At 38.4% G+C, this 72089-nt stretch overlaps 1 protein-coding gene and 1 pseudogene across 1 annotated transcript; one reads left to right on the forward strand and one right to left on the reverse strand.

The window, feature by feature from the left end:
- The first annotated feature begins 9046 nt into the window (after positions 1–9046).
- On the forward strand, positions 9047–9530 carry LOC145060497 (uncharacterized; annotated as a pseudogene).
- A 3258-nt stretch (positions 9531–12788) lies between these two features.
- LOC145057595 (putative pectinesterase/pectinesterase inhibitor 24) lies at positions 12789–14754 on the reverse strand. Its single transcript, XM_079005463.1, has 2 exons — positions 13725–14754; positions 12789–13631 (listed from the first exon to the last, which is right to left on the reverse strand). Exons 1-2 carry the CDS (start codon positions 14710–14712, stop codon positions 12955–12957), a joined length of 1665 nt encoding a protein of 554 aa, XP_078861589.1. The 5' UTR covers positions 14713–14754; the 3' UTR covers positions 12789–12954.
- Between the last annotated feature and the right edge of the window lie 57335 nt (positions 14755–72089).

A 72089-nucleotide genomic window follows, 5' to 3' on the forward strand; every position in this document is an offset into this window, starting at 1 on the left:
AAACCTTGGATCTATGTTTTCTCTGTTATATATGCAAATATTCAATATTCCAAGGTTTCATCTTAACTAGCATAATATGAAGTATATACAATACACGAATCTAGTAGAATGACATACTTTTTGATGGAGCTTGAAGTCTTGAACCTTTAAGAGCTTAGTGCCCCAAGTGTTGCAACTCAAATGGTTCACAGAACACCAAAAACCCTTGGAATAACTTGAGAAGAAGGTTACTTAGGTTCACTCTTATGAAATCGGCCTTTCCCTCTCTTTGTTTATGCACTTGTGCCATTTCATGAACCATATACCTCTTTATATAGTGTGGAGGATTAGGGTAACATTCATGTAAACCCTAATACCCATGACCTTTCATTTTCATAGGATCCATGGGTTAAAAACTCCATGGACTATCCATGAAAGCTTAGCCCAACCTAAATGAACTTGGCCCATCCTATATTTATAAGAGTCCATATTTAATTAGTTCATTTTGATCACTAAATTAATTCTAAATTAATTCTTGATCAATACTAATTAAATAATATGATTTCATATTAATATATTAGAACTTATAATATATTAATATAAATGAGAAGTATCCTTTTTCTCATTTTGTCTATCCAGTTGTTCCGATGCCATGCAACCCAAATGGACCATGCTACTCTCGGGTCCAGTAGATACCAATAATAGTAACAGGCTTAGACATCTAATCCAACATATTCAACACGGGTGTGCAGGTTATTTTGGCTTATGTGGTGGATATGCGTGTTGGGAATCAGGTTTCAGTTTTAGAGGTCCTAGTTGTCAAGTAGTCTGCCGATGTATTTTCGGAGGAGTTACCCAGTATGCCTCCTGAGAGGCAGGTCGAGTTCAGGATTGACCTCATGCCAGGTGCGGCCTCGATTGCCAAGGAAACGTACCGCTTGGCACCGCCTGAGATGCAGGAGTTGTGATCTCAGTTGCAGGAGCTGCTTGGCAAGTAGTTCATCAGACCGAGTAGTTCTTCATGGGGAGCGCCTATTTTATTCGTCAAGAAGAAGGATGGTTCACACCAGATGTGTATTGATTACCGGGAGTTGAACAAACTAATGGTGAACAACCGTTATCACCTTTCGCGGATTCATGATCTCTTTGATCAGTTTCAAGGTGGATCTTGGTTCTCCAAGATAGATCTGAGGTCCAGGTACCATCAAGTCAGAGTGAGAGAGGAGGACGTGGAGAAGTCCGCGTTCCGGACTCGTTATGGGCATTACGAGTTTGTGGTGATGCCATTTGGGATCACCAATATGCCTGCGGTATTTATGGATTTGATGAATCGAGTATGCAGGCCGATGCTCGATCATTCAATTATTGTATTTATTGATGATATCTTGGTATATTCCAAGACCAGAGAGCAGCATGAGGAGCATCTTCTAGAGCTCTTAGGGTTTTGAGGTGAGAACAACTTTATGCTAAGTTCTTGAAGTGAGAGTTTTGGTTACAAGAGGTTTAGTTCCTTGGACACCGTGTTAACCAGGATGGGATATTGGTCGATCCGGCCAAGATCGAGGCTGTGATGCAGTGGGAGGTTCTGAAATCTCCCTCAGATATCAGGAGTTTCTTGGGATTGGCAGGGTACTATCAGAGATTTATTTAGGATTTCTCCAAGATTGCATTACCCCTCAGTCATCTGACGAGGAAGGAGTTGGATTTACGATGGGGCTCTGAGCAGTAGTTAGGATTTGATAGCCTTCAACAGATATTATGTGAGGCCCCGATTTTGACCCTCCCAGAGGGAATTGAGGATTTCATGCTATTTTGTGATGCTTCCATCAATAGTTTGGGGTGGTCCTCATGCAGAGAGAACATGTGATAACATATGCTTCACGACAACTGAAGCCGTATGAGACGAGGTATCCCACGCATGATCTGGAGTAGGGGGCAGTGGTTTTTCCCTCAAGATTTGGAGGCTTTGTCTTTATGGGGTCCTCTGTACTATCTACACGGATCACTAGAGTTTGAGGTATATTATGGATCGGTCGAACTTGAACATGAGGCAGCACAGGTGGCTGGACAAAGTCTAGGATTATGACTGCGAGATCCTTTACCATCCGGGTAAAGTGAATGTGGTGGCAGATGCGTTGAGGCACAAATCGACTAGGTCTTCATATGGGATATCGTGTATGATGATTTCAGTGGATTCTCCGCTTTTGGGATTGATTGGGGAGGCTCGGGCCGAGGGTGTTCTGGAAGAGAATTGGAAGATAGGTCAAGGGTGAAATCGAACAATTTGTTCCAGATAGTCGTGGATTGTTGACCTGTTGTGGTCGGGTATGGGTTCCTATGTCTTGTGGGGTCAGACAAATTGTGTTGGAGGAGGCTCATTAGTCTCGTTTTTCTATCCATCTGGGGGCCACCAAGATGTATCAGGATCTAAGATTGAGTTATTGGTGGTCATGCATGAAGAGATAGATGGCTTGGTACGTGGAGAGGTGCTTGACCTCCATGATAGTCAAGGTCAAGCATCAGAGGTCGCATGGCAAGCTGCAACCTCTGGAGGTTCCCATGTCGAAATGAGAGAAAATTTTGATGGACTTCATCACCAAGTTGTTGAAGACGACAAAGGGTTTTGATGCTATTTGGGTCATTATGGATCGATTGACCAAGAGTGCCCACTTTCTGGCAACTCGGGAGAGTTCTTCGGCCGAGAAGTTGGCCGATGTGTATATTCACAAGATCGTTGCTCACCATGGGTTCCGGTCTCTATTGTTTTAGACAGTGACGTTCGGTTCACCACCCGTTTTTGGCAGAAGATTCATGAGGAACTGGGCATGAGGTTGCACTTCGGCACAGGTTATCATCCGCAGATTGATGGCCAATGTGAGCGGATGATACAAACCCTTGAGGATATGTTGCGGGCCAGTGGCATTGATTTTGGTGGGAGCTGGTACTACACATACCTCTTGCGGAGTTCTCCTACAACAATATTTTTCATTCCAGCCATGGTGATCCGCCTTTTGAGCTCTTGTATGGACGGAGATGTCGTACCCCAGTTTGCTGAGGTGAGGTTTGTTACAGGGTTATGGGGTGAACCGAGTGGTCCTTCAGACTACGAATAGGATTTAACAGATTAAGTAGCGGTTGGAGACTGTTTAGAGTCGAAAAAAGAGTTATGCCGACTGGCGCCGATCCGAGTTGGAATTTTAGGTCGGCGGCATGGTGCTACTGAAAGTCTTACCTTGGAAATGTGTGATTCACCTCAAGTAGAGGTGGAAACTGGGTCCCCGATATATTAGGCCATTTCAGGTTATTGCTAGGGTTGGCAAGGTCGCTTATAGATTGGATGTTCCTAAGGAGCTCAATCAGATTCACAACACTTTCCATGTTTCGTAGCTACAAAAGTGCCTGAATTATGTTGAGAGGCCGGTAGCTATTATGGAAAGGAAGGTAAAGGTTTTGCATAGCAAGGAAGTACCTTTGGTAAAGGTACGATGGTAGCACCAGAGGGGCTCTAAATGGACCTAGGAGTTGGTGGCTATGATGCGGGAGCATTACCCGGATTTGTTCACTGTAGCATACTTTGAGGACAAAGTATAGTTCAAGTGGGGGAGATTTGTAACACTCCGATTTCTAGGTATGAGATTTATTTCTTTTATGCATGATTTTCCTATGAAACACGGCGTGTTGAGGAACTTCTGGGCAGCGTGTTTTTTGGACCAACACCGTATGTTGGTGGGCAAACACGACATGTTGGCGGTTGGTTGAGAAAACCCTAATTTTCAAGATTTATATTGAGATATGTTTTTGGATACTCTGATTTTTATGACTATGTTTAGAGATATGATTTGTATGACTTGTGGTTTAGAAAAATGGTCTTTGAAAAATAAAAAAAATTACTTTGATATTTTGGATGTTACACTTGACTAATTCCCAATGAGCTTTCCCCCGATTGCTTCGAACCACCAAAGAAGTAGCAATACGTTTGGACTGATCACGATAGAACGCATACAAGAATTTCTCAATGTAGTGAGACATGCATAACCATCTTGCTATTTTATCCCTCTGGACCTCCGTCCTTGTTAACTTCTTTTCAACTCCTAAATCGTTCATCAGAAACTCATTCTCCGTAAGCTTCTTCAAGTTGTCTGTCTTGGCATCAACATTACCAGACATTTCTTCCCTTGGTTGTTCAAGGGATTCCTCACGTCTATGTTTTTCCATGCTACCCTGTTGTTTCTCATTTATCACAAAACTATATGGGACTTCTGTTTCAAAAGCCACCTTCTGGCTAGCACCCTGATTATTCCCCAAAGCTCTTGTACCACCTCCTGTTTGGTTACACATAGCAGATTTAAAGGTCACATGTCCCTTAACAAAAAATTTTGGGGTCTTTCCTTCTTCTGTACACCATATATGATGATCTTTCCCTCCATATACATATCCCGGAAATATGCACTTCATCGCCCTCAGCTCTAGTTTACCATCATTCACACGAGCATAAGAAGGGCATCCAAATATTCGTAAACTATAATTATCACAGGGTTTCCCATACGAAACACCTTGAGGAGTCTTACAATTAGTTATAGTTGATGGAGATCAATTCGCCAGATAGCAAGCAGTGTTGACTGTTCCCCCCCCCCCCCCTAGAATAGCTCGATAAATCACCAGATTATCGCATGCATTGAGCATGCTCCATGAATGTTTGGTTCATCTGTTCTGTTACTCCAACCCATTTTCTGTTCTGAGTGACTTGACTTGGTTCCTGGTATGTTTTTCAGCCATAGTCTTCTATTCCTTGAACCGCACAAACACTTCATCTTCTTCCTTTATCTTCAAAAAGTACACCCATGTATTCCTTGAGTAATTGTCGATAAAAGTCACAAAGTAATGACATCCACCATAATACTTCACAGGAAAGGGCCCCATAGATCTGAGTGAACACACTCTAGGATCTCCTTGCTTAAGTGTTGAACCAAGCTGAACTTCACCCTACGTTTTATCTTTTGAACACAAGCTTCACCATGTTTAGCATTTCCAATTGCATCTCCACCAAAATTTTAATTCTAAGACAAAACTGCAAAATTGGTCCCTATGGTCTTCAAAAAACTTTGGATGGGGTTCAAAATCTTTCCCACTTACATAGAAGGTCCAAAATAAAGGTTTTTCCATATTTTGGGTCCATGGTAAACTTGAAATGACATTTTTGCCCTTTCAATTTCTTTTCTGCTTTTTATTTTTATTTTAATACATTGTTAATTTAAAAATAAAAGAAGAATAAAAAACAATAAAAGGCCCACCCACCTCAATATTACCCTCTCAACCCCGCCCCCCCTTCCCCTTCACCCGTCAGTCAAACAAGCACTTCACATATACATACACATGCCTCAACTAAAACACATACACACACACACAGACACCTGCAACTCAAAAAAAAACACCCCTGTAACTCTCTTGTTTCCACCACTAATCCCTTGTTGAACCACCTCCACCTCCATCACTCTTCTTTCTCCCAAACCCAACCCCATAGGCGGTGATTCAGTGATTATTGTTCACAATTGGTATTCCATATTCCATATTTCCTCTTGCAATCGATTGTATGTGGTGAAGTTTTATGTGATATGGCAGCATGCAGACGAATAATATATGGTATAACTCACATCTACAATTATCATCTGATTCTAAATCGGTATTACCTCTTCCCTCTTTCCTTTAGTAATTGATTGCAGGTGGTGTTGGCTGTGATCTGGTGGTCATATTTCTCTCAACATGATCAATAGGATCAAGACCCAGTTCATCTCATCCATCTGAATTGAATCATCAAGGAAACAATTTTGATCAACATTCACTCTTCGGTTAAGACATCCAATTCAACAAAATCAAAATCTCATTCAAGCAAATTTCAAGCTCGTCAAATCGAATCGGTTACCATTGAAAACATTACTAACTCGATTTGCAAATCCATTACGATATTTCAAAGCATCACCAAATTGACATGGTGATATTTATTCCAACAACATGTCCACTTCGATTCAACCCAATAAACACAAACTAGAACTTCAGATCAAATATAGGGTATCAAAATTGTGGGTTTTTTCAAATGTAGTGAAAAGGTTGAGGGTTTTTTTGAAAAAAAAGAGTGAATTTTTCGGTGAAAAAATACAAGATTTATAAATAATAATAATTTTAAAAACCATAAAATATAAACTATTTTATGAGATTAATCCATACTGTAAATTTAAAACCTATAGATTTAGATGGGGTCATGCAGTCAACATCCCTATATATATATATATATATATATATATATATATATATATATATATATCTACCTTTCTTAATAAATGAAACATAAACATGCCACATGACGTTTTTCTACTACTCTAACATGCCACGTGGCATGTCCTGGTAGATCTTTCCCTCTAATTCCCTTCTCTATCCTCAGTTCATCATTAATCAATAAATTAATTCTCATTGTAACAACATCATATATTATCCCTTTGATTGAGGAAATGGGTTACACATTCAATTTTATATCCTTAATCTTTCGCTACTTTCCTTATCATATTTAATTTTGAATCCTGATTTTCTCCGTTTGCGCACCTATCACTCAAAATTTCCTCCTTTTCGGCTTCGCCTATATCTAGTGTCTTCTGAATTTTTCTACTTCTCTGCTTCATCTTTTACTGCTATTTCTAAACGCAGTGTTGCAACCTCCATCTACAAATCGCAGCTTCCATCCATGCTTCTCATTTCCGATTCTGAACAACTTCAAGAAATATTGTATTTTATGATTTTCATAGTGTCAATGTTTTTTATTCTACTTAATTTGATTATGTTAAGGTAATTTTTGTTCACTTTTAGGATTAGCTATTTTATATTAGGTTCAATGATAATTTTTTGGGGTTTATTTGTTATTTTTGTGATTTATGTCTTTGCTTATTAAATATATGTTAGCATAAAAATGTTAGATGCCATCATTTTATTTTGAATATTATTTTTATTGGGTTCCTGTTTCATTTAGTCTTGATTTATTCTTTTTCACTTTTAAATGACAATTTGCCTAACTGGTTGAATATTGTGTTTCTACGGCTAATGTTTCATTTACTCTATATTTTCTTTATGATATTAATGTTGTTTGTTTTATCTAGGATTTTACTTTACTATATTAGACCTTATCAGATATGAAGATGAATGGTATGTGTTCATCTGTATGACCTCCAAATGTTCGATGAATTGTATGGAAAATCAGTTCTATCTCAGGCTTCAAAATTGAATGAGAAGGAAACTTTAACTACAGAATTCTAAAGAATTGGATTAAACTGAAGATGTTGTAGTTGGACCTGCTAAAACTATAAGGACTTTCATTGAGGTAGTTCTAGCATGATTTTGTTAATATTTCAAAAACAACTTAAAATGGAAGCAATCAGCCTTCCTCATAGGTAGATATTTATTGGAAAAAGTTAAATGTTATGATCTGAAGCTTTTAAACAAAATCATAAAGAGTGATTACTTTGCCATCTACAAATCCAAAGTTAACTTTGATGTTTGTACTAAACTGTTATAACCCATTTTGCTCCCTTCTGAATCTCTTTGAATCAATCTACTTTGGGAAATACTAAATTCGAGTATTAGGGTTTGTATCTTCTCTGCATTAAGTCCTATACCGATAATGAGTAAAGTGTTGTTTATATAAAGATGACCACCTGACGTATAGACTGAAGAAGGTGATATACTAACATATAATTTCTTATCTAGGTCTCCAAGATTCAATGGCGCAATGTTTCAAGATCATATTAGAAGTGCTTAGTTACAAGTTGATAATAAGAAAGGCCTCTAAGATGCAATACTAGTTGAGATTGAAACCAAAAGGGTGAGAAAAGAGAATTTTTGAAACATTTGTTATCATTTACTTTAATAAAATTAGAAGTTTTATTCATCGATTTATTTTATTGATGCTTTTTATAATTGGAAAAACTGAAAGGCGATAACCAGTCATTAAATGTAGCCAATTTGGAAGAGATGGTTACCCGGTGGTTAGTTAATGGTTATAGTTTCATAGACTATTAGGTAATGACCTGATTTTTTTTGTGTTTTTTCATGTATGATTATTTTGTTTGAGGTATGTTGAAGAGTGAAAAAGAAACTGGAGGAGAATGTCAGTTGGTTCTGACAAAAAGAGTTCGGTTAAACCTCAAACGTATGAAATCAAAATGTACTTTCATTAATTATTATGAGTGGATCGTGATGATCCGAATAAAGTATTTATACATCTCACACTTGAATTTTTCTCTAAACAGATAGCCTAATTGCAGCTTAAAATTTTATACACAATATCTCTCTATATGTTTTCAGATATATAGTTATTTTTGTTCACATATGTTTAAAATTATTTATTATTTTGTTTCATTTGAAATTTGAGGCATGTGATTCTAAAAGAAATGTTGTTGTTGGAAATATAGATAAGGAGGTAATAATATATATTATAATTAGTTATTAATAGTTATGCGTTGATAAAATGTGAATTACATATGCCATATATGATGTTGTCATCGGTTTTACGGGTTTACTCAGTCAAATTGGTTAAAATGGCGTTCTCTTTTCCCTTTGGTTATATGCACATTTGGTATAATTTTGTTTGTTACAACATTTTACTTTGGTTTGAGTTGTAATGTATGTATCAAACTATGTTTTTAACAATATACACTAATATGTTCTTTTTCAAATATTGTTTCGAATATATGTTGTTGAAAATATTAATTGGAATATACTTTATAGAATATCAATTGGAATACCATTTGCTTTTTAGATGTTTGCCAATGTAGTTTTCTTTATTTGTTAATGATTGTTGCCTGCAAACCTGTAATCAATATTACATTTTTTAAATTTTCAATGTTATTTTACTTTGTCAATCGTGTTGTACACAGGTTATAACCTAGTATACAAGATCCGCCTTCTTGTTGATTTCTTCGTGACTAAGCATTGAGAATAGTCTATTAAAGACCGGCTTTCTTATCAATGAGTTGACCAACGAACTCCATATCCTCAGTCCTGAAACCAGCTAACCTCGGTACTCATGGATGTCATGAACCCGTTTCCAACTAATCAGTGGATACAAGAGTATCCCACCACAGGGATCACTCAATCCGGTGGTGAACCCTCTGATGATACAAGCATAGCAGTCCATAGAGATTCGAGCCAAGGAACCATTGGCCAGACTGGTCCAAAGCTAATACGTAAGAAGTCAAGAGCTTCCCGGAGAGCACCAAGCATTATCCTGAATGCTAGCCTGACTGACTTCAGGGCCTTGGTTCAACAGATGCGATAGTGGAGTTAACATGGGTTCAGCTTTGGTTTTGGATCCAGTTGTTAATTTACCAAAAGGTCCTCTCAACATAGACTTTGAAAAAAAAGATATAAGTACTGGAAGTTCATCCTGGTACTCATACTTTGATAATCAGGTGAGCTCAACTCTCCAAGGTGAGCAAATGCAATCAGTTGGTGGCTTTGATTTGCAGGTTGGCTATGGAATGGAGAATGCTTTTGATTTTTCTGCATAAATAGTCCTTATACTTTAGTTTTATACATATTAGGCTCAAAAATATAAAATTTTAACTATGAACCCCCCTGTTCCCTAATTTTTATACAAATTATATTTTCTCCCCCGCCCCCACCTCCCCCCAAAAAAATGAAAGATTGAAGCTCCGCCAATGAATTTATTGATGATTCAACTTTAATGGCAACATGAAGAGATGGTGTCAGCCATGAGTATCCTCTTTAAAGTTGTTGAATGTTTAAGTGTTTATTATTATCGATATGTTGTTTCATTGATTTTTTTTCATTTTTTTATCTATGTAAAATTTTCTTTAACGAGCCTAATTAAGCAGTCCAGTTTAATTAGCTCAGTTTTATTAGTTTAATAACTAAGGATATCATTCACTATTAGGACACACAGCTGCTTGAACAGAAATCAGTCGAGATCGAAACATTGGGAAAATGAATTATAAGCCCAACGAAGTTTCCAAACTGTTCAAAAAACCCCAATTATGTTTTGTTTGTTCAAGAAAACCCAACAAACTTAACATTCTGTCTAAAAAACCCAAATAACTTACACTTCTCATTTAGGGTCAATCGGCTAATAAAAGTCAACGAATGACACGACTTATGAAGTGTAATTAAATATCGAAAAATGACCAATGAAGTTTCAAAATTGTTTAAAAAACCCAATCATGTTTTGTTTGTTGAAAAAACTCAACGAACTTACGTTTTTTTTTTTTAAATTCTCATTAGAGGCAACTAGATTCATTAGGTATAGAACTAGTTGGCAAATAACACGACATTATATTTAATGACATTGAATAAACAGATTAGAATTTCCCTTTATATATCGATTTAGGGCTTGGAGAAGAGAAAAACGAACGACGTCTGTGTTCGATATCTTGTAATAGCTACTTCTTCTTATTTCTCTTAATCGTTGATGTCCAACTCAAGATTACAAAGAAGATATTTGATGATGCAAACTCTTGTGGATGTACGTAGACGCCCTTCTCGGATTTGGACGTCTAGAATGGAGGATCATCCAGAGATAATATTTCGGGCTTGTTCGAAGTGATGGGTAAGTGTAATTGAAAGCTTTATCATGTTCATTTTAATAAGTTTTTGTTTTTGAAAGAAACCAAACAAATAGATAGAATATGGACATGATAAAGCTTTCAATTACACTTACCCATCTATTCGAACAAGCCCCAAACTTTTTTCTCTGGATGATCCTCCGTTCTAGATGTCCAAATCCAAGAAGGGCGTCCACATCCACAAGGGTTTTCATCATCAAATATCTTCTTTGTAGATCTTGAGTTGGACATCAACGATTGAGAGGGAAAATAAGCAGTAGCTATTACAAGAGATCGAACACAAACATCGTTCGTTTTTCTCTTCTACAAGCCTTAAATTAATATATAAAGGGCAATTCTAATTTATTTATTCCATGTCATTAAATATAATGTCATGGCATTTGCCAACTAGTTGTATATGTAATGAATTTGGTTGCCTTTAATGAGAATTGAACGAAAGCGTAAGTTCGTTGAGTTTTTTTCAACAAACAAAACATGATTGGGGTATTTTGAATGGTTTTGAAACTTCGTTGGTATTACAGATCATTTTCCGATATTTAATTACACGTCATAAGTCATGTCATTAGTTGACTTTTATTAGCCGGTTGATCCTAAATGAGAAGTGAACGAAAGTACAAGTTAGTTGGACTTTTTTAGACAAAAGGTTAAACTCGTTGAGTTTTCTTGAACCAACGAAACATAATTGAGTGTTTTGAAAGGTTTGAAAACTTCGTTGGGCTTATAAGTCATTTTCCCTCGAAACATTTAGTTGTCCAGTGTAGTATTGTTTTTAATACCTTATTTTAGTACACGAAATTAGGTTCATATACATTATGCACGATAAAAAGTTGATCTAAATACTACAAGAAAACAGAGCTATTAACGACATCTATCCCAACGATGAAAGTCGTCGCTAAAAGGCAAGCTATGCCGACGACTTGTCGTCGCCATAGCCTTTGTAAAACTTTGACCAAATTCCTTTGACCAGGACATCCGTGCCAACAACATGTTGTCGCTACAAGTCTGGCAGGAACGACAAAAAAATTCGTGGTATTCTGAAAATCTATACCGACGACAACTCGTCGGGATAGGACTCGAGAAATCTATTTTTTTATGCATTTTTATTTCATGGTCCAAAATATGAAAACGACGTAGTTTTATTTAGGCTATACCGACGACTTGTCATCAGGATGACACGTGGCGATTCGCGTGAAATATCTATGGCGACGACTTGTTGTCGGCACATGTATTTATTTAAAAAAAAATCCAGCAAAATGAGGAACGACGACGTTTATTTAGACCTATACCGACGACTTGTCGTCGGCAAAGGGGTTTTACCCTAACAGACGTATCAATTCGTTCATTTGCACACAACGACGCAACCTCAATTCTTCTTCGACGAAAAACGCAATCACGCTTCCAGAACCGGAAATTAGCACCAAGTAAGCTCTTTTCTATTCCTAATTCTTGTTTTATTGTTGTGTGGTAAAGGTTTTGACCCCGAATTTGGGGTTTTTTTTTGGTGTTTGTAGCCGGTCACCGGTTGTGTTTCACCACCGTTCATATTCCACCACTTTCAACCTTCCCCACCGACGACTCCACCTTATTTCCAGCCTCTCTTCGTCACAGCTACAACAGTAAGTATCTTGGCGGTTCTTTTTTTTTTTTGGTTTTTTTTCTTCTGATTTTGTATAATTCATGTGAGCACCAGCCAACACTGGAGGAACACCACCAAATTTGACAATCGGAATCCTGCAATCACAGCAAGAAAATGAAAAAGGATAGTTTTTTTTCTAATTTTTATTGAAATTGGAAGTGTATATATATGTATAAGTTATATGAAATTGAAATTGAAATCGATCTTTGTATGATTATAAGATTGTGTTGTTTGTTTGGTATGTGTATGCTTGTGTTGTTTGTTTGTTATGATGTTGTATGTATAAAATGTTAATTTACTTAGTTAATGTTATATGAAATTGAAATTCTGTTTAAAATATTATATAGCATTGAAATTTGTTTAGCTACATATGAAATTGAAATTGTATAAATAGAATGTTAATTTCCTGTTTAGGTTCATATGACACAATGCCGACGACATGTCGTCTGGATACCCTATGCCGACATAACGTCGTCGGGATAGGGTCCGAAATTGTCGTCGCCATAAGGGGGTAACGTTGCAGTGAAAGTGAAAAGATAGTAACAAAAAAATTACTGAAAAAGCAAGGTAATATATTTTGGATATATACACACCTTGAAAACAATTGATGCATGAAGAGATTTGATGATGAGTTACAAAATGAATGTAATAATTAATAGATGAAACAAAGATATATGATTAATTCAGAACGGGGAAAAAGAATCAAGGTTGAAGAAGTCAGAGACCAGACGTGTAAGGAACGCCGGCAGCTTTAATCCATTTGTCCCCGTCGATAAAACGTTTGACAGTGAACTTAATCGCTTGCTTGGTGGTTATAAATTTAAGTCCTTTCCAGGTGACTCTATTCTTTATGGCTGCACCTGCACCATAATTAGCAAACTCTGCATAGAATATTGTGTCGGGAGCTGTTGTTCCAACCCATGGCAACCATCCCTTTGGATGAATGAAGCTTCCCATCATGTTGTTAAGATAAGCTGTAGTTGAATGGTTCTTCCATGGACGACCGAGATATGTGTTAACATCGCTTAAGTTCCCATATGGCCAAATGGTGCACTTGTGAATCGAAATACCAGTGTTTTGATTAGGATCAAACCTGCCTTGAGCTGTAATCGTGTTTTGCTGGCCAGTCATCGGTCTCCTGGGAAGTATGTTACAGTTTTGAAGAACGACAGCCGAGTTGCCAAAGATGAAGTCTACAGTTCCATAGATGTTGCATTCTTTATAAAATTGTCGGTTGGAATGTGCATATAGAGAATCCTGGAATGCGTCAATGCGACATCGGTAGAATACTGACAGGTCTGCGGTTGACATAAGTGCTACTGCCTGATGCTTGGCTGCTCCAGCAGTGTTACGGAACCCCATATCGCGAGCTATAAACCCCTTACCAAACACAGCTACATACATACACAAAATTAAATTAATTATGAAAAAAGAATATGCATGTGTTAATTAAGCAGCTGTTGTATATATTTATCATAAAATATTACCAAAAGTTGCCGACTGAAATGTTGGAGTGCCATCCACAACGTTTAATCTTCCTGACACAATCGTAGAATCCTTACCATCACCGATCATCATGACATTCCATTTAGGTTTTTCGACCCTAACATTCTCAAAGTAAACACCCTTCTTCACGTATATCACGAATCTTTTCTTGCTCTTATCAGGAACTGCCATGAGAGCCTCAGAAATTTTCTTATACTTTCCGGTGCCGTCTTGAGCCACCACCACATCGGCCTTGATGCCAGCCGGTAACTTTGTCTTCTGTAGGAGCTTCCTGTCTTTTACAGACAACCATTCTGGCATTTCATCATCGCTTCCTTCTGCTATGCTCATCAATCTTCTTCTTTGGTTGAACGAACTTGCGGCGTTTGAAAACCCCTTGGTGATCGCGAGGCTGTTGCTGGTTAACTCCGTGGATTTTTTAAGGTAGCCTACACCATTTTCTTGAATACTGTCTATGCATGTTTGCTGATATGTTCCAGCAGCACTTAGCCACGTCATTAGATCATCTAACAGAGATCCTATTGACTTCAAATCAATATCAGTTGACAGTGTATCGTTGAGATGATCAATGGCAAGCTCCAATAATTCGCTGCAGTTCTTGAGCTCCGGAAGTGTGGATGCTTTGGATAGCTCTTCTATGGCGACTAGAAAAGAGAGTTTGAGTAACTGATCGGGATGGATATTGGTGGAATTCACAAGAGGAGCTAGAGAGCTGTAACAGGTATCAGGGTACAATGTACTGTCACAAACGGCTTTAATGGAAACCATGGCTGATGGAGATTGTGAATCACCACCCATTTGGCTGTGGTTTTTGCTCTGTGTAGTTCCAACAACTGCTGAAACTACGACAATAACAAGAATAAGAGATGATATTGCTACAACAACCATCCTTTTTCGTGTTTTCCTGCGAGCGTCAAGCCGCATTTGATCGGCTTCATGCACTTTCCCATAGGATTTTAAAGAATTCATAGCGTTTAGCTTGAACTCTTTCTTGTACGCAAACTTGCTTTTTTCGTCTGTCTAACACTTAATAATGATGGCAATTTATAAAACAAAAATCATGAGAAAAGAAACATGAGCTACGTGCACAGCACCTTGGTATAGATGGTGTAATAATGCTTAAAAGAAAACAACACAGCTGACTTTTCAAGTCGTACACGATTTTTTTTTTACTTTTATATATATATATATATATATATATATATATATATATATATATATATATATATATATATATATATATATATATATATATATATATATAAACCGTTAGATTAAAAGAATAGAGGGTTAGGATGCTTCGTGGCATTTTCGTAAATATCTGAACTTAAAATGGGGCGGGGGCATCCTATTAAAATAACTCAGGGATATTTTAGGGACATTTAATCAAGTCAACTCTTTATGTCATCTCTCTCTCTCTCTCTCTCTCTCTCTCTCTCTTTATCTCTCTCTCTCTCTCTCTCTTTATCTCTCTCGATCCTCTCTCTCTCTCTACCCTTCCTCACACCTCCGATCTCAAATCGTCGGATCTCAAATCTTGAAATCGTCGTCGAAGTGTGATAGGGTGTGAAGAACTGCATCGTATAGTTCATCGGAACCTACACATATTATCTACAAAGAAGCATTAGGTCGGTCGTTTTCTTCTGAATCTGATCTTGACTTGTCGATTTGGAGAAGACAGTCTTATCAAATGCCTAGTTGGAGTGGAATCGATCGTATAGAGATCCAATCGAATGTCAGGGTGGAGAAGACGATCCTTTGTCGATCAAGTATTATAGCTTCTCCGATGGATCGATTTTTTGATGCCTTCTGATCTCACCAAAAATGTACAAAGCTACAGATCTTAAATCGACAGTAGGCGACGATCTCTCCTTCCAGTGGTAAATATCTCGTTCTTGTGTCTTCTTCCTTGATTGATCAAGTCGAGGAGATTTCTCTTTCCTATGGTATAAATCTATTTTATTCTATTTATTTTAATCGATTGATTGAGTCACAGAGTCTTCATTAAGACATTTACTCGAATGTAATTGCAATTAGAAGGTATTGTGAACTGATAGAAACATAAATTCTTTGATTCTAGCACTTAGTTCCTGTTACCTATGTTACTTCTTTTCTTTTTCAACGATTAAGTTTTGAACTTTTATCAATTATCATATAGTGATATTGTGCTCTTTAAATCGATTAAGTTCGTTTATGTGATAACTGATCACTGGACTTACTAATCTAGCAGTTGAGATGAGCATGTAGTAGTTGAAGGGTCTACTGTATAAATCTTATAAGTGTGATATGATATATATATATATATATATATATATATATATATATATATATATATATATATATATATATATATATATATATATATTCTTGGACTTCTTTTTTCTTTGTAAAAGTTTCTGCCATTTTGCCCCTGGACCGATTTGACCCTGTTTTGGACACATTTTCCCTTCAAAATATCCTTTTTCATCCTGTTTTGGACACATAAACCTGTTTTGGCTACACACTTGTAGCTTTTCATCCTGATAGTCTCATTCTAGGAACTAGTACTTCTGGATCTATTGTTAAAATCTGGGATGTGAAGATTCAGGTAAAATTCCAAAACTGCCCCTGGTTCATTGTTTTTCTGTATCTTATATCATTTGATTTTTGTAGGCAAATGTTGCAAGGTTTGATTGGCATGTTGAGGCAATTACTGCAATATCATTTTCAGAAAATGGTTACTTCCTTACTGTAAGTGCTTAGCTTTAAATGTAATATTTACAAAAATGGCCCCTATACTTTTTTGCATTTAACAATTTTTAGTCCAAAATTGAAACTTTTATTACTTTTGGTCCTTTTTTCAAGGTTTCATATCGGTTCTGGTCCCTGAAAGTTTGAAATGAAGAACAAAATCATAAAAAGCCTGAGGGAACAAAATTGAAAAATGTTTTAACTAAGGGAGAAATTATACCACCTACCATTTTGTAAAAGTTCATTTTCACTTATAGTCTCCTTCAAATAGTTTCATAACTTTAATTTCTTATAGGGATATTTTAGCCTTCTGATTACATGTGATTCACATGTAAGTCACATGTGATTCACATGTAAATCACATGTGATTCACATGTAAATCACAAGTGAATCATATATGAATTACATTTGTATTTTAGGGGTAACTCACTAAGCTTTCGGGCTTACAGTTGTAGTGTTTTGGTTTCAGGTACTTCAGGAGATCGTGGCCAGGCGAAGGCATGATCGTACCGCTCTTCATACTTCATAATTTTGTGATTTGGTTCTGGGGATACTCTGATGTTTAAACTCTTTTGAAAACAAATTGTAATAACTTAATGGCTTTTGAACGAAATAAAATGTTTTAAATTGGTGCAATTTTTATGAGTGTTACATAACTCAAAACCGAATCTTCCTTAAGTAAAAAAATTCAGAAAATAGATGTTCATATTCGTAGAAATTAATTTATATTTCTATATGTATGATATGTATGTCAAAACTTTATGTTAGATATTTTGTTTATGAAGCTGAAGTAATACAAAAATCTATGCTTTGTGGATAAAAATAGCAACACAAAGATACTCTTCCGATCCTATATTCGATTTTCTTCGGATCAAAAGACTTTATGTAAAGAAAACTTTTTGTTTTATTTTTTATGAACCAGTCATTATAACATCCCGAGATTTATAGGTATTTCCGAATCTTCTCTTTTATTATTTTGTCATTTGTAGTCCTTGGGGATGGAAGAGTGAAGCCATGAGAAGCCTAAGGGCTAAAGTTGCAACTTTGAGATCAAGAAGAGTACGCTAAGTGTACATTAGGTACACTAAGCGTACTAGGCACGCCATAGTAAGCTGTGCGTACACTTTTGTACGCTGGGCGTACTCGCATCAGATGGAAACCCTAATATTTATGGTTTGGGTGTTATATAAACGTCCTTATGAGCTCACAACCCTCTATCATTTCAGCCTCCATAGCGTTGAGCCGTTTTCCCAAAACCCTAACCCCTCTCTTGAGTGTGTGAGCTAAAAGTGTGTGTTTTGAGTTGTTGAAGAAGAAGGTATTGCATCAAGGAGTTGGAGAAGTGAGACAAGCTTGTAGACCTGAGGTTACTTTGTGCTCTACAAGCTCCAAGAGGTCAAAAGCTCCAACCTTTATGATTGTATGATGTAGATCTAGTCATAGTAACTTTATGAAACCTTTCTTGTCCCAAAAGTCCCTAGTTGGTGCATGTTATGTTTTGAACGTAATAAGTTGTCCTTACAGACCCTAGGAAGGGTTCTAAATGATAAAATTGAAGTCCCAATGGCTAAAAGTGTCCAATGCAAGTAGTAGAAAGGTCTTAATGGATTAAGACCATGTAGTAAGGGCTTTTTGGACGTCTAAAGTCTTAAAGTTCCAGACTTTATGGTTCTGGGGTTCATTTAGTCAGTGGATTTGGAGTTTGGGCTTAAGTGCACTTATTAGAGTTTTTGGTAAAAGTCACTTACGCCCAGCATAACTTTTGTACGCCCAACATACTGAGTCAACCACCCCGATGGTGGTCAACGCAAGGCGGAGTACGCTCAACGTACGCCCTTTGTTGGGCTTTTGTGCTTTTTGGCTTCAAATTGGGCCACCTTTGGGTCATTATGGATTGGGCCTTTGCTGGAATTTCTGAATAAATGTTGGCCCTAATATGGAAATGGACCTTAGGGTGAGGCCTAATTATAGAGTTAGGCCCAATTGGGTAAATTGGGCCAATGGTGGGCCTTGTATATGTGGACTTTTGGATCATGGATTTGGTATTGGGCCTTGGTTCAAATTAAAGAAAAGGAAAAATGGACTATTACCCTATGTGGGACCCTTCGTCAAGATTCATATCCCAATTGTTGACTTAGTATTTGTTATTTTCGATAGTTCATGATTTTCAGTGAGACAACGGTCGGAGACTTTCAGTCCAGATCACCACTACTTGTAAGGTGAGTGGTCCTCAATATACTAACAAGGTAGAAGGGACCAATGCCGACCCTTTTTAGATCGTTATCCTGGTTATTGCATGATGATATTCTTAGTGACCTGTTAGGTCGGTATCCCGGTATATAGGATGATGCTATGATTAGTGATATGTTAGATCGGTTTGACTATTTGTACATGCTAGCTAGCGTTTGATATATATATATATATATATATATATATATATATATATATATATATATATATATATATATATGTGTGTGTGTGTGTGTATGTGTGTGTCTGTGTGTTGATTGTATGTTTGCGGTTAGGTTGAATCGGTCCTGCTTTGTGCTAAAGGCCAACAAACCCAGGGCGGTCTGGATAGACTGCAGACCCATCGGGGCGTATCAGTCAGGCCAAAGGCCCGAAGAACGGTCCAGACAGGCTGAAGGCCCGGGAGGGCGGCCTAGACATACTGAAGGTTCTAAGATTGGGCCAGACAGACTGAAGGCCCAGTGAGGGCGGTCCATTCATATTGCATACTCTATATGCATGTTGTTTGTTATGATATTGTTCTGTTTGTATGGCGTTGGTATTTTAGGGGAACTCACTAAGCTTCGGGCTTATAGTTTTGGATTTTGTTTCAGGTACTTCGGATGATCGCGGGAAGGCGAAGGCTTGATCGAGCACCTCCTCGCATTTTATGATTTTGATTTCTAGGATACTCTGATATGAAACTATTTTGAAAACATTTTGTAATAAATAATGGCTTTTGAATGCTTTAAAAAAGTTTTAAATTTTCATGAATTTTATGGATGTTACAAGTTGGTATCAGAGCCTTGGTTTGAGTGAATTGGAGGAACACTCGTGTAAATCCAGTCTGAAACTAAGGAAAAGAGTTTTAAAATGATTTTCAAAATGCTAAAGGAGGATCCAGAGTGTACGATCAGCTAGAGCCAGTAAGTAGACCCCAAAATATCATACGGATATTTGATATTGTGATATGTTAGAACAGCATGCTAGTGATAAGCTAGGGATCTTCAGGAATTGCATGATAGAACTGCCTGAGTGTATGATGTCTGATAGCCTAGGGTTTTCCATATATGAAATTGACATCATTACTTTAGTTGCTTAGTGTATGCATCATAGCTGTACATAATTAAGATCTTATAGCCTGAGAATGTTTGGTTTGGCATTATTTATTTTCTTGTTTGATGAAGGGCTTAGGGTAGGATCAGATATTCGAATGTCTATAGTGTCCAGCGTTATGTATGTATAGCATACACGAGTGCTGCAGGGTTGGTGGAAGTTTCAAGGATGAGATGTGCGGGGTTAGTTGTCTAGTTATGAGATATTTAGCCTTCCTCTAGGAGTGAGGATTGAGCGCTCGCCGATGCTTATGTATATTGTTAGGGCGTTGTGATGATACTTTATGCAAATATGGGTAGGTGTGGAAGGTAGTATAGGCTTGTACTACTGAAAGCACGGGACCCATACGTGTAGTGAGGAAGTCACAGCCCCTAGGGCTTTGTTGGGAGTTGGTTCCGCGTTGTTATATGGAATATTTGATATCTTCCTGGTATATTTTCAGTATGGTGACTACGAGGCGATTGGTGACCGGATCCAGATCGGGATCAGGAGAAGGCAGTCAGGGTAGACCAGCAGTACTTGAGACTATTGGTCATATGAGGACAAATGAGTTGGACGCTAGGATTTAGGAGATTTTACATGATGAGGTTGCTACACTGTTTCGGGTACAGTTGCCGGAGATGTTTGGGTCTATCAAGACCGCTATGGTGGAGTACTTTGATGAGCTCTATGCAGCCATTGTTGAGATGGCTGCCACTGTAGCCTCCACAATTATAGTAGCCGCTAGTGGTGGGACCAGTAGGGCTTTTCAGTACCGGGACTTCGATAACACGAAGCCCCTGACTTTTGATGGGATTCAGGACCCGATCATAGCCATGAGATGGCTATCTGACATTGAGGGATGCTTTTTCACATGCTCATGTCCTACTGAACAGAAGGTCAGATGTGCTCTGAACCTGCTCAGGTCTGGAGCAAAGGACTGGTGGAGGTTGATGACAGGGTCGTATACTGGTGATCAGAGAGATGTGGTTACTTGGGATCAGTTCTGGGAGATGTTTTGTGCTCGCTACCTTCAATGAGTTGAGCGTAAGCGGCTGGCACAGGAGTTTTTGCATTTTAGACAGGTTATGTAGTCGGTGATGGAGATCACCTAGAGTTTGCTTTTGAGCAGGCTCAGATGACACGTTATCTGAACATGCTCAAGATCGACATCCAACAGTTTGTTCCTATCCAGCGTTGTGATATGCTACTAGAGTTACAGGAGGCCACTAGGCGGCGTGAGCTTGAGATTGAGTTACAGTTGCGGGAGCAGAGGTAGGCCCCGGTGTAGTCGCAACCTGCGCTAAAGCGGTACAAGACAGCTGATTCTAGGTTTGGGGGCCAGCGCGGCCACACTTGTGGGAAGTGCAAGAAGGGTAATTCTAGAGTTTGTAGATCTAGTAGTGTGTGCCACAAATGTGGAAAGGTGCGACACTTTGAAAGGGATTGCCGCCAGTTAACCCCAATTCAGGACATGGGGATCTGTTATCACTCCGATCAGGTTGGTCACGTGAAGACCAACTTCCCATTGCTCACTGCCCAACCGGCACAGGCTCCAGCGCCGGCTACAATGAGGATTACTAACGGGAGTCAGGGTAGAGCAGAGCCTCCGAAGGCTCGGGGACGCGCCTTTCAGCTTACAGTCGAGGAGGCCAGGACAACACTAGATGTGGTGGCTGGTATGTTTCTACCCTTTATCTTATTATGTTTTATGCTTATGTGTTTGTACCTATGTTAGGTACGTTTTTAGTGAAATCCTTACCTGCGTTGATATTATTTGACTCTGGGGCGAGTCTGTCATTTATCTCTCGATCGTTCAGTAGGGAGTTCGATTTGCCTATAGGAGAGCTAAAGTGTCCATTGCGAGTCTCTATCGCCAACGAACACGGGATTTCTACTTCTTTAGTCTATCGGGGTTGCGTTCTGTAGATCTTCAGGGTATCCTTCCCAATAGATTTGATTCTGATTCCCATGGGGAACATATGTGTCATTGTGGGTATGGACTAGTTGAGTTGCTTCGGTTCCATGATCGACTGCGAGGGTCAGCGGGTGGTAGTTTGAACCCTAAGTGGGGGAGAACTGGTTATCTATGGAGAGGGCACCAGATTGTGTTCAGAGTTTTGCTTAGTTGCTAGGGCTCGCCAGTATATTCAGCACGGGTGTGCAGGCTGTTTGGCGTATATGGTGGATACGCGGGTCAGGGATCAGGTTTTGATTTCGGATGTTCCGGTTTTCAGAGAGTGCGTTGATGTGTTTCCGGAGGAGTTACCAGGAATGCCTCCGGAGAGCCATGTCGAGTTCAGGATCGACCTCGTACTAGGTGCGGCCCTTATCGCCAAGGCGTCATACCGATTGGCACCACCCGAGATACAGGAGCTGTCATCTCAGCTGTAGGAAATGTTGGGCAAGTAGTTTATCTGTCCAAGCAGTTCGTGGGGAGCCCCGATTCTCTTCATCAGGAAGAAGGATGGTTCACGCCAGATGTGCATCGATTACTGGGAGTTGAATAGTTAACAGTGAAGAACCGTTATCCACTCCCGAGGATAGATGATCTTTTCGATTAGTTGTAGGGAGCATCTTGGTTCTCCAAGATAGACCTGAGGTCCGGATATCATCAGGTCAGGGTTAGGGAGGAGGACGTGGAGAAGACCGCGTTTCGAACTCGTTATGGACATTACGAGTTCGTGGTGATGTTGTTTGGGCTTACCAACGCGCCATAAGTATTCATGGTCCTGATGAATCGGGTATGCAGACTGATGCTCTACCGCTCGGTCATTGTGTTTATAGATGACATCTTGGTGTATTCCAAGACCAGGGAGCAGCATGAGGAGCATCTTTGTGAGTTACTAGGAGTTTTGAGGCGACAACGACTTTATGCCAAGTTCTCAAAATGTGAGTTTTGGTTACGAGAGGTTCAGTTCCTTGGACATCTCGTTAACTAGGAGGGGATTTTGGTCGACCCGGCCAAGATCGAGGCAGTTATGCAATAGGGGGTTCCGAGATCTCCCTCGAACATTAGGATTTTCTTGGGATTAGCAGGGTACTATCGGAGATTCATACATGATTTCTCCAAGATTGCAGTACCCCTCACTCGTCTGACGAGGAAGGGGTGGATTTCCGGTGGGGCCCTCAACAACATACTGCATTTGAGACTCTACGACAGTGACTCTGCGAGACACCAGTTTTGACACTCCCTGAGGGAGTTTAGGATTTCGTGGTTTTCTGTGATGCATCGACCACTGGATTGGGAGCCGTCCTTATGCAAAGAGGATGGGTGATAGACTACGTATCGCGGCAGTTGAAGCCGCATGAAACGAGAGAACCCACACACGACCTTGAGTTGGGAGCGGTAATGTTCACCCTCAAGATCTGGAGACATTATCTCTATGGGGCCCGATATTCCATATACAATGACCATAACAGTCTGAGACACATCATGGATCAGCCGAACCTGGACATGAGGCAGCGTAGGTAGCTAGATGTAGTCAAAGATTACGACTGCGAGATCGTTTACCATCCAGGTAAAGCGAATGTGGTTGCGGACGCCCTAAGCCACAAGTCGGCTAGATCTTTCTGTTACAGCGGCATGTATGAGGATATCAGTGGATTCTCCACTGATGGGATTCATTAGACAGGCCCAGGATGAGGGTGTATGACAGGAGAACTGGAAGATGGAGAGGATTAGGGGCGAGATCAACAGATTCATACAGGATATTCAGGGATTGTTGACCCGTTGCGGTCAGGTATGGGTTCTGACGTCTGGTGGGGTCAGACAGATTGCACTAAAGGAGACTCATAAGTCTCATTTCTCCATTCACCCATGGGCCACCAAGATGTACTGGGATCTGAGTTTGAGTTACTGGTGGCCTTACATGAAGCGAGAGATCGCTTGGTATGTCGAGAGGTGCTTGACTTGCAAGATAGTCAAGGTCGAGCATCAGAGGCCGCATGGCAAGCTGTAGCCTCTAGAGGTTCCCATGTGGAAATGGGAGCAGATCATGATAGATTTTATGACCAAGCTACCAAGCACGGCGAAGGGATATGATGCTATATGGGTCATCATGTATTGGTTGACCAAGAGCGCCCATTTTCGGGCTATTAGGGAGAGTTCACCAGTCGAGAAGCTAGTCGACGTGTATATCTGCTAGATTGTTGCTCGCCATGGGGTGTCGGTCTCTATTGTGTCAGATCGGGATTTCCTATTCACCTCCCGTTTATGGCAGAAGTTCCATGAGGAGTTCGGCATGCGGATGCATTTCAGTACAACTTATCATACGCAAATAGACGGCTAGAGTAAGCGGAACATACAGACCCTCGAGGATATGTTGAGGGCCTGCGTCATTCACTTTGGTGGGAGCTAGGATTCCCACCTACCCCTTGCATAGTTCTCCTACAACAACAACTTTCATTCCAGTATTGGTGTTCCACCATTCGAGCTGTTGTATGGACGGAGAGGTTGTACCTTAGTTTGTTAGGATGAGGTTGGTTACAGGGTGATGGGTCGGACCGAGGTAGTTCTACAGACTACCGAGAAGATTCAGCAAATCAGACAGTGGTTGCAGACTGCTCAGAGTCGGTAGAAGAGTTACGCCGACTGTCGCCGATCTTAGTTTGAGTTTTAGGTTGGTGACATGGTACTACTGAGGGTCTCACCCTACAAGGGTGTGATCCCCTTCAGGATGAGGAGAAAGTTGGGTCCCCGATTTATTGGACTGTTTCGGATTATTGCCAGGGTTGGCAAGGTAGTGTATAGACTGGATCTTTCGGAGGAGCTCCGTCTGATTCATAGAACTTTCCACGTTTCGCAGTTGCGGAAGTGCAGATTGGATGAGGATGTGGTAGTGTCCTTGGATGACATTCAGGTCGATGAACGCATGAATTATGTTGAGCAGTCGGTGGCTGTATTTGAGAGGAAGATAAAAGTTATGCGCAACAAAGAGATACCTCTGGTAAAGGTACAGTGGCGGCATCGGAAGGGATCCGAGTGGACTTGGGAGCCGGAGTCCGAGATGCGGGAGCATTATCCAGATCTGTTTGCTACAGAAGGCTTCGAGGACGAAGCCTAGGTCATGTGGGGGGGAGTTGTAACATCTCGAGATTTGCAGGTATTTCTGAATCCTCTCTTTTATTATTATTTTGTCATTTGTAATCCCTGGGGATGGAAGAGTGAATCCATGAGAAGCCTAAGGGCTAAAGTTGCAACCTTGGGATCAAGAAGAGTATGCTAAGCGTACATAAGGTACGTTGAGCATACTAGGCGCTCCTTAGTACGTTGGGCGTACACTTGTGTACGCTGGGCATACTAACGTCAGATGGAAACCCTAATATTTAAGGTTTGGGAGCTATATAAACATCCTTATGAGCTCATAACCCTCTATCATTTCAGCCTCCATAGATTTGAGCCATTTTCCCCAAACTCTAACCCCTCTCTTGAGTGTGTGAGCTAAAAGTGTATGTTTTGAGAAGTTGAAGAAGAAGGTATTGCATTAAGGAGTTGGAGAAGTGAGGCATGCTTGTAGATCTGAGGTTACTTTATGCTCTAGAAGCTCCAGGAAGTAAAAAGCTCCAACCTTTATGCTTCTATGATGTAGATCTAGTCATAGTAACTTTATGAAACCTTTCTTGACCCAAAAATCCCAAGTTGGTGCATGTTATGTTTTGAACGTAATAAGTTGTCCTTTCATACCCTAGGAAGGGTTCTAAATGATAAAAATGAAGTCCTAATGGCTAAAAGGTCCCATGCAAGTAGTAGGAAGGTCTTAATGGATTAAGGCCATGTATTAAGGGCTTTTTGGACGTCCAAAGTCTTAAAGTTCGAGACTTTGTGGTTTTGGGGTTCATTTAGTCAATGGATCTGGAATTTGGGCTCAAGTGCTTGATCCATTAAGTACTTCTAGAGTTTTTGGTACAAGTCGCGTACGCCCCGCGTAACTTTTGTACGCCCAGCGTACTGAGTCAACCACCCCGATGGTGGTCAACGCAAGGCAGAGTATGCCCATCATACGCCCTTTGTTGGGCTTTTATGATTTGGGCTTCAGATTGGGCCACCTTTGGGTCATTATCATTTGGGCCTTTGCTGTACTTTCTGAATAAATGTATTTTGGGCCTAATATGGAAATAGACCTTATGGTGAGGCCTAATTATAGAGTTAGGCCCAATTAGGTAAATTGGGCCAATGATGGGCCTTATATATGTGGACTTTTGGATCATGGATTTGGTATTGGGCCTTGGCCCAAATTAGAGAAAAGGCAGAATAGACTATTACCCTATGTTGGACTCTTGTTCAAGATTGATATACCAATTGTTGACTTAGTATTCGTTATTTTGGATAGTTCGGGATTTTCGATGAGACAACGGTCAGAGACTTTCAGTCCAGTTCAACACTACTTGTGAGGTGAGTTGTCCTCACTATACTAACAGGGTCGAAGGCACCAATGTCGGCCCTTTTTAGATCGTTATCCTGGTTATTGCATGATGATATGCTTAGTGACTTGTTAGGTCAGTATCCTGATATATAGGATGATGCTATATTAGTGACCTGTTAGGTCGGTATCCTGGTATATAGGATGATGCTATGATTAGTGATCAGTTAGATCGGTTTGACTGCTTGTATATGCTAGCTAGCGTTTGATATATATATATATATATATATATATATATATATATATATATATGTGTGTGTGTGTGTGTGTTCATTGTATGTTTGGGGTTGGGGTGAGGTGGTCCTGCTTTGTGCTGAAGGCCAACAGACCCAAGACGGTCCGGATAGACTGCAGACCTATCGAGGTGTGTCAATAATCCCGAAGGCCCGGAGAACGGCCCAGACATGCTTAGGGATGTCAAAAAGTCCCGTGGGACCCCGTTCCGTTTGGGGGAAATTTTTTTTAAAAATCGGGGGTGGGGACGGGGGCGGGGGCAAGGTTAACCCTGTTTTAATTTCGGGGGCGGGGGCAGGGATAGGCAATCCCGTCCCGAAACCCCCATGGGGACCCCGTTAATAAATTACATATATATTTACATATATTAAATATATTAATATAATAAACCATAACGTGATTTTGAGCTTTTAAAATTCTTCAAAAAGCATGTTTTTAAATTGTTAGTATAATGTTTTTAAGATGTCATAACTTTTTTTATTTTTAACATGTAAAATTCTACTATACATAATTATTTGTTACCTAAAAAATAGCTTCTTTTAGCGTAAATAACAACCTCTTTTAGCCAAAAAAAGACAACCCAAAATCAATCGGGGGCGGGGGCGAGTGCGGGGGTAGGAAGGCTGAACATTTCGAGGGCGGGGGCGGGGACGGGGGAACAAGGAAATTTCGGGGGCGGGGGTGGGGGATGTACTCCCCGTCCCGTTTGCCCCCGTTGACATCCCTAGACAGGCTGAAGGCCCGGGAGGGCGGACCAGACATGCTAAAGGTTATGAGAGTGGGCCAGACAGACAGACTAAAGGCCCAGTGAGGGCGGTCCAGTCATACTGTAGACTCTATATGCATGCTATTTGTTATGTTATTGTTCTGTTTGTATGGTGTTGGTATTTTGGGGGAACTCACTAAGCTTCGAGCTTAAAGTTTTGGATTTTTTTTCAGATACTTCGAATGATCGCGGGAAGGCGAAGGGTTGATCGTGCACCTCCTCGTATGTTATGATTTTGATTTCTGGGATACTCTGATATGAAACTATTTTGTAATAAATAATGGTTTTTAAATGCTTGAAAAAGTTTTAAATTTTCATGGATTTTATGGATGTTACAGCCATATAGTATTTGAATGGTATCACTTATAAGTATTTGGGATAATGACTTAAAAAGGTAATATATTTTTTGATTTATACATATTTGGTCACTGAGTTTTTTCACCCACATTTACCCCTTTAACTTGTTTAACTGTACATATTTAGTCCTTATTACTGACTACTCCAGCTAATTCAGAAAAAAATGCCTTAAAAGGGTAATTTCTTTTTCACTTTGTACACATTTAGTCCTTGATATTTTTTGTACATTTAGTCATTAATATTTTTTTTTTTGTTACAAAATAAGTCTTTGTTGTTTTTGTACACATTCAATACTTATGATCGGTTTTTTTTAGGGTTTTTCTCTCGTCATCCTACGCGGCACAATCATTAATAAGGTGTTCGTGAGTTGTTCATGGTTATGGTCATCGTGGCCTCGGCTGCTTGTTTGCTTAGTTCTTGTGGTTTGACTTAGGTCATGTGTTCTGAAGGTCGTAACTTCTCTATACGATCACAAATTTTAACGATTTTTACATCCACGCGTTTGTATTTGAGTCTACTATAATTTTTGTTTAGATTACTGCCGTTAAAAATTAATATATTTTTACTTAGGATCTTTATATCTGTGCGTTCTTTATGAATGTATGTATGAATGTTTTTATAAGATCGTAATTAAAAAATGTATTGTTTTTTAACGGGAGTAATCTAAACGAAAATTATAGTAGAATCAAATAAAAACATGTGGATATTAATATCGTTAAAATCTGTGATCGTATGAAGAAATCACGACGTCCAGAATACAAGACCTAATCCAAACCACAAGAACTATGCAACCAAGCAGCCGAGGTTTCGGTGGCTGTGACCATAAGCATGAATAGCCCCGAACACCTTATTAATGATTGTCTCGTGTAAGATGTCGTGAGAAAAACTTAAAAAAAACGATCATAAGTGTTGAATGTATACAAAAACAACAAATACTTATTTTGCAACAAAAAAAATATTAATGACTATATATATATATATATATATATATATATATATATATATATATATATATATATATATATATATATATATATAATGACTAAATGTGTACAAAGTGAGAAATATATTACCCTTTTAAGTCATTTTTTTTCCGGTTTATCTATTGTAGCCGATCATAAGGAGTAAATGTGTACAGTTAAACAATGTGAATGAGTAAATGTAGACGAAAAAAAAAAAAAACTCAATGACCAAATATATATACAAATCAAAAAATATATTACCTTTTTAAGTGATTATCCCTAAGTATTTTAGTGAAACAAACCTTGGTTTACTTTGTAATACAAAATCTTAACTGTATATGTTATTTATTAGTTATATCCAGATATTTCCCATTTAAGGTATGGACATTGAATTGATTTCCCATGTATCACGTTACATCAAATCCTGTTTAAGCCATAAATTTTTCTTATGCAAATTAGTTCGGTTATCATCAGGTTCTCATAAATTTATGCATGTTACAGCTATAAATCAAAATTTTAGGTAATAAAGTTTAAGAGCATCAACAATTGTGAGTTGAATCGAATAGTTGAATGAGATGACAAGTCAACATGTCATTCAATAGATGAAACTCTATCATTGTGACATGTCTCATTGGCATTCAATAGATTTTGAATTTTAATGGTATTTGAACTCTTCAATAGGAAAAAAAAAATTAATTCTTAAATATTTTACTATAAATTACATTTTGTAACATTCTATTAAATTTTGTAAAGTTCAATGTATTGTAGAAAAAAAAAATTGTATAGATTGTAGAAACATGATGTGACAATCTATTGAATTCTATGGAATTCAATGTATTGTGAATGACTAAGAAGCAACCAATTTTCATTGGCGATTTAAATATATTTTTATAAACAAAGAATTTATTTGTCAATAGTCATATTTATTGAAAATAAAACGAGTATATATAAATGGTTAAACGGGTTGAGAGTAGAGGTGCACATTGCACAAGACCGGGCCTCATATTGATCTTGAACCGGTTATAACTAGTTCTAAGCCTTCGGCCCATGTGCCTAAAATAATCCTATCAAAACTAACCGTATTGAAAATTTTACTTACCAATCCGGACCAGTTTAAAATTGTTCCTAGGACCAATCCCCTTATATCTATTTTTTGTTTTTACCTTTTGTTTTCTAAAATTACTAAAGGTACATTTTGGTAGCATTTTATTAACTACAGTCAAAATATCAAATAGATATTTATATACAAAATTTATTAAACCTATTTTTGAAACGAATATGCATAAAACCAAAGTATTAACCGATTGTGTTGGGAAGGACCGGTCATCATCAGATCCGACCTTATTTGGACCGGTGTGAGCTAGTTTTCGGGTCGAGAATGTATATTTGATCATGTGCACCTCTAGTTGAAAGCAATTCAAATAACAATTACATATTCATTGTTTTAATTAGAATTTTTTTTAAAATGAGTATTTCCATTTAGAGCTACTCCATCAAAGATGGAAAATAGGAAGACATCTTGCATTGCATTAGCAAGCCACGTTGTTTTAACCTTTTATTTTCATCCCTAACTGAAACCCCTAAAATTCTAACTCAGGTCACATTAAGTTTATTGTGCATTATCCAGCGAACCTTCAGGTGATTGTTCGATTTTTTAACTAACAGAATTACATTATTATTTCAATATTAGATTTTGTGTATCTCATAATTAATACATAGTTATAAATGTAGGAAAAAATTATATATTAATACTTCTTGCCTTGTAGTTAAAAGTTGAAGGCACAAACATAGTTTGATATATTATCCAATTTATAGCTTAGTCGACGGTAGGCTATATTACCTAACTGTATTACCATGTTCATGAATGATCTTCCAACTAATGTCGGTATTTCATTTTCATATTCTTGTGAAAGATAAGATCTTGTAAATCTTGAAAAACTTGCCTTCGTAAAATTGAAATTTTGTTAGTTATATGACATTTTCTAAGAAAAACATCATGCTTTGAGATCCAAAATGTGCCATAATTGTTTGGTGTAAATAGTGGTGTCATATTGCACTATGTTTGGTGGTGTTACACATTTTCAACCATAGTGGACGCAATCGCATATGCTCAACACAAGAATTTATTTGGCTTTAAATGGATTGGTTTTGGACCATTTCATCACCTATTACACCCCCCTTTCCAGCTTTAAAAAAAAGTAAAAAGACCTCACCAAGAAGCTAAAGACTAAACAAAACAATTATATCATAACTGAGCGAGTAATGTATATGCGTAAAATACAACAATATATTTGAAATAGTTACAAATATATGTTTTCTAAATATATCAATGACGTTGTTAATTTTTATATAATAAATCTTATAATAAGTTGGTACAAATATTGTTTATTTTGAATTATATGATAATATATAGACATCTTTTAAAATTTTATAATCTCAATTACTTCAATAATATCTACCTGCGAGTTACTCATAAATTCAATTAAATAAAACATATGATTTAATGATATTTATGGTTGTTTTTATGATTAATTAATTTAAAAACTTTATTTGCATAAGATTTTAATTTCTATCATTGTAATTATTTAAAATATCAAACATTATTTTTGTTTTTAAAGGTAACAGTATAATTTTTGTATATAATATACTTTTCTTAAATATAATAATAACGTTGTTGTTAAATTTGATATAATAATTCGTATACTAAGTTGATATAATATGTTGATTATTATGGTTTAATGTTATTTATAGTTGTTGTTAGTAATTAAGTTTTTAAAATTTATTTGCTGAACGTTTTAATTTCTATCATTGTAATTATTTAAAACATAAAACATTGTTTTTTGTTTTTAAAGGTAAAAATATAATCGTTTATATAGAGTTACTTTAACTATTGTTATTACAAGTTATTTTAAACTACTTATTTGAAAATTTTAATGATTATAAAAATATCTTTAGGAAATATTTTAGTTAAATTGAAATTACAATTTAGTTTTTGCATTTAACACTACAATTTATCACTTTTAAATATTCAAAAAATATTCTTTGGGTTTTTTAAGTGGAAATGAAATTTATATTTAAGTTGATCATGTAATGTTATATTTAAATTAACAATTTAAGTATTTTATCCAAACTGTTCAAAAGTTATAGCTTTAAACTGGTAATGATTTATATACAACAACATATTAAATCTAATAAATTAAGTATAACTTGTTAAAAGTTAAAGACATAACTTTATAAATAAAAGTAAATATATTATTTTAATATTGAAATTTAGTTTATATATGATTACACTTAGGTTGAACATGTAATGTAATAGCTTGAAACTCTCATTTAGCACTACAATTTATCACTTTTAACTATTCACAAAATATTCTTTGAGTTTTTTAAGTGGAACTGAAATTTATATTTAAGTTAACAATGTAATGTTATATTTAAATTAACAATTGAAGTATTTTATCGAAATTGTTCACAAATTGTAGCTTTAAACTGATAATGGTTTACATACAATAACATATTAAATCTAATAAATTAAATATAATACATTAAAAGTTAAAGACATCCTCCCTAATAAATAAAGATCTTTTTACCACATGTCACATTCTTATTTATTTTGTCACAAGTAATTTTGTAGTTATTTTAAATTAATTTTTATTCCACATATCATTTTATGGTTTTTCATTTTATTAAATTTTAGATAGTGTTTAAATTCAATAATAAATGCATATCAATTTCATTAATGAGCTTTCCTTCTAATTTCAAAATTACTAAATTAGATATTCATTGATTTCTTTATTTATTTATCTAAATTATTTGTTTAAATTTAAAAGAGAAAAAAACACTTTAATTTTTATAATTCAATATTTACTCACTTTACTTATAAATTCATACTTTTCAAATGTTTAGAATTTTGTGTTTAGTTTTTCTTTAAAATAAATTAATGTAATACATGGGTCTCACACCTAATAACTTTATAAATAAAAGTAAAGATATTATTTTAATACTAAAATTTAGTTTATATATAATTACACTTTAGGATTGATATCTATTTAACCTTATTAATCAACATATAATCATTATTAGAAAAAAATTGAAAAGTCATGGCAGTTTCAAATGAACGTGGTGAAAGAAAAAATGTTTCATTTATAAGTATACTAGGCGTAACCCCACGCATTGCGCAAGAATGCATTTAATTGGTTAAAATAATTATGGGAAAAAATAGAAATATGTTGAAATTTACGTTTTTAGTCATGTTTTGGGCATTAACCGAATTATCAACTAACATAAAAATCTATCAATTTATATTTTGATACTATCTAATATAGTTCATACCTTATAAACTTTACTTTTACTTTTATAATACCCAATATATATTATAAGTTTTTGTAACATTAATATAATCTACTTTTCTGATGTCCGATAATATTTTTTGGATATAATAAGAAATAAATTGTTTTGAATGAGCTATTAATAAACAATATTGAACTAATAAACTTTGTATTAAACTATTTATATTACACCAAAACATCCAAGGTTTCATATATGAACTTTCAAATATTAAACATTGAAATTAAGAATGAAGTCATATAAAATATATTATTATACATAAATGTCATCAAGAGATTTAAAATAAGTCGATTAGTAAATATGATATTTAATTTTAATTGGATATTTTGCAAGGCGTACGTTTGACTTTATGTTGGTGCACCGAGAATCCTCTTCCTTAATTTGTACCTAAAAAATTAAGGTGAATAGGAATATAAAATAGATATTACTAAGCATTAATACAAATAATTAAAAAGGGTATGCGGATCTCCTACCACCCGTTAAAGACAACATACCTCTCTAGTGGTATCAATTCTTATGTGCAATTGAAGTAGTCATTATATGTATACCTTATTTCTAATTACATAAACAAATATGAGTAACCAAACATAAAAATGTTATCTTTATGTAGGAAGAATATTTTAGTTAACTAACAAATTAAATAACATAAGTTTAAGAGTTAGGAGTTTCAAAACATTAATATTTTTATTAATGAATCAACTAAGTCATGGGAGTTTCAAATAAATGTCGAGAAAGAAAAAAATACATGCAAGTTTCAAATTAATGTGGTGAAAGAAAAAATGTTTCCTTTATAATATAGTATGATAATAGATGAATTCTCGCGCATTGCGCGGTGCAGGTTAAAAATATATTGTTAGAATATTGAAAATATATGTTTATAATGGTTATGTTATTGACATTAACTTTGACATAATATTTTTATACTGACTTATATATATATATATATATATATATATATATATATATATATATATATATATATAATCTGAACTATTTTGAATAATAATATTCATTGACATCAACCTACCTTCCCCATTAATAAAATTAAATATAATTATCTATTAAATATTATTTAACAATTTTTATGATTGATTAATTTAAAGTTTTACTTATGCAATTATTTTCTAATTTCATTAATGATGTTAATTAAAAATACAATTATTTGTAGCTAACGTTATGTAATTTATAATTTGATTTTATTATCATTAAAAATTACTGTTCATTATATTTAAACCACTTATTATTATTATTAAGTTAAAGAAGACTTTTAAGAAATACTTAATATTATTATTCAAATATGAAACATATACTAAATAATAAAGTTTTAAGATTGACAATTTGCATTTCAAAAGAGACTTGCATGGATAATATGACAAATCCATGATTTTTATAATTTGATTTTATTATTTATAACTATTGTCAGTTAATTTTAAAACCACTTAGTATTATTAATAAGTGAAAGAAAACTTTTAAAAAGCTCTTATTATTACACTTTAAACTTAAACATATATTAAAATATAAAGTGATAAGATAGATAATTTGCATTTTAAAAGAGACTTAGATGGATAATATGGATAATATGACATATCCTTGATTTTTAATTAATTATTGCTTTGAATCAACATAAACATACAAACATATATACAATATTTAATTAAATATTATCTATATCATATTCCATAACATATGATCGATAACATGAGTCTAATTTAATTTACATTAAAATTTAAACCACAACATACAATTATTGTCTTAAAAAAGTACTTAAGCCAAGAAAAAAAAATAGTGTATAACAAACTTACAAATTAAAAACTTTAACATAATAACATGGCTCGAAAAATGATCCAAAACGCTCAAACCAACACAAAAGCCATTAAACTTGTTTTCTTTGTGAATTTTGTATGTGATTGCTATTTGTTTGTCTACTTGAAGAGATTGACCTTTTATAGTAGACTATCCATTAATTTCTTATTAAACATACTATATAAGTTATAAAACATTTGAATGGTTAAGCATTATTAAGAGACGTTTGAGTTGTATTGATTTAAATAGAAGGTTTCAAATGAATGTTGTGAAAGGACAAATGATTCCTTTATAATTGTATATATATATATATATATATATATATATATATATATATATATATATATATATATATATATATATAATGGGATTTTTAAGCCATAAATTTCACTTAATAGAGAACTTATGCTTCCGATGCAGCACCCAAATAAAATAAAAGACAACAATATCATCAAATAATATATCTTGTCTAGTTCTCGGTTTTCTTTTTCTTTTTTTTGGAAAGGTAACTTCCCTAACAAGGGTTTCCGGGCCAGCTTTCGCGGACCGACTAATCCGCTGCTGCAAATATAAGGCTTTGCCTCATGGCTTGGAGTCTCTGCAAGCGAACCTCCCTGACCACAGGGGCTGAGTAGTGCCAAGATTTGAACATGGGTCAGTATGCTATCCACCATATATTCCACGTGTCTTACCATGTCACCACAACCCAACTGGTTTGTCTAATTCTTGATTGATAAAACATATACTTAATTTTGAAGAGAGTTAATCCATCACCTTTATTTCCAACTAATTGTTGAAAATAATTCAGTCATCTTGGGTATACCCATCAGGATGCTATCGACCATTACTTTATGATTGGAGATATATAATAGTAGTGTCTTAGTCCAACTAAAGTGATTTATCTAGACCATGTTCACAACTAAAAAAATGTAAATGCATAATCTATGTATGTATAAGCACGCCACAAACACCCTTTGTTTCCTACACTCCACCATTCACACAACACGTATGCAATGTGTAATTAAAATGCTAGCATATATGGGCTAATAACATAAAAGGATACTCTTTAAAACACATGATTATCTCAAACTATCACCTTACTTTTCTCCATTTCTTCACAATAGCTCTCAAAAATATCCAACATTTTATAATATAATGTTTTAAAAGCTCAGAACTCATCCTATTACTAGAATATATAATTAATGTAGTTAATTCTTCATTTTCCTTCATAAAGTTGTGTAACATCCTGAGAATTCAAGTATTTCTAAATTCATCCATTGGTTTTTAATGTATGTTATTTTGGCCCTTGGATTGGATGGAAGTAGTCATGGGAAGTCCTGGTGGTGAATTTGCAATTTTGGGGCCAGGAGGAGTACGCTAAGCGTAGTAGGGCGTACCCTAGTATGCTGGGCATACATGTATGTACGTTGGGCATACTCGTGTCTGAAGGAAACCGTAAGTTTTAGGGTTTGTGGGGTATTTATGCATCCTTATGGATCATTTATCCCCACCTTTTCAGAATCCAAAGTTTTAGAGCCGTTCTTGCAAAACCCTAGCCTCCTAGAGTGAGATTTGGAGCCCTAAAGTGTGTTCTTGGTGTTTTAGAGGAAGGAGAAGTGCATCAAAAAGCTTGGAAGCTTGAATCAAGGATTGGATCTGGAAGGTTGGCTCTTTTTTCCACCATCTAAAGGTATAAAGTTCATAGCTTTATGATTTATTTGATAGATCTCATGTTTGGGTCTTTTTATGTTTCTTTTTGGTCCCAAATGCTCCATCTTGAGCATGGCATGTGCTGGATGTTTTTAGTCATCCTTTCAAACCCTTGGAGGGGTCCTTAGTCATAAAAATGAGGTCCCAATGGCTAGAAGTGTCTCATTCATCTGGTAGAAGGGCCTTAATGGATAAAGACCTTGTATTAAGAACTTTTAGACATGTAAAGTCATAAAGTTGGAGACTTTATGACTCTAGGGTGCATTTGGACCATAGATCTGTAGTTTGGGCTTAAGTGCTTAAGCCATTAAGCATAAAATGAGACTTTTGGATATACGAGGGTACGCCCCGCATAGGGGGGAGTACACCCTGCATACTCAGTCAGCCACCTCGATGTGGGTTAATGCGAGGCTCGGTGTACGCCCCGCGTACACCTTCTGTTGGATTTTGGAATTTGGGCTTCAAGTTTTCGGCCACATTTTGGGCTTAAATGCATTAGCCCTTATTGGAAAATCTGAGTATGAGTGTTTTGGGCTAAGTGAAGGGTTGGACCTTAGGGTAAGGCCCAAAAAGGAGTTTGGGCCAAATTTGGAAAATTGGGCCAATTATGGGTCTTGAATGACCTTGGGATTTTGGATCAAGAACTAGGCCTAGGCCTTGGTCCAAATAGGGAAAGGGTAAAATGGTCAATTACTCTAGGTATGGGTTATTAGTCAAGGATGGTAATCTAATTATTAATGGGATGTTTATTTGTTATAGTTCGGGATTTTAGTGAGTCGGCAGCTGGAGGTTTTTAGTGTGATTCGTCAGTGTGAGGTGAGTTGTCCTCAATGTACTCTCAGGTCAAAGGCAGCATGCCTACCCTTTAGATTGTTATCTTGGTTTATTGTATGCTTACTATTCTATAGTGATCTGCTAGACATGTGTGACTGCCTGTATATGTTAGCTATGTTTGATTATGTTATATGTGGATATGTGATGGTTGGTTGGGTTAAGGCGGTCCTGCTGTGTGTAGAAGGCCAACAGACACAGGGCGGCCCGAATAGACTAAAGGTGTGTGAGGTAGACTAGTCAGGCCGAAGGCCCAGAGAACAGTCCAGACAAGCTGAAGGCCCGGTGCGGCGGTCCAGACATGCTGAAGGTTCTGTATGCATGTTATTGCTATAATATCTATGATTATGTGTTGTGGTGGTATTTTGGGGAAACTCACTAAGCGTTGGGCTTATAGTTTTGGGTTATGTTTCAGGTACCTCAGATGATCGTGGGAAGGCAAAGGCTTGATCGTGCACCTCCTCCTGTTATGTTTTGTGATTTTGGGAAAAACTTTGATGTTAAACATGTTTTGAAAACTACAATGTAAACAATTATGATTTTGGTTGGTTTGAAAAAGTTTATATTTTTATGAAGTTTTATGAATGTTACAAGTTGGTATCAGAGCCTTTGAGTGAATTGGAGGAACACTCGTGTGAATCCAATCTCAAACTAAGGAAAAGATTTTAAATTAATTTTTAAAAGGTTTTCAAAAATTTAGGTGGATGCTAGGTTTAAGATCAGCCAGAGCCAGTAACTGACCCCAAATTGCCACACGGTTAATTGAGATTATGTTATGCTATGTTATGATTAGAACAACATGCTAGTGATATGACAGGGATCCTTAGGAATCGTATGATACTGATATTTGATGTCGTATCTCTTGTAGAGTACCATATTGATTGTTGTATGACTCTTTCATGTGTGAACTAACTATTGAACGAATGCACTAAGTCACATACTACATGGGTTAAATGGTCTTACGGTGGGGGATTTGGTCCTGCTACGCAGCTCTTGTTTGAGTCCAACCTTACTGGGATTGAATCTTTTAGCCTAAGATTGTTTTAGTTATGAAGTATGTGATAGTGTTCATGCGATAGTTATCTCGTACCAATGGAGGGTAGTGTGGTAGTTAGTGGTAAGAGGAATAATGTGGGGTCACCCGACTAGTCGATATGTGTAGCCATCCTCTAAGAAGTGAGGATAGAGTGCATGAGTATGCTAGAAGGAAGTATATTGGTAGGGTTGTTTTGATGATCCTCTGAGACGACTACCGGTAGGTGTGGAAGGTAGTATGGGCCCGTACTACTAAAAGCACATGATTCGTACGCGTAACAGAAAAATCACAACCTTAGGGCTTGTTGGGAGTTGGTTCCCGGTTTTGATATGCATGTTATCAGTTATCCTTTTGGTTTATTCAGTATGGTGACTACGCGTCGAGTTGAAATTGGATCTGGATCGGGATCGAGCGCAGGTTGCCAGGATGGGCCAGCCACGTTGGATGACAGGATTAAGAAGATCCTCCGTGAGGAGGTTGTGGCTATTGTCAGGGATCAAATACTGGAGTTATTTGGTTCTATTAAGAACATGATGATGGAGCTCTTCGATGACAGATACGCAGCTGTTGTTGAGACTGTTGTTGTTGTAGCCTCAACAGCCGTTGCAGTTGCAGGTGTGGGACTGGGTTGGATTTTTCAGTATCAGGACTTCGACAATACGAATCCCCCGACTTTCGATGGAGTTCAGGACCCAATCGTAGCCATGAGGTGGCCATCTGATGTTGAGTGGTCCTTTTGCAGCTGCTCTTGACCAGCTGACCAGAAGGTTAGGTGCGCTCTGAATTTCTTGAGGTCCGGAGCGAAGGATTGGTGGAGACTTGTTACAGGATCATATTCTGTTGAGCAGAGGGCTATAATATCTTGGGAGCAGTTCATGGAGATGTTCTGTACTCGATATGTGCCGCAGGTAAAGTGTGAGCGGTTGGCCCATGAGTTTGTGGATCTGAGGCAGGGTATAGAGTCGGTGACGGAGATCACCAGGATGTTTACCGAGAGGACCATGTTTTTCCCTGAGTTTGCTTCGTAGCAGGCTCAGATGACCCGTTACTTGAGCATGCTCAAGACGGATATCAAGGAGTTTATTTCCACCTAGTCGTATGATTCTTTATTGGAGTTGCAGGAGGCCACCAGGTGGCGTGAGCTTGAGATAGATCTTTAGTTGAGGGAGCAGAGATCAGCTCCGGTGTAATCGCAAACGGTGCCGAAGCGGTTCAAGGCCACTGAGTCTAGATTTGTGCGTCAGCGAGGCCATACTTGTGGGAAGTGCAGTAGGGTTCATGAGCGAAGGATTGGTGGAGACTTGTTACAGGATCATATTCTGTTGAGCAGAGGGCTATAATATCTTGGGAGCAGTTCATGGAGATGTTCTGTACTCGATATGTGCCGCAGGTAAAGTGTGAGCGGTTGGCCCATGAGTTTGTGGATCTGAGGCAGGGTATAGAGTCGGTGACGGAGATCACCAGGATGTTTACCGAGAGGACCATGTTTTTCCCTGAGTTTGCTTCGTAGCAGGCTCAGATGACCCGTTACTTGAGCATGCTCAAGATGGATATCAAGGAGTTTATTTCCACCTAGTCGTATGATTCTTTATTGGAGTTGCAGGAGGCCACCAGGTGGCGTGAGCTTGAGATAGATCTTTAGTTGAGGGAGCAGAGATCGGCTCCGGTGCAATCGCAAACGGTGCCGAAGCGGTTCAAGGCCACTGAGTCTAGATTTGTGCGTCAGCGAGGCCATACTTGTGGGAAGTGCAGTAGGGTTCATGAGGGGCATGCTGATCTGGTAGTTTGTGCCACAAATGTGGCAAGGAGGGGCACTATGCGAGGGGTTGCCGCCAGTTAGTTCTAGTTCAGAGTACGAGGATTTTCTATCATTGTGAGTAGGTTGACCGTATAAAGGTCAACTGTCCCCTGCTCGCCGCTAAGTCGGCGTAGGCCCCGACGCCAACCATGTTGAAGATCACTGATGGACGTCAGGGGAGGATGGATCCCTTGAGGGATCGAGGTCGTGCTTTTCAGCTCACTTTCGTGGAGCTCAGAGCAGCACCATATGGGGTGACTTGTATTTTTCTATCCCTTATCTTGATAACTATGTTTTATATTATGCTTATGTGTGTGCCTCTGTTAGGTATGTTCCTAGTGAACTCTTTGCCTGCTTTAGTGTCGTTTGAATCGGGTGTGAGTCGATCCTTCATATCTCAATAGTTTAGTAGGGAGTTTGATATGCCCATTGGGGAATTGGAGTGTCCGTTGCAAGTTTCTATCGCCAACGAAAACGAGGTTTCTGCTTCTTCAGTGTATTAGGGTTGTGTTCTTGAGGATTTCATGGTATTCTGTGATGCTTCCATCACTGGTTTGGGGGGCGGTCCTCATGCAGAGAGGACAGGCGATAGCATATGCTTCGCAACAGCTGAAGCCGCACGAGACGAGATGTCCCACGCATGATCTTGAGTTACGGTTTGTTGTTTTTTCCCTCAAGATTTGGAGACATTATATTTATGGGGTCCGCTGTACCATATACACGGATCACAAGAGTTTGAGGCACATATGGATCAGCCAGACCTGAACATGAGGCAGTGCAAGTGGCTGGATTTAGTCAAGGATTATGACTGCGAGGTCCTTTACCATCCGGGTAAAATAAATGTGGTGGCAGATGTTTTGAGCTGCAAATTGGTTGGGACTTCATATGGGGTATCGTGTATGAGGATATGAGTGGATTCCCCGCTTTTAGGATTAATTAGGAGGCTCAGGCTGAGGGTGTTCAAGAAGAGAACTGGAAGTTAGAGAGTATCAGGGGTGAGATCACTAGATTTGTTCTAGATAATCTTGGATTGTTGACTAGATGTGGTCGGGTGTGGGTTCCTATGTCTGGTGGGGTCAGAAGAATTGTGTTGGAGGAGGCTCATAAGTCTCGGTTTTTTATCCATTCGGGGGTCACCAAGATGTATTGGGATATGAGATTGAGCTACTGGTGTCTGTGTATGTAAAGGGAGAACACCTGGTATGTGGAGAGGTGCTTGACGTGCAGGATGGTCACGGCCGAGCATCTGAGGCCGCATGGAAAGTTGCAACCTCTGTAAGTTCCCATGTGGAAATAAGAGCAGATTTCGATGGACTTCATCACCAATTTGTCGAGTACGGCAAAGGGTTTTGATGATATTTGGGTCATCGTGGATCAATTGGCCAAGAATGCCCATTTCCTGGCGATTCGGGAGAGTTCTTCAGCCAAGAAGTTGGTTGATGTGTATATTCGCAAGGTTGTTGCTCGCCATAGGGTCCCGGTCTCCGTTGTTTCAGACTGTGATGTTCGGTTCATCTCTCATTTTTGGCAGAAGTTCTATGAGGAACTAGGTACGAGGTTACACTTTAGCACAACTTATCATCCGCAAAAACCGACGACCAGAGTGAGCGGATGATACAGACCCTTGAGGATATGTTGCAGGTATGTGTTATTGATTTTGGTGGGAGCTAGGATTCCTACCTACCTCTTGTGGAGTTTTCCTACAACAACAGTTTTCATTCCAGCATTGGTGCTCTGCCTTTTGAGCTCTTGTATAGGCGGAAATTTGGTACCCTGGTATGCTGGGCGAAGTAGGTTACAAAGTTATGGGGTGGACTGAGGTGGTCCTTCAGACTACGGAGACGATTGAACAGATTAGGCAGAGATTGCAGACTGCTCAGAGTCGGCAAAAAGAACTATGCCAACCGACGCCGATCCGAGTTGGAATTTCAGGTCGGCGACATGGTATTACTGAAGGTCTCACCTTGGAAATGTGTGATTCGCTTCAAGAAGAAGGGGAAATTGGGACCCCAATATATTGGGCCATTGTAGATTATTGCCAGAGTAGGCAAGGTGGCATACATGTTGGATCTTCTTGAGTAGCCCAGTCAGATTTATAGCACTTTCCACATTTCACAACTATGAAAGTGTGTATTGGACAAGGATGCAGTGGTGTCATTGGATGATATTCAGGTTGATGAGCACTTGAATTATGTCGAGAGGCCTGTATCTATTTTGGATAGGAGGGTAAAGGTTTTGTGTAGCAAGGAAGTGCCTTTGGTAAAGGTACGATGGCAACATTGGAGGAGCTCCGAGTGGACCTGGGAGCCGGAGGCTGAGATGCAGGAGCATTATCCAGAGTTTTTCGTTGTGGTAGAAATAAAGGATGAAGTCTAGGTCAATTGGAGGAGAGTTGTAACAACCCGAGAATTTAGGTATTTCTAAATTCATCCCTTGGTTTTTAATATATGTTATTTTGGCCCTTGGATTGGACGGAAGTAGTCATGTAAGCCCTGGTAGCAAATTTGTAATTTTAGGGCCAGGAGAAGTACCATAAGCATGCATGTGGGTACGCTAAGCATACTAGGCCACAACCTAGTATGCTGGGCGTACATGTATATATGCTGGGAGTACTCATGTCTGAAGGAATCCCTAAGTTTTAGGGTTTGTGGGGGTATTTAAGCATCCTTATGGCTCATTTCTCCCCACCTTTTCAGACTTCAAAGTCTTAGAGCCGTTCTTGAAAAACCCTAGCCTCCTAGAGTGAGATTTGGAGTCTTAAAGTGTGTTCTTGGTGTTTTAGAGGAAGGAGAAGTGCATCAAGAAGCTTAGAAGCTTGAAGCGAGGATTGGATCTGGAAGTGTGGCTCTCTTTTCCACCATCTGAAGGTATAAAGTTCATACCTTTATGGTTTATTTGATAGATCTTATGTTTGGGTCTATTTATGTTTCGTTTTGGTCCCAAATGCTCCATCTTGATCATGGCATGACCTGGATGTTTTGAGTCGTCCTTTCAGACCTTTGGAGGGGTCCTTAGTCATAAAAATGAGGTCCCAATGGCTAGAAGTGTCCCATGCATTTGGTAGAAGGGTATTAATTGATTAAGATGTTGTATTAAGAACTTTTGGACGTGTAAAGTCATAAAGTTGGAGACTTTATGACTCTAGGGTGCATTTGGACCATGGGTCTATAGTTTGCGCTTTAGTTCTTAAGCCATTAAGAACAAAATGAGACTTTTGGATCTGCGAGGGTACGCCCCGCGTAGGGGGAGTATGCATCGCACAATCGGTCAGCCACCCCGATGTGGGTCAATGCGAGGCTCGGTGTATGCCCCGTGTACGCCTTTTGTTGGATTTTGGAATTTAGGCTTCAAGTTTTGGGCCACCTTTTGGGCTTAAATGCTTGGGACCTTATTGGAAAATCTGAGTAAGAGTGTTTTGGGCCAAGTGATGGGTTGGACCTTAGGATAAGGCCTAAAAAGGAGTTTGGACCTAATTTGGAAAATTAGGCCAATTATGGGTCTTGAATGACCTTCGACTTTGGGATCAAGAACTGGGCCTGGGCCTTGGTCCAATTAGCGAAAGGGTAAACTTGCTCTTTACCCTAGGTATATGTTATTAGTCAAGGATGGGAAGCCAATTATTAATTGGATGTTTATTTGTTGTGATATTTTGGGATGTTAGTGAGTCAGTAGCCAGAGCTTTTTAGTATGATTCGTCAGTGTGAAGTGAGTTGTCCTCATTGTACTCTCGGGTCGAAGGCACCAATGCCGACCCTTTGGATTGTCCTGGTTTATTGTATGATTTCTATGCTATAGTGATTTGCTAGACATGTGTGATTGTCTGTATATGCTAGCTATGTTTGATTATGTTATATGTTGATATGTGATGGTTGGTTGGTTGAGGCGGTCCTGCTGTGTGTAGAAGGCCAACAGACCACGGGCGACCCGGATAGACTGAAGGCCTGTATGGCAGACCAGTCAGGCCGAAGGCCCGGAGAACGTCCAGACAGTCTGAAGGCCCGGTGCGGCGGTCCAGACATGCTGAAGGCTCTATATGCATGTTGTTGCTGTAATATCTATGATTATGTGTTATGGTGGTATTTTGGGGAAAATCACTAAGCGTTGGGCTTACAGTTTTAGGTTATATTTCAGGTACTTCAAATGATCGTGGGAAGGAAAAGGTTCGATCGCGCACGTCCTCGTGTTATGTTTTGTGATTTAGGAAAAACTCTGATGTTTAACGTGTTTTAAAAACTACAATGTAAACAATTATGATTTTGGTTGGTTTGAAAAAGTTTAAATTTTTATGAAATTTTATGAATGTTACAACTTGTAGTTGTTTGATATTAATATGATTCACACAATCTTTTTTCCATATTGGAATAAATTTCATAAATATTTTTTTATTTTCAAACAATAAACTATAGTTTGATATTTTCTTGTCAAACTATCATTCACTCAACAAGGATACAAACTCATTATATCAATCACATTAACATTTATAAAATTTTAAAAACTATAATCCTCAATACATTGGATATAAGTCAAGTATCTTGACCCAGCTTTATAAAAAAAAAACATCATTTAATGCTTCGATCATTTTATTTTTATTTAATAACATGTTAATACTACTTAATCATTCACTATCAATAATAGATTGCTACATTGCTGCTCAATTATCAAAAGTCAACTACATGCTCATAGCAAATTCTATTAAGCATAACAATCAAGTGGAAGATTGTGGATATGCACCTCTTGATCCAAACTTAAATATGTGTTAACATGGCTCTCAACCTAAATTTTGTACTTGAATTCACCAAAACTATGATAATTACAAATATTTTCGAACCTAATGAATGTCTAATTTGTCACTTTCACTATTTCGTGCATAGTTGAGCATAATGAAAGTCTAATTGGTCACCATTATATGATTTTGCTTATTCTGTCCCATAGTTGAGCATAATGGAAGTCTAATTTGTCACTTTCACTATTTCTTGCATAAATACGACTTCAATCTTATAACTCTCATTGTAAAACATATTACGACTTGTTCAAACAAAAAATTCACTTGCACCTTTCTTTAGAATATATTTTCCATAAATTCACTATATTGCCCCATCTTACTTCATAATAGTATTGCACTTTAGACTTTTGTTATATCTTTGTATTTTCTTGTATCATTATCTTCTCAACACATATGATGGCATGTAAAAGTAGAACAACGTCTGCTTTTTTAACTTTTATAGTATGATAATTGTTAATATCTTTGCACTTCAACATTTTCTTCAACTTCATGGCACGACACTAGTTTATTCTCATATTTTGAATTATTGTAATGCTTATTATCCTTGCATACTTTCATATCACTTACAATTAGTTTAGAATACTTTTTACATTTTTATATTCTCAACTCACGAGTCCTTTTTGTATAAAATAATATTGCACCTTACATTTTAACTAATTTATTGTGTTATCTCGTTTGTATTCACTTACTATAATGTAACATCTATATCTCATGTATTATCCTTTTGAAGTTCTTTTGTTTTTTAAAGACTTGGATTTTGAGTTTTGTCTTCCTGCAGGGTGGTGAGTGGATATTACCTTGGTGTGGTAGTGTCACAACACCATGGCGCTACACTCATTAAGTGGCTACGACACGACGCTATAATGTGCACAACACCTTAAATTTCGGGATTTAGGTCCTATATAAAGGATATGGGGGCTAGGGTTTCAACCACGTTCAACCTCCATCACCCCAGAAGAGCCCCCATCCAAACCTAGTTCATTTCTCAACATTTTGTTCCATTGTTGGGTTGTTTCACTCTTTTGAAGGAAGGAGAAGAACTTTAGGAAGCAAGTAAGAACCAAGAAAGCTCACCATAATCGTTAATAAATTTGTCATTCTAAAAAGATCAATCACAATAGAACCTTTTATGCACTCTCTAGACCATTGTAAGTCTCCTTAAACAAGATCTTGGTTGTTATTTCCTTTTAAGACTTAGATTTTTATGCTAGTTGGTCCATTTTATGAGTTTTGTGTGAGAGTTAGGAATAAAGTTTGCAAATTTATGTATATCAAAGGTCCCAAGAGTTTTGTGTGTTTTAGATCTGGACTCTCGAGTTGCTTTGATGTTATGCATATGTTTTTGACCCTATTGCTCATCATCTTGACCTAATTTGGTGTGTGACATGTATTAGACATGCATGTCCATAAATGCTAGGATTTATATGGACCATTAGGATGCCATGAAGCCTTCTAGAAAGTAATAGTGGAGGACTTGATTAATTAAGAGTTTAATAAGATTTTTGATCTGCCAACATGACCACAACATGGTGTGTCGACCCATTGAGTTTTCTGTCCCGAGCCAGCCCACAGCATGGCTAGGGTCTTTCCATGGAAAGGTGGTATGCATGGTTGACTTTGACCATTTACCGATGAGTTTCGACCAAGTTGAATTTTGGTCGACTCAGGAGTTTTAGATGGTAGACTAAGGTTTGACCTTTTGATTAATGTTAGGTGGTGTGTAGAAATAGTCTTTACGTCTTAAGAGTTGTGGTGATCGTCTACCATGATTGAGAGGTGAGTTTTCTCACTATATTATGTTGTATGTTAGATTGGCTTTGTGACTCTTGCCTGAAAGACTACATTTAGCACATAGCACTTGTCTGAAAGACCATATTTGGCCCATAGCATTTGCATGAAAGACTACGTTTGGCACATAGCAGGTAGGACCATGTTTATCTCATTGAAGGAAGTGACTGTAAGACTATGATTCAACCCATAGAATTCAGAGGGTTTGAAACAAACCTGTTGGTTGAAATAGACTGTATTATTATGTATGTGGATATGTAAGGTATGTGGTATTTTGGGGGACTCACTAAGGTTTATGCTTACAATTTTAAGTTTAATAATTTCAGGTACTTCTTATAGAAAAGGGTGATGGGTTTTAATACATAAAATAGAATATTTTTCATAAAAACCGGCAACGGAAAATTTTAAAAATAACTATTTTATTTTAGAGCATTTTAAAACAAAACCATGTAGGATCCTTTTACATTGGTTAGAATGATATAAAAACAACCATATGATGTTTTAGAATGACATCCTTTAGAGCCTTTGAACCCACATGGTATTTAGGTGTTGAAGTATATGGCAAGAACAAGGAGCCTGAACTTCTCTATAAGTAATTCGCCCACTAAGAGTAAGGTGCATTGGAATGATAGTTCCCTTAATATATCTTGAGTTTCTTAAGACTTTAAGTACTTAATACAAGTAAGTACTAAAGGAGAAAAATCAAGGAAGCAATAAACACCAATGACTAACTTCAAAAGAGATCAAGAATGATATAGAGAGAAAAGCTACAATTTTGGCTTCTTTTTAAGAGAAAGAGTAATCATTTTCCAAGCATCACTCTCCATTATATAATCCTATGCAAATTCAAATCCTACAAAACATTAAACTATAAAGTATTGGGGGTAAAAGGAAAGCATGGGGAACAAAGGAGGGAGGTTGACAAGCAGCCTCCCACTCTATTGAAAACTTTCGGCCATGACCACAAAAGAAGGAGACAAAAAATTAGGTTAGTTTGTTTAACTAAGAAGCTAACTACCTAGTAATTTCATGGTTAACCAAAGTGTCCAAAATATGTGTACATGACTTATTAATCATACCATATGATATAATAACAAGTTTCTTCTTTCTTTTATTATTATTTTCATAAAACAAGAATTATTATCTAATTAAAACAAGAGTTGAATTAATTTATTAATAATCAAATACTTAATAAATATTGAATAAGTACCAACTTGATTAAGGTGTGACCATATAGGATCATATGTTATTAGGAATATCATCCAATAATGATTCTTAAGCATATAGATCCAATAATCTCCCACTTGCACAAGATTCATTACAGATTGACATAGATAGTACTTTGCATCTAGCAACAGGCTACTACCCCTAATAACACAAGAAGGGGTTCCATCTATCAACATCCAATTCCAAGTGCTTAATAGCTACAATTGAAGTATAAGGTAAGTGTATCGATATTCTCTTTGTTACAGACATCATTCTGGACATGAGACATGAAACAAAATCATTCTCATACTTCATCCAACTTTAAGTAAGGCGTCCTAGATGTCTAGCTATCGACAAATAAGGGGAACAAATCCCATCTTGACTACATACAAAATCTCAAATAGCTCATGATATAGTCAACAGAGGTCTTTATAACTGCATGATTATAAATAACGTTTAACCATGTCAAAATATAACAAACCTCATACTTGAGTGTCCAATATGGATCTCAGGTCGAAAGACATAAAGATATTCATCACTGTTCAAGATTCACATATGAAAATGATTCATGAAGTGATTCTTGACATGGGTCATATCCAATAGTTGTTCTCTAATAAGTACATATGAATTTCGATGCAACGCCTTGCTATTTCACCACCTGAAATCAACCAATCTGATTCATATTAGCTTTAATTCACAGTTGCTCCCACAATAGCGACTAACTATGGACAATTTTGAATAATGAGCTTATTCAAGGATTAAATAACATGCTAGCGTAGAAAACAATAATATTTAACACAAAAGAGATATATCATATATCAAAAGAGATTACATATCATTACTACATAGTTTAGAATATCCAGATATTAGTAAAGTATATATTTAAATCCAATCACTAGCTAATTGAAGACCAACTCATTTTGCATGGCCCTCAAACTTGTTTTGAGAAAGAGGCTTCATGAATGGATCTGTTAGATTATCATCCATATGAACCTTCTCAATGTGTATATTTCCTAATTCAAATTCCTAACGAATAAAATTGAATTTATGTTGAATATGTCAAGTGTTGTTGGTAACCATCGGGTCTCTTGCGATACCAATAGCACCAGTGTTGTCACAAAACATCTCAATGGAATTTTTTATGCTTGGAGCAACATTCAGATCACCGATGAATTTCTTCATCCAATAAACCTATAGAGCTGTCTCAGACGCAACTATATACACAGATTCTATTCTAGAAAGTGCAACCACTTCTTGCTTTGAACTTTTCCACACAATGGCTCCTCCATTAAGTGTGAACACGTATCCCAACTGTGATTGTGAGTCGACCGGTGTTAAGGCTAGCATCAGTGTAACATCTTACAATATGATCTTCATTAAATCCTCCAAAAACTAGGAACATGTCTTTAGTCCTTCTTAAGTACTTAAGTATGTTCTTTACAACCATCCAATGTTTTTTTGCTTGGATTAGCATGATATCTATTAGTCAAACTAATACCATAAGCTACATCCAACCTTTTACATGTCATAACATACATAATTGAACCTATTGTTGAAGCATATAGTATATGACTCATTATTTTGATCTCATCATCAGTACTAGGACAATCTACCTTAGAAAGAATGGTTCCAGGTGGTATGGGTACAATTCCGCGTTTTAAGTTATCTATTGAAAAGCATTTTAAAACTTTGTCAATGTATGTACTCTGAATCAAACCAATGAGTCGTTGGGATCTATTTTTATAAATCCTAATACTGATTATGTATGCACCATCCCCTCGATCTTTCATTTGAAAGGACTTAATAAGATAAATCTTCGTTTCTTTCGGTGTAAGGATATCTTTCCTGGTCAGTAATATGTCATCGACATATAGAGTTAGTAAAATAATTTTTCACCCACTTGCTTTGATGTATATACATGGGTCATCAACGCTTTTTGAGAAACCAAACTTTTTGATGTTCTCATCAAAACGAGGATACCATACCCTTGATGTTGGTTTCAATCCACAAATGGACTTCTTTAGGGGCTTTCTGAGAAACCAAACTTTAGTTTATCTCGATTGACAAAACCTTCAGTTCGTTCCATATAGACATCTTCCTTGAGATATTCAATAAGGAAATAGGTTTTAACATCCATTTTTCATATCTCATAGTCGTAATATCCAACTATGTCCATGATAATCCTAATAGATTTAATCTTGGCAACTGGCAAGTAAGCATCTTGTAACATCACAAAAATACTAAGTAAAAATTTATATTTTTAGTCCACAAAAACCATATAATCAATTATTCAAAACCAACCAATGAATAAAGTTTTTTCAAACTTCAGAGTAAACCAATAGATAGTGCGGAAAAAATCCCCATAGAATGCAGTGCAACCAAGCCGGGCCCTTCCCTTTCGAACCAAAAGTACCTGAAACATTTTAAACATAAAACTGTAAGCACACAAAGCTTAATGATTTCCCAAAAATACTACATACCATACATAACATCGGGCCCCGCCCACACAACTAACGAGCATCTCCCTCATAATAGGCCTCACCCACGTAACAAGCCCCACCCACATAACGGGCCCCGTACAACATACATGCAAGACTCATAAAGATAATCCAACATCCTACATAGTATAGTATGAACACCACCTCAAAAACACAACTGACACCTAATAATCTTGCACAATCGCAATGTGGGTGCTACATACCACGTACAGAATCAAACAAGGAAACCCTTAGTCCACCTTCTAAAGCTAGCAATATGATCAAAAGTCAACCATTCAAAAAGTCAACAGTCAAAGGTTAAATTCAAATTTAGAAGGCCACCAAGTCCTGGCTACCCTTGTCCACATCGCGACTATTCGACCTAATCGCGATCAATTCCACTTCCATGTCGTGGCAATCATGCAACCACGCAGTCGAACCATCTAAACAAACAATCATGAAATCCCTCTTCTCCACGTTGTGGTGGGCATCATTCCACAACGTGGTTTCTGACTGGAACACTTTTTTTATTAAGATCTTAAATTGGTAAGCCTCATTTTCTCAAACTTTATAGAGTGCTTTTAGGGGCTCTACAGTCTCATAAAAATCCACACTTTATGGACATGCATGACCCATTCATGTCCCTCACTCAAACTAGGTCAAATGGCTAGAAAATAACCTAAACTCATGAAAAACTCACATATCACATCCAATTTCTAGATCTAGAAGATAATAGGCTCAAGGGACCTTGTTGAGCGATAAAGTTGCTAACTTTATCTCATTTCATCACTCAAACTTCATATATGGACCAAAACATGCTAAGAAGGCTAAATCTATAAGAAAGGAATCACAAAAATGGAAAATTGAGGACTCACAAATACTCCAAAAGATGCACAAAAGGATGGAGGTGGCTTGCTAGATGGGTTCAACCATCAAGGACTCCTTCTACTTCCTTCCAAGGCCACAAAACACCAAGGATGAGCTCAAAAGTTGCAAGGAGGTTAGGGTTTTTATCTAACGTACTTTGGAAGTGATGTAGGTTGAGGGTGGATGAAACCCTAACCATCACTTCCTTTAAATTGGGCTCTAGACCAAGGAATATTGGGTTTTCCATGTTAGCATTACTGTGTTGTGGACATTGCATGTCCACATAGTGGTTACCACAAACATGCACGGACAATAAAATGGCTATCATACCGTGGTGATCCATACCACCACACCCTTGCCAAACCAAACTCATAAATTGACACTGTACATTTAGTACATTGCAACCGGGTGTTACAAATCTCCCCCACTTGAATCAAAATTCATCCTTGAAGTTCGTTGCCTCAAACAACTCAAGGTAATGCTCCCTCATCTCCTCCCCGGGTTCCCATGTCCATTTAGAAACCCTTTCGGTGCTGCCATTGCACCTTTACCAAATCCATCACCTTGTTATTCAAGGCCTTCATCTTCCTGTCTACAACAATAACCGACATGTCCATATAGTTCAGGTGCTCATCAACATGAATGTCATTCAAGGAAACTATTGTGGAATCATCAGCTACACACTTCCACAACCGAGAGGCATGAAAAGTGTTATGAATTGGACTAATATTTAGGCGTGAATATATTCAATATGAAACCTTGCCTACATGGGCGATAACTCTGCATGGTGTAACACCGTGAATTTTCAAACAAAAATTTCATTTTCTAAACCACATAATTCTCAATATCACATTCCAAAAACCAAAATTGTCAAATTGTCAAAAACAAAAATTCTTAAATTCTCTGATAAAATCCAGGATTCTCAAAAACATAAACTCTATCTCGTGTGTACAATCAAGCCGGCGCCTTCTCGTGATCCTGAGAAGTACCTGAAACACATAACACATAATATGGTAAGCACGAAGGTTAATGAGTTCCCCAAAATACCACACATAACTCATTAGCCTCTCATGGATATATCTCAAATAGGACCCTCTGGTCGATGTGTCTTAGTGGAACCCTTCGGTCCCATAACTTAGGTGGACCCTCCGGTCCTAACTCAGTAAAGCTCAGCATAATACACAACATAAATCACAAGGACATAATGCAGGATATCACAATACTCAATATAAGCACACAAGACCCTCCGGTCACATAAAATTACCACTCAAGATAAGTATAGTGAGAAGACTCACCTCGTAAGCAAGCAAATAAACCTCGTACACGAAGCACCGATCTAGCCTCTGCCTAACATATATGATAATTATCTCTAATTAACACTTAAATCACAACTCCAAATAAACCATGTTATTTTCTCTCTCTAATCTCATGGAATGGGTGAAAGTCCATTCAACCCCTCCATTGTCACCATAATCCCTATCTTGACCAATCCCTAAATTCAACTGAAGTCAACACTCAAGTCAACAGTCCATGTTGATCCAAATCGTCGAGTGCATCTATCTGACTTGTCGAGTCCTCTCGTTCCTTCAGAAATGTCGTGAAAACTCAACTTAACTCGTCGAGTTGTCTCATCAACTCGTCGAGTTACTCATGTCCAGACTCGTCAGGGAAAACCCTATCGGACTCGTCGAGTTGGCTCATCAACTCGGCGAGTCCGTTAAGTCTCTTTTCTCATTTAGACGTTTTAAGGTAGAGCTACAACTCCAAACTCTAGATCTAGCTTCCGAAGGTTGAGATACCACGTAAAGCTGCAAGCTTTATGTCTATGCATGGCACTTAGGGCTTGAAATGCCAAAAACAAGGTCCATTTAGAGTCCTAAGCATAAAAGCATTCCTCTATCTTGATAATACTTTGACCTTTGGGCTTAAGGGACCTCTCAAGGTCTAGATCTGAAGTCTCACTCTCTTAGCAAGCTCAAATCCCTCAAAATCTCAAGGAAATATGGAAAAAGCCCTAAGAGCTTCCTAGCAACGAGATCTAATCAATATGATGAGCAAGGTGGTGACTTTTACCTTCCCACAGAAGCTAAGGGTGGATGAACACCGGATCCAATAGTCCCTTCTCGTTCCTTGCTTTGATACTCTTCTCTTCTCTTCCAATAATGCACTAAAATGCCCAAAGATTAGCTTTCTTTCTCTCTTAGATCAATACAGACGATTAGGGTTTCACACAGGGGTTAAGGTTGCTGGTGAGGCGGAAATGAGGGCTTAAGGTCCTTTAAATAGGACCCAACCCTGGAGAATTAGGGTTTCCTCTCACAGCACCAACTCGTCGAGTTGATCCCTCCGACTCGTCGAGTTGGTCATAAACCCGTGTGGCCAGATTCGTCTCTACTCGACGAGTTGGGTCATCCAACTCGTCGGGTTACTCAATCAACTCATAAAAATATATATATATAAATATTATACCTGGGATTCGGGATGTTACAATTTCCCCCCACTAGAATAATACTTCGCTCTCGAAGTCATGCTCCGGAAGCAACTATGGGTACTGCTCGCGTATCTCGGACTCCGGCTCCCAAGTCCACTCGGATCACCTGCGGTGCTCCCACTACACCTTAACCAGTCGCACCTCTTTGTTCCTCAGGGTCTTAAATTTTCTATCCAAAATCGATGTCGGTCTCTCAATATAGTTCAAACTTGAATCAACCTGAATGTCCTCTAACGATACCACTATTGTCTCATCGGCTACACACTTCCTCAACTGAGACACATAGAAGGTGTTATGAATCTGGCTTAAATCTGCAAGTAGCTCCAATCGGTACGCTACCTTACCCACTCGGGAGACCACCCTGAGAGGACCAATGTATCTAGGGCCCAACTTGCCCCGCTTCCTAAATCGGATCACGCCTTTCCATGGGGATACCTTTAGAAGGACAAAATCTCTGACCTGGAACTCTAGCTCGGATCGTCGTTGGTCAGCGTAACTCTTATGGCGACTTTATGTCGTCAATATTCTATGGCTGACCTGCTGAATCTGCTCGGTCTTCTTGAGCACTATCTCAGTTCCACCCATCACTCTTTGCCCCACCTCTCCCCAACAGATGGGATTCTGACACCTCCTCCCATATAAGATCTCAAAGGGAGGCATACCAGTACTGGAATGATGGTTGTTGTATTACGAAAACTCATCCAAGGGAAAATAAGTGTCCCAAATTCCACCGAAGTCCATAACACATGCACGCAACATGTCCTTAAGCATTTGAATCGTCCGCTCACTCTGCCCATCTGTCTGTGGTGGTATGCAGTACTGAAGTGCAACCAGGTACCCAACTCCTCATGAAACTTCTTCCAGAACCTGGAAGTAAAGCGCACATCTCAATCCGACACTATCGATGTCGGCGCCCCAAGTCATGCTACCACCTCTCTCACGTAAATCTCGGTTAATTTCTTTGCAGAAGAGTTCTAAATGATAGCCAAAAAGCGAGCACTCTTCATCAACCGCTCCACAATCACCCATATCGTGTCGACACCTCGCGCGATTCTCATTAATTTGATGATAAAATCCATGGAAATTTGTTCCCACATCCACTGGGGAATCTCTAGAGGCTGCAACGGGCCATGTGGACGTTGGTGCTCTACGTTAACCTGACGGCAGGTCAAGCACCTATCGACTACCCATGCCACATATCTCTTCATACAGGGCCACCAATAATCCACGTTCAAATCCAAATACATCTTAGTAGCTCTGAGATGGATCGAGAATCACAATCTATGTGCCTCCTCCATCAGTATGCGTCGAGCTCCACCTGTATAGGGCACCCAAATCCGCCCACAGAAAGTCATAAGCCCCCCACTATCCATCTCAAACTCGGAAACCTATCCAATCACTCGCTCCCTCTTTAGGTTCTCTGGCCTCACAGGCTCCACCTGAGCCTCTCGAATGGTATCTAGGACTGGAGTCATCACCGTTATCCTCATACACACGTCTCGAATCGGAGTACTCTCTGCTCTACGACTCAAGGCAACGACTACCACATTAGCCTTGTCTGTGCGATATAAGATCTCGCAGTCGTAGTCTTTCACTACATCCAACCACCTCCTCTGTCTCATATTCAGGTTGGGCTGATCCATGAGGCACCTCAAACTCTTATGGTCCGTGTATATGGTGCACCGGACTCCATACAAATAGTGCCACCAGATCTTGAGGGCGAACACCACTACCCTTAGCTCCAAATCATGGGTTGGATACCTCGTCTCATGAGGCTTCAACTGCCTCGATACGTATGCTATCACATGCCCCCTCCGCATCAACACCGCACCTATCCCTGATATAGATGCATTACAGTAAGATACAAAGTCCTCCACTCCCTCGAGAAGGGCTAACACTAGAGCTTCGCACAATCTCTGGTGAAGAGTCTTGAATGAGGCCTACTGCTCGGGCCCCCAAGAAAAAGTAACACCCTTCCGGGTCAATCTGGTAAGAGGAACATTAACCTTGGAGAAATCTTTGATAAATCTCCGGTAGTAGCTGGCCAAGCCCAAAAAATTCCTGATCTCGGACGAGGATTTGGGCACCTCCCACTGCATAACTACCTCAATCTTGGTCGGGTCGACCAAAATCCCATTGCGATTAACGAGGTGCCCCAGGAACTGGTCTTTGGACCTCAACTACACAAGAATATCGGTGATGAACACGATCACCAAACAATCTAACATGGGCTTGCACACCCGGTTCATGAGATCCATTAACGTTGTTGGTTCGTTGGTGAGTCCGAAAGGCATCACCACAAATTCGTAGTGTTGATAGCGAGTCCTAAAGGCCGTCTTCTGGATATCCTCCTCGTAAACTCTCATCTGATGATATCCAAATGTCAAATCAATCTTGGAAAACCAAGATGCCCCTGCAACTGATCGAATAAATTGTTGATCCTTGGTAGTGGATAACAGTTCTTGACCGTCAGCTTGTTCAACTCCTAGTAATCGATGCACATCCGGTGTGAACCATCCTTTTTCTTAACAAAAAGGATAAGTGCTCCCCATGGTGAGATACTTGGTCTGATAAAACCCTTCCCTAGTAGCTCATGGAGTTGTGAGGATAACTCCTGCATCTCAGGCAGCGCAAGGCGATAAGGTGCCTTGGCAATAGGCGCCGCACCTAGAACCAAATTAATCTTGAACTCCACCTACCTCTCGGGAGGCACACTCGGAAACTCCTCGGAGAAAACAACCAGAAAATCGCACACTATCGGAACCTCGGAGATAGAACTCGGCCTCTCTATAGCAATCCGCGTATCCATCACGTACGCCAAAAAGCCCATACAACCCTGTTGTAGACTCTGTCTCACTCTGGCAGCAGAGCAGAAAGCTGATCGAGATCTGGTACCCTCGCCACACACCATAAGCACTCCCCCACTAAGTTCTTGTATAGTCACCATCTGTCGCTCATAGTCAATTACAGCTCCAAACCTACTCAACCAATCAACTCCCACTATGACACAAACATCAGCCATCGCTTTCGGCACCAGGTCTATTTGGAACTCAACACCAAAAATCGCTAGTACGCATCCCCAGAATACATCAGTGACAAAAACCACATGCACATGCTCGTCGGCTATAGAAACCCTTAGAGGTCGACTCAACGCCTCACGTCCGATACTGATGTGACGACTAAAAGCTAAAGACACGAAGGATCGGCTCGCACCCGAGTCAAATAACACCAAAGCAGGTATAGAACTCACAAGAAAAGTACCTATCTACAACACAGTAAAAGCACAACAACTCTCAAAATAATATAAATAAGGAAATATGTACCATCCACGACATCAAGTGTTGCGCGGACCTCCTCCGCTCTCAGCTGAAAAGCTCTCCCACGAGCCCTCGGAGCCTCGGCCTTCACCGGCTGGCTATAAGTCGCACGTAAAGCAGCAAGAGTGGAACCCTGGGCTGATCCATGAATGAGCTGAGGGCACTCGGCCTTCCTATGGCTGGCCTGGTTGTAGTGAAAACAAACTACAAACCCCTTGGGGAAATTCTTCACCATGTGCCCCTCTTTGCCACATTTGTAGCAAATCCCTGCCCGACATGATCCCTTGTGACTCTTCCCGCACTTGCCACAAGTGTGGCACTTCTGGCCCCCAGCTCTCACATCAACGGGCTTTGCTCGCTTCGTCGCCGGCTGCAACTGTATCAGTCTCCTGTCTCTATCCCGAGACTCCTCCTCATCTCTGGTCTGCAACTCTAGTTCAATCTCCATCCTCCTGGCATTGGTCTAAAGCTCAACCAATGTCCGGTATGACGAGTTTGCCAAGAGCTCCTGTATATCCCTCCTTAGTATGCTCAAATATCATTTCACATGTGCCTGCTCAGTAGACACGTGCTCAGGGCACAACAACGCCCTCTCATGGAACATCCTCGAGATCTCAGTCATAATTTCTGTCTTCTGCTTGAGAGACAGAAACTCCTGGGTTAACCGTTCCCTCTCCACCGGGGGAACATAATCGTCTCGGAACAATTGTGTAAATCTCTCCCAGGTCACTACAACATGATCTGTAGGAGAAAAGTTGGTTGTCACAAACTTCCACCAGTCCTTTGCTCCTAAGCGAAGCTGGTTCAACGCAAACCAAACTTTTAAGTGCTCGGGGCATGAACACGTGTAAAAACACCCCTCAATTTCGTAGATCCATCTCATAGTAGCAATCGGATCCTGAGTCCCATCAAACTCTGGTGGCTTCATGTTGCTGAATTCCCGGAACAACAACGAGTCACCTCCCTGTGGCCTAGCTATGGTGGCTGCAGCAGCAGCAGCCTTAGTAACAACAGTATATTACTCATCGAATGTCTCAATTAGTATGGTCTTAATAGACCCAAACATCTCTGGTATCGCCTCTCGGATAACTGCGACCACCTCTTTATGAATGATCCTGCGGATCTCCTCGTCACTGGCACCATCGCCCTCGGGGTGGTGGCGTGTACCCACCATGATATCTCTGAAACACAACACAAAAATCATCAGAGACTCGTTCGAGCATAATCACACTCTATTTCCCACCCCTACATGCTCCTTAGTACCCTAAGGACTTACCTGGGTTGCATACAGATCCCGTGTTTTTAGTAGTACGGGCCGAATACTACCTTCCACACCAACCTGTAGTTACCTTAAGTCCTCCTCCTAGGATCCCGATTCCCAAGTATTCCATCTCTCACGAATATCAGACTACTCTCTCAGTAGACCCCTCATATGCTCATCTAGCTATCTCTCCTAGATTATCCCTCGAATCAGAACACTTTATAAGTGATTCCTGCTAGATACTCCTACTTAGCACATACTCAAGGCAAATAATAGACAACATCGATCAATAGCACCTCCTAGGCTAAGGCATCACAAATTAGGAAACTCCAGCCCTAAAATATGAAATACCTAGCCTATACTCTACCATGCATCCCTAATATCTCATGAATATCTAATAACACAAATAAGTAAGGGTATTATAGGAAATGACCGTTCGGGATCTGGATGATTGTACACACTGCTCCAACTTGGTTTTCTCTTAAAGTTCTTTCTCATTTTGGAAAATTCATTTCTTTTGAATTTTTTTCTCAACTCCTCAGTTTGAGTCTAGACACACCCGAAGATACATCCAAATCCCTCAAACCAAGGCTCTGATACCAACTTGTAACGCTGCAAATTTTCAAACAAATTTTCATTTTGAAAACCACATAGTTCTCAATATCAAATTCAAAAAACCATAATTGTCAAATTGTCAAAAACACAAATTCATAAATTGTTTGATAAAATCTTGGATCCTCAAAAATATAAACTCCATCTCGTGTGTGCAATCAAGTTGGCGCCTTCCCGTGATCCTGAGAAGTATCTGAAACACATAACACATAACATGGTAAGCACGAAGCTTAGTGAGTTCCCCAAAATACAACACATATCTCATTAGCCTCTCATGGCTATATCTCAAATAAGACCTTTCAGTCGATGTGCCTTAGTGGAACCCTCCGGTCCCACAACTCCGGTGGACCCTCCGGTCCTAACTCAGTAAAGCTCAGCATAATACACAACATAAAACACAAGGACATAATGCAGGATATCACAATACTCAATATAAGCACACAAGACCCTCCGATCACACAAAATTACCACTCAATTTAAGTAGAGTGAGAAGACTCACCTTGTAAGCAAGCAAATAAACCTCATACACGAATCATCGATCTAGGCTCCACCGAACACATACGATAATTATCTCTAATTAACACTTAAATCACAAATCCAAATAAACCAAGTTATTTTCTCTCTTGAATCTCTTGGAATGGGTTAAAGACCATTCTACCCCTCCATGGTCTCCATAATCCTTGTCTTGACCAAACCCTAAGGTCAACTGAAGTCAACACTCGAGTCAACAATCCATGTTGACCCGAATCGTCGAGTGCATCTATGTGACTCGTCGAGTCCTCTCGTAACCTCAGAAATGTCGCGAAAACCCAACTTAGCTCATTGAGTTGTCTCATCAACTCGCCGAGTTACTCATGTCCATACTCGTTGGGGAAAACCCTAGCCGACTTGACGAGTTGGCTCATCAACTCGACGAGTCCCTTAAGTCTCTTTTGCCATTTAGAAGTTTTAAGGCTGAGCTACAATGCCAAACTCTATATCTAGCCTACCAAGGCTGAGATACCACGTAAAGCTACAAGCTTTACATCTATGCATGGCACTTAGCGCTTGAAATGCCAAAAAAAAGTTCCATTTAGAGTCCTAAGCATAAAATCATTCCTCTAGCTTGATAAAACTTTGATCTTTGGGCTTAAGGGACCTCTCAAGGTCTAGATCTGAAGTCTCACTCTCTTAGCAAGCTCAAATCCCTCAAAATCTCAAGGAAATATGGAAAAAGCCCTAAAAGCTTCCTAGCAACGAGATCTAATCAATATGATGAGCAAGGTGGTGACTTTTACCTTCCCACAGAAGCTAAGGGTGGATGAACACCGGATCCAACAGTCCCTTCTCGTTCCTTGCTTTGATACTCTTCTCTTCTCTTCCAATAATGCACTAAAATGCCCAAAGATTAGCTCTGTTTCTATCTTAGATCAATACAGACGATACGGGTTTCACACAGGGGAGTAAGGTGGCTGGTGCGGCGGAAATGAGGGCTTAAGGTCCTTTAAATAGGACCCAACCTCGGGGGATTAGGGTTTCCTCTAACAGATCCAACTCGTCGAGTTGGTCCCTCCGATTCGTCGAGTTGGTCGTAAAACCTACGTTGCCAAATTCGTCTCTACTCGACGAGTTAGGGCATCTAACTCGTCGATTTACTCAATCAAATCATAAAAATATATATAAATATTATACCTGGGAGTCGGGATGTTACACATGGGACAATGAATCAAGGCTCCAACTTACCTTGCTTCCTGAACTGGATGACACCCTTTCAGGGTGACACCTTCCTAAGCAATAAATCCCTCACCTTAAACTCGAGATCGGAAAGGCATCGATTAGCATAACTCTACGACCTGCTTTGTGTGACTCAAATCATACCACATACTTGTTGAATCAACTATGTGGTCTTGAGCACTACCCAGTACTCCCCATCACCCATTGGCTTACCTCACCCCAACAAATCGGGGTCCGATATTTCCTTCCATATAATAGCTCAAATGGAGGCATACCAATGTTGACATGATAGTTGTTGTTGTAGGAGAATACAACGAAAGGAAGATAAGTATCCCAACTCCCACTAAAATCCAACACACATGCATGAAACATATACTCAAGGATCTAAATGGTCCACTCACTCTGACCATCAGTCTATGGGTGGTAGCGATACTGAAAAGCAACCGCGTACATAGATCCTCATGCAATTTCCTATAGAACTAGGAAGTAAAATGAATGTCACAGTTTGAAAAAAGAGAAATTGGAACCCCATGATGTTCACCCACTTCCTTTATGTAGATCTTGACTAGCTTCTCAACTGATGAACTCTCCTGAATCAGGATGAAGTTGGCGCACTTGCTCATCTTGTCAACAATAACCCAAATTGAATCAACCCCACGTGCTGTCATGGGTAACATCATGATGAAATCGATGGTGCTCTCCTCTAATTTCCACATGATAATGTCTAACGGCTGCATCTTGCCATGGGGTCTCTGATGCTCCGCCTTGACTTTTCGGCAAGTCAAGCACCGCTCCACGTACCAAGCTATCTCCCTCTTCATGCAGGGCCACCAATAGCTAAGTCTCAGGTCTCTATACATATTTGTAGCACTTGTATTGATCAAACAACTTTGAATTGTGTGCTTCCTCCAATAAAGTTTGCCTAACCCACCAGAAGCAAGAACCCATACTTTGTCGCACTGAGTCAACAAGCCTCAACTATCTCTGAAATATAATAGAATTTGGCCCCAAATCATTTCTTTCCTCCAAATCTCTTTCTTCAACCCATCAACATGCAATTCTCTAATCAAATCTAACAATGGTAAAGTGATAGTCACCCTCACACATAGGTCTCTGATACGAGTATTAGTCGCCTTGCGAATCAAAGCATCGACCACTACGTTAGCCTTCTTAGGATGGTATAGAATCTGACAATCATAATCATTCACCATGTAACACCCATAAAAATTGAGCCAATTTAAAACATTTTAATTCATTCAAAAACCATTAAGTTCATACATCTCGTTTTCAAAATAGTTTAAACATCAGAGTATCCCCCAGAACCATATCACATAAATCATAAAACATGAGGAGCGGTACGATCATGCCTTTGCCTTGCCACGATCTCCTGAAGTACCTGAAACAATACATTGAACTGTAAGCCCGAAAGCTTAGTGAGTTACCCCCAAAATACCAACCACACATCAACATACTCATAACCTATCACAGATAGAACAACCATGCATATTGGGTCTACTGTGTGACTGGTCTGCCCGTACCAGGCCTTCAGTCCACCTGGTCCACCCTCCGAGTCTAGCCATGTACATCAAGTCTACAGTGTGACTGGTCCGCCGCACCGGGCCTTCAATCCACTTGGTCCACTCTCTTAGTCTACATTATGATTGGTCCGCCCACACCGGGCCTTCAGTCAGCCTGATCCACTCTTTGAGCCTCGGCACGTCTGGTCCACCCTCTTGGAGCGTGTGTGGTTAACCGACACACCAATTTGGGTCTAGCAAAGGTGGCAAAGGGTGACTAGATGTTTGTCATAGATCAATGGAGCGTGTGTGGCTAACCGACACATTGATTAGGTGATTGTAACATTGAGGGCACCAAGTACATTTGCATGGTTATTCACACCTTGTTTGTGATCTTCGGTATCGCAGTCACAAACTTAAAGGGCATATCAAGATTTAAACATGCCATTGAAAAGTTCAATGAATCTCAAAATATCTAGGAGTTTCAATACATTTAAAACTTAATCTTTTTTTCGTTTTTCATGGTGGAAATTAGTAAATCTTCATTCACTCACCCTCAAATTATTTGTGATTTAGATTACGACATCCCTCTTCTAAATTGTGAATAATGTTGTTGGATCCTAGCCCTAATTTCTAGTTTGGGTGTTTAATTGGGGATTCTTATCTAATCAAACTTTGTCTTTCTTCTTTTTCAGATGTCTACCTCAAACAACAACAACGCTTCTGGCTCGAACTCTTCCAGCTTATTCTCACTCATGTATTTGTGTGCGAGGGTGATTTTTGATGGGTCCAATTTCAATGATTGGATCCGCAAAATTCAAATGGTTACCCGCTACGAGGACAAGGAGTATGTCCTCGACTAGGATCTGAAAGAAGTGAATGTCAACACTGCCACTCCCGAGGAGATCGCTGCCTTTGAGGCTCATGAGCGCGATGCTACGAAAGTCCATTGCATCATGCTCGCGACTATGACTACCGAAATCCAAAAGTCCTATGAGGACTACTACCCCTATGAGACGCATCAAGATTTACTAGACATGTACCACCAAAGTGCCAGGCAGGAGAGGCACGAGATCATCACTACGATGATCACTACATCACTACCAAGACGAAGGACGGAGAGTCCGTCACGGCCCGCCTGCAGAAAATGTAGAGATATGTCGACTTCCTGGTGAAGTTAAATGTTAACTTCGATGAGGACCTGGCGATTGATATCATTCTTCACTCCTTACCACCTTGTACAACAAGTTCCGGATGACCTACCACATGAACAAGGAGGAGGTCACTTTGAGTAAGCTTCAAGGCCTGCAGAGGACTGCTGAGAGCAACCTCAAGGACAAATTTGTTGCATCAAATCCTAATGTTGCTACCCCCATCTTGGTTATTGGGCAGGGGGAAGGGTAAGAAGAGGAAGGCTCCTTCCAAGAGCCACCATAAAGGAAAGTCCCAAGATGGCACCATAAGGGTAATAACAGGTACTTATACTATTCAATCTAATAACTCATTACATGCTATTTCTTGGGTTCTCGATACAAGATGTGGTTTTCACATTTGTTATGATTTGCAGGGCCTATGAAGAAGTAGGGATGTGGAGCATGGGAAGATAAACTTGATCATGGGGAATAGAAGAGCGTCACCTGTCAACAAGATTGGAGTTTACTCTTTAGTGCTTAGTAGTGGGTTAGGACTAGATTTGAATAATTGTTGCTATTCGCCAGAAATGGTAAGAAACATCATTTCTTTTCATGGTTTATATAAACAAGGTTTTAGATTTTTTTTTTGATAATGAAAAGGGTTCTATTAATGCTTTCTTTAATGGTGTTTTCTATTTTGAAGCATTGCCTTGTAATAGAATATATGAAACTGTGATGGTTGTAGACAACTTAGGAAATGATGTGTTGTATATCGATTCTTCCAATGATTTAGATAAAGCTTGTTTGTGGCATTGTCATCTTAGATATGTCAAAAAGAAACACATATCCCAACTCCAAAAGGATGGAGTGTTGGATTCATTCGAACTTAGGGACGATGACGTGTGCAAGTCTTGTTTACTTGGAAAGACGACCAAGTCACCCTTCACTGGTACTTGTGAAAGGGGTGAGGGTTTATTGGATCTCATGCACACCGATGTGTGTGGGCCCTTTAGATCCACCACAAGGGATGCAAGTCGCTTCTATGTGACTTTCACCGATGATTATAGCAGATATGGGTATATCTACTTAATCAAGCACAAGTCAGAAACCTTTGAAAAGTTCAAAGAGTTTAAGCAGGAAGTGAAGAATCAACTGGGAGGGAAAATTAAGATGCTCCAATCCGATCGAGGTGGTGAGTACCTTAGTCTTGAGTTCCACGACTACCTCAAGGAATGCAGAATCATTTCGCAATTGACGCCACCTAGGACACCAAGGTTGAATGGTGTGGCTGAGAGGTGTAATCAAACCTTGTTGGACATGGTTTGTTCCATGATGAGTCATGCTTCGTTACCTATCTCATTATGGGGGTATGCCTTAGAGATTGCCGCCTATATCCTTAACTTGGTCCCTACGAAGAAGGTTGCCAAAACACCTCACGAGATGTGGACAGGGAAAGCTCCCTCGTTGACACATATCAAGGATTGGGGTTGCAAGGATTTCGTAAGACGAGAGACTCATAACAAGCTCGAACCTCGTAGTGAGCGATGTATTTTCATCGGCTATCGACAAAAGTCCTTTGGATATCTCTTCTATAGACAGAGTGACAATGTTGTCTTCATTGTGAGGGGAGGGGTTTTCCGAGAGCGAGAACTCATAAGTCAAGGGGACAATGGGAGGCAAATCAATCTTGAAGAGCTTCAAGAATCAAACGATGAAGGAACCTCTAACACTGGCGTTCAACTCAAGGAGGAAACTCATGTTGAACTTGTTGACAAGTCCCTACCTCTTAGACATTCCAGTAGAGTTAGTGCTCCACCAGAGTTTTATGGTTTTCATATTACTATTGAAGGTGATACGTTTATTAGTGATAGTAAACTAGTAAATATGGATGAACCTAATAGCTACAAGGAAGTCATGGCAAGCCCGGAGTCTGCGAAATGGAAAGAGGATATGGATAGTGAGATTCAGTCCATGTATGAGAACCAAGTTTGGAATTTGGTTGACAATGTGCCTGGTCGTAAGACGGTCGGGTGCAAATGGATCTTCAAGAAGAACACTGACATGGATGGGAAGGTACACACTTATAAGGTGCGATTGGTTGTGAAGGGTTTTACTCAACCTCCTGTAGTTGACTATGATGAGACCTTCTCACCACTTGCGAAGATAAAATCTATTAGGGTTGTGCTAGCCATAGCTGCGTTTCATGATTATGAAATATGGCAGATGGATGTCAAAACCGCTTTACTTAATGAGAAGTTGGTTGAGGATGTTTACATGAGTCATCCAGAGGGTTTTGCCGATGCGAAACATCCTAATAGAGTGTGTAAGCTTGAGAAATCCATTTACGGATTGAAACAAGCGTCTCGCAGATGGAATCTTTGTTTCGATGAGAAAGTCAAAGAGTTTGGCTTCCTGCGAAGCAACGATGAGTCTTTTGTATATGTTAAATCCAGTGGGATTATAGTTAGCTTCCTCGTTTTGTATGTCGATGACATACTACTCATAGGAAACGACATCTCGACTCTGTAGGAGGTTAAGTCTTGGCTTGGGAAGTGCTTCGCTATGAAGGACCTCGGAGAGGCTGCCTATATTCTGAGAATAAGGATAGTGAGAAACACGAGTAAAAAGCTAACAGGAGTTAGTCAAAATACTTACTTGGATAAGGTACTAAAACGTTTAGGTATGGAGAATTCCAAGAAGGGGGAGTTGTCGATCCAAAGCAATACCAAGTTGAGTAAGACTCAAAGCCTGAGTACTGAAGTTGATATAGCATAGATGAGTCGAGTACCTTACGCTTCCATAGTTGGCTCGATCATGTATGCTTTGACTTGTATTCGCCTTGATGTGGCCTTTGCTTTGAGCATGGTTAGCAGATATCAAGGGAACCCTGGTAGAGAGCATTGGACCGCAGCCAAGAATATTCTTAAGTACCTTTGGAGGACCAAGGAATGGTTTCTTATCCTCGATGGGAGTGATGACTTAAGGGTATGAGGGTATAGTGATGCCAGTTTTTAGACCGACTGAGACGACTTCCGCTCTCAGTCGGGTTGGGTCTTTACCCTGAATGGAGGAGCAGTGACATGGAAAAGTTCCAAGCAAGAGACTGTGGCTAATTCAATGTGCGAATCAGAGTAAATAGCAGCGGGCGAAGTGTCGAATGAGGCAATATGGTTGAAGAACTTCATAGGAGATCTTGGAGTTGTACCAGCCATAATGGAGCCTATGGAAATTTTCTGCAATAACGAAGGTGCGGTTGCCTTAACCAAGGAACCGAGGGATCATGGTAGATCCAGGCATATCGATAGGAAATATCACTTTATTAAACATCGGGTAGAAGAGAACCCAGCACTTGCATCACGCTAGGAGCATAGGGCAGAAGGACGATATAAGTTTTAGTGATTAGATAGTTTTGAAACATGTAAATAGATAAATTGTAACTAACATTTGATGATTAAATAAAGGAGTATTATTTATAAGTAAAGTTACTGTCTTGTGTTAATTATTTACCTATTGTTTCACTTTGCATGTTTTGACTTCCTAATAATAAGATTATTCGAACAGTCCACAGTCGTTCATATGTTGGAAGTAGATATGAAAGAAGAGTGTCATGAATTGGTTTGTAGACTGTCTAAAGTGTATTAGACAGAGCAAAAATTTGCTGAAACGTTCATGAATGCTTATGAAATAAGATTTGAGCATTGGAATAAACTCACGCTTATTTGTATCACTTCATGGAATTTATCACAAGTGATCGTAAGACAATAATATCATATAGTCTTTAAACATAGATATATGGTTTATTGTTTGCGAGTTGCTTATGCATTGATAATGCGTAAATGCATCAGTAACTTGATGTTATAAAACGCATTGTTGTGTATGATTTGATGAGTGAATAGTAAATGCATCTAAGTCGAAGTTTATATGTTCCTTTTATCCTAAGAGGGTAAAAGCGATATATGGGCCCCTCGATGATTTGATTTGACTTATGTGTCCGGCCCAGTCAGGACTGAGTTGATGTGTTCAATTAAGTTTTATGTCAGACAAATCAGAGACCGAGAAACAAACTGTTGGACAATAAGTATGACTATGTTCCATGTAATTGTCCGCACGACATCTAGAGAACGGATAACTATACGATCCCTTATCTAAAGGATGAGTCAGAGTTCGACAGCGGCTTTTAAGAGCTATGATTCCTAATCGGATTTTGAATTCATACTTGCATCTATAGGTATTAGACTTATCCATGTGGGAGACTGTTGGATTACTGTCTAAGTCCATAACTATATTTGGTATGTACTTGACCTGGTTGTCACATGGTCCTTTTGGGTTGCCTTCACCGCAGCAACTTGACTAGATGATTAGTAGAGAAACATGATATTATGGTTTATTAATATATTATATGAATAATATATTAAAAGAGAAATCATGTTGTTTAATTAATATTGGCCATGATTTAATTAAGAAATTAATTTTGTGATCAAAAGATATTAATTAAACTTAGGGGACTGGAATTGTAATTATAAGATAATTGGATTTTAGGCAGTGTATCATATAAATAAAGGGGTGGATGAAATTAGGGTGGAAGCCCACCCCTAAAGCGTTCAAGGCCTTATTCCAGAAGGTTACATTGGACTGCTTAAGGCCTAAGCTATCCAATTAGGGTTTTGACTGAAACCCTAGCAGCTCCATTATATAAGGACCCCTAGGGCTTCAGATATCGGCCACCGGAAACCCTAAGAAGTCTTAGAACCGATTTTGAGCCTCTCATCCCCCCTCTCTGTAGAAGCAAAATTGTAAAAGTCGAATATTGTGTTTTTTTATACTTTCGCATGTTTATGTTATTTTACTAAGTCATATTTGTGCGAAGTGTAATGTTTAGACTTAGTATATTTTTTGTTCACTCATGTTCCCTATAAATAGGGACTGAGGATAGAAGTAGAGAGGATCTTTTCAGTAACGCAAATATCCTTTCTGCTTATTCTGTAATCAGTCTTCATCAATATGAGATCTGATTAATATTTACTCTTCGTGTTTTAACTCTTCAATCACTCAAATCATATTTTACTTTCGTAAATCTCGACAACAATTCTCATCAATTGGTATCAGAGCAGGATTCAAACTGCATCGATCTGATTTTCGTGTTAGAATCATTTGCTTTTTGAGTTGCAACTTTACTCAAAATTTCCCGCGCATTTTGGTTTTGAAAATCAAATTTGATCTTTAGATTTGAATTGATTCTGTCTTTGAATTGTTTAGTCGAGTAATCGATCAGTGATTTGTGATCAATTCAATTGATCAATTCTCAACTTCATCAAGTTCTTCAAGCTTTCTGAAAATTTTTGTGTTCATCAATGGCGAACTTCAACATGAATACAATGACTTCCTTCTCTCACTTGCTTGGTTCCTCAACCAAAATTCCGATGTTAATTCCAGAATACTATGATCACTGGGCTGATAGAATGGAAGATTACTTAAATGGAATTGATGAAGAACTTTGGAATTGTATCGATGGAACAGTGCAAGCTCCTGCTAATGTTCAACCAATTGGTCCATCTGCTGCATCTGCTGAAGTTGCTGATCAAGAAAAACGGTTAAAAAATAATGAAAAGAGGTGCATGAGGGAACTAAGAGGTGCTCTTCCTCCTGTGGTTTATAATTACATTCGTAGTTGTAAAACAGCAAAGGAGATCTGGAACACTCTAAAAGAGAAGTATCAAGGTAGCGAAAAGACGAAGATCAATTCTATGAAGCAATGTCTAGTTGAACTGAAAGAATTCAAACAAAAGGATGATGAAACTCTTGAAAATTACTATGATCGTCTGAATGAGCTTATGTTTCGCTGCAATAGGTATGGAATCACTAGGTCTCTCATGGAGTTCAATTTAACTTTCATTATGGGTCTTCGCAAGGAATGGCGAAGTGTGAGCATGATGATTAAGAATCAACAGAGTTTTGATACAACTCATTTGAATGATCTCTACAATCAGCTAAAAACACATGAAAGTGAAGTTTCAGAAATGTATGAAGAATCAAAACAGAGTATTGGAGGTCCTTTGGCTCTTGTTTCAAAGGTATCAGAAGTTGATGTTAATGAAAAAGATGGTTCAGATGATGAAGGATTTTTGATAAACTCTGATAATGAAGCTGTGGCATTCTATTCAAACAACAGAGTTAAAAAGTTTTTCAAAAAGCCTTTTAATCCAAAAGGATAGGCTAGTGATGCGAAGAGTGCAGTCACAAAGACTAGAGGAGAGGAGAGGAAGAAATTGGAGAAAGCTGATGAGAAAAAAAAGATACGAAAGAAGTGAAGAAGCTGAAAGGTGACTCAGGAATTTACTGTCACTACTGCAATGGTGTGAATCACTTTGCAGCCGATTGCATGTTGCGAAAGAAAGAAGAGAAGAAGGAAAAAGTTAAAGATGAAGCATACTATTCTGAAAAGATTGAAGAGATACGTGCTAAGACCAAAGGAGTATCTTTGGTTGCGAAAGGTGAAACTGATAATGAAGAGAGTGATACGTATCAGATCTGGTCTTCAGGATCTGATGACGAGGAAATGAGGCATCCTACACATGGAGCCATGGTCGCAAGTTTTGAAGATTGCGAAGAGGAAATTTCAGGGAGGTGCTTCGTATCCAAATCCACGGACAAATCACCCATGACCACCAAGGTACGTGCAATACTTGAATATTTTAATATTCCTTTATCTGCTTATGATGCTGAAATTGTTTCATTTGATGAAAATGTGGCTTATTTTGATTCTGTAATTGTGTCTGCTACTACTGAAGCTCAAAAATTAAATATGAAACTAGGTGAGACACGGAGAGAATTAGAAATAAAGAGGAGCAGAGTAGAAAAACTTGAAATGCGGATAAAAAATGTAGATTGTGATAGGAATAATCTTACAAATGATGTTAGGTTGTTGCTAGCACAAAGGAACATATATTGTAATTATGCCAAACGATTGTATGCAAAATTAACTGCTTTACATCATTCTTCTGACATTAGCAAAGAACAACATAGGAAACTTCTACCTTTTCTTGAATATAAACGTGAAAAAGTTGATGTTGTTTCTTATGATTGCAAAAGTACAATTGCTCAATTTGACAAAATACCTGATGATAGATATCCATATGGTATTGTCAAAATTGATGAATTTCTAAATGCTGATGAGTTGGTTAACATTGTCAATGAAAGTTTGACAAAGAGTGAACAAGTGAAAATCTTAAAGAAAACTGAAACTTCAACTCTTGCCTCTCAATTCAATTATGCTGATATTGATAACAATTCAGATAATGTGAGTGAAATCAGTGAGATAGAAGAGGAAGAAGAGGTTGATTGTTCTCAATTGTCAATCATTAATATCACATCTAAGATTAAAGGTAAAGAAATTATTGTTGATTCGATAGTAGAGGATGAAATTGATAAACATTTAACTTCGCAACATTGTAAGTTTGATAATGTGGAAGTTGAAAGCTAGAAATCTGATGATAATGAAGAAAACAAAGAAGAAATGAAATATTCACATGAAAAACCTCCACGGGTTGTGGTTGATCAAGTGTTTGAAAATACAAAAGAATTTGACAAAATTTTAAATGACAAAGGCGCACATTATTTGGAAACCAACACTGTGGTATATCCAAATTTTGTATGTACTGATAAAACCATTTTTCCAAATCAAGTTTTTGTCACTAATGGAAATGCTGAGAAAATTCATCCTGAATTCAACAAAATGATTGAAAAAGATAATCTAAAGTCAACCACTGAAGGTTTTTTCGCAAATCAAAACACAGAAGAAAACAATTTAACTCAAAATTCTTATGTGTTTCAAAAACAAAAATCATTACAAAAATGGGTGGTTAAAGGTGAAAAACCAAACAAAGTTTTTGAAAAAGTTGAAAAACCAAAGGCTGAAGTGAAAATTAAATTCTCATGAATTCAAATTGATGGTTGGAAATTATTCAACAGAAAATAATGTTTCAAAAAGAAAAGCAAGAAAAGCAATTTTCTGGCAAGTTGTGTCAAATGACAAACCAAGAGCTGAAAAAGAACAAATTTCAAAAACAACATCATCAAAATTTCAAAGCAAAAATAAACAAACAGATTTAAGTTTTCATAAACCAATAAATTCTGTTGATAAAATTCCATATGTTCACAAATATGACAACAATCGAAAATTTGAGAATTCACAAAAATTTGCAAATAATCAAAAGTTTCAAAATGCTGGCAAATTCACAAATACTTCATCAAGTTTGAAAGATTCAACTCAAGCAAAAGTAAAATTTTCACCAAAACAACCAAATTTTCCAAATCCTTCAGTTTCAAAACCGACCAAAGTTTCATATACAAAAGGAAAATCTGATGTAAGTACAATCAATCGTTGGTTTGAAGGGAAAGGAAGAAAATATCAAAGTGGGAAGTTTACAGAGCAACAAATCAAGAATGCATTTGACAAGTTCGCAAATAACTCTTCCACTGCTAGTTCATCATCTCATCATTCGCAAGTTCCAGTTCAAAAATGAAAACCAGTTATCAAAAATGTGAATGTTGTGAAGGATAAGATTACAATCAATGGAAATCCAAAACTATTGAACGACTATATTTCAATATCTAGATCTGATGATGTTGATATAATAGATTCTGTCACAAACAAAGTAAAAACATGGTTTTTAAATTCAAAGAATTTGTTTCATTCTACTAATGATGGACCCAACAAGTCTTGGGTTCCTAAATTTTTCCAATAAATGCAGGTGATGTGTGACGAGCAATATGATACGAAATTGTATATTGATAGTGGTTGCTCTCGTCATATGACTGGAAGAAAGGAAAACTTGCGAGATTATAGAAGCTTGGAAAATGCAGGA

Source organism: Lactuca serriola, chromosome 6 (genome assembly GCF_051521515.1).
Source record: "Lactuca serriola cultivar US96UC23 chromosome 6, Lser_US96UC23_V15, whole genome shotgun sequence".
Taxonomy (NCBI): Eukaryota; Viridiplantae; Streptophyta; class Magnoliopsida; order Asterales; family Asteraceae; genus Lactuca; species Lactuca serriola.

Coding starts and splice junctions, on each gene's coding strand:
- LOC145057595 (XM_079005463.1), bottom strand. CDS start 14,712: ATGAATTCTTTAAAATCCTATGGGAAAGTGCATGAAGCCGATCAAATG. Junction 13,632..13,724: donor ATTTCAGTCGGCAACTTTTG/GTAATATTTTAT, acceptor GTATGTATGTAG/CTGTGTTTGGTAAGGGGTTT.